This window comes from Bos indicus x Bos taurus, chromosome 4 (assembly GCF_003369695.1).
Source record: "Bos indicus x Bos taurus breed Angus x Brahman F1 hybrid chromosome 4, Bos_hybrid_MaternalHap_v2.0, whole genome shotgun sequence".
NCBI classification, from domain to species: Eukaryota; Metazoa; Chordata; class Mammalia; order Artiodactyla; family Bovidae; genus Bos; species Bos indicus x Bos taurus.
In genome coordinates this window covers 77,940,724-78,012,812 of record NC_040079.1, presented here as the reverse complement: position 1 = coordinate 78,012,812, position 72,089 = coordinate 77,940,724, and positions in this window count along the sequence as shown.

Here is a 72,089-nt window from a genome sequence, read left to right as displayed (position 1 = left end):
TTTCTCTCCTAACAAATTTTAATTTATTTTGAGAGCACTCTAATTTTAACATCGGAAACCATCAATATTTGATCATAGTAGGTTCTAAATAAATATTGTTTAAATACATAGATAAATAAAAGCAGACTATTTTCAACTTCTGAAATTGTTTTAATTACCCAAGGCTTCAGGCGTAATTCAGACAAGTCCATGGCACCCCACTCCACTACTATTGCCTGGAAAATCCCATGGACGGAGAAGCCTGGTAGGCTGCAGTCCATGGGGTCGCTAGGAGTCGGACACGACTGAGCGACTTCACTTTCAATTTTCACTTTCATGCATTGGAGAAGGAAATGGCAACCCACTCCAGTGTTCTTGCCTGGAGAATCCCAGGGACTGGGGAGCCTGGTGGGCTGCCGTCTATGGGGTCACACAGAGTCGGACACGACTGAAGCGACTTAGCAGCAGCAGCAGGAGTAATTAAATGTCCTTCTGAGTAATGTAGTACATAACCACTATGAAAGGGAAAACACATCACTTGTTAAATTGGGAACTGTTCTAATTGAAAAACAAAATAGTTGTAAACTGATTTCTGACAGCATGCTCTCTTTAATCCATCCATACTAGACAAAGAAAGATCATTGGATAATTGGTTTGTCTTAAATAATTGTTTCTGGATAGTTGTCAGAAACTATTGCCTAGTTCAAATACCCTTGTTAATTGTGCTAATTTGAAGTGGTACTATGTATTTTGGGCTTCTCAGGTGGCGCTAGTGGTAAAGAACCCACCTGCCAATGCAGGAGATGTAAGAGAGGTGGGTTCAGTCCCTAGGTTGGGAAGATCCCCTGGAGGAGGGTATGGCAACCCACTCAAATACTCTTGCCTGGAGAATCCCATGGACAGAGAAGCCTGGTGAGCTACAGTCTGTGGGGTCGCAAAGAATTGGACATGACTGAAGTGACAGCGTGCACACATGTACTATGTATTTAAAATAATAAGAGGTCTTAATAAGCTAAAACCGGTGTATTCTAAACCATTTGTGATTAAAATGCCTACATAGTTTGTATTTTAATACATATTATTTCTTTAAATAAAATAGGAATTTTTTGCATTGAATGGTAGTGAATGCTAGTGAATGAGATGATTTGAAGTCACAGTATTCTTGCTTGTGCAAACATTATTTTATTTTAGGTTAAGCCCATCAATGGGATATAACTTGGAACTATAAGAACAAAATATGATCACTGAATCATAGCCCCATTGAAATTCGTAACACTATATTGAACCATTCTTTGGTTTATGAAATGTAAACTAAAAGTAATGAACTGAGGTAAAACCAGACAAAAAGAAAACAATTTATGTACAAATCCAAAAGGATAAAGAGACTGTGTAAACACCTCAGGGATACAATAGCTGTTATTTGTAAAAAGTTTCTATGATCAACACAATTATTTTTCCTCATGAGCAAAATATGCATACTGATCTCTCTTTTAGGAAGACCCTACATATCATATCCATATCATATCCATCCCTAAATGAGCCATACTTCCTCTTGAAAAGCCCTTCTGGACATGGTTATTGATCAAAGAAAAAACTTCAAATTCTGCAATATTTACACAGAACATTTTCGCCAGGTGTTATTACATGCTCTTGCTCTCTGCCTGCATCCACACAACTGGACAGAACTGATGAAAAATACAGAAGCTTGCTGACCTCACTTCACATTATGACTTTTAAATGAAAGAGAGCTTCACTACTGTTCATAAGTAAAGTATACAATTCCCAGACAACACAGGCTTTCATACTAGAGTTAGCTATACTTTCTCTAAACAATTATTTTCCTAATTCTCTATTGAGCTCAATCCAGTCAGGCTTTTGCATAACTTCACATGTGTGAAATGAGCACCTAACACTCCTGATATTTCTACATGCCCCATAACGTGTATTTAAAATCTTTCCCATTTCATACTTCCAATTGCTCATCCCCAAACCCTTGAATGCACCTTCAAAATCTTTCTTTTTTTCTCCACCCTACAAATAATCCATTGACAAATTATGCCAATTCCACCTTTAAAAATTATTGTAAAAAACAGGCCAATTCTTATACCTACACTCCTGCCAGCTTGTTCGAAGCCACTGTGATATCTTGCCTGAATCCATGCCTTACTTATTGGTCCTCTTGCTTCTGCTTTTGCTCTATGTCAATCTATTTCTCACATAGCAGCAAAAGCAGGTCACTCCTCTGCTCAAAATTATGCAGTGGCTTCCCCTAGTCACTCTGTAAAAAAGAAAAAGTTTTTCTATGTTGTACAAGGCCTTAGATGAAGCATATTTTTATATTTCTAACCTTATCATCAACCCTTTGCTGGCTCTCTCTCTGTTTCAGCTGTAATGTCATTCTTGCTGTTTTTCGATCACAGCAAATAGGCAGACAGGGTACTATCTCACACTTGTCTTACAGATCTCACATATGTACATACATACATGAATATGTATGTACATATACATTTACTACGTGTGCTCAGTCATGTCCGACTCTTTGTGGCCCCATGGACTGTAGCCCACCAAGTTCCTCTGTCCATGGAATTTTTCCAGGCAAGAATACTAGAGTGGAATTGCCATTTCTTTCTTCAGGGGATCTTCCTAATGCATATGTATATGTGTATGTACCTTACACCAATGGGCTCAGTGGTAAAGAATCTGCCTGCCAAGCAGGAGACATGGGTTCAATTCCTGGCTGGGAAGGTCCCTGGGAGACAGAATGGCAACCCACTCCAGTATTCTTGCCTGGGAAATCCCATGGACAGAGGAGCCTGGTGGACAAAAGTCCATGGGGAGGCAAAAGAGTCAGACACAATTTAGTGACTAAATTGCAACAACAATAATCTTATTTCAATAAACTGGCTTTTTGGGAAATAGTTCTAATTTGTAGTACTTGGTAAATTCTATGGTATTCTTGGAACTGAATTGCATCTACGTCATCATATTCCACATTCAGTGACTTTATATTAGTAGCCTGAAATTGATCATGGTTATCATATAACATATGATAATAATTGTTGAATGAATGAATTAGTAAGTCAGGAAAATTCAAAGAAAAATATTCTCTTCCAGTTGGAGGAAACAAAGAGATTTAATACAGCAATAGCACATGACTATAAAATCAAGTGGTTTTTGGAGATATGAAACACAATGGAAAGGAAACTGCTGAAACAGAGACTCCATGGAGAGGAAACAGTTAAGAATATGGTGAATAATTGGTGATGAAACATGCAGCTTAAAATAACTCACAGTCTGAACTATCACTACCCAAATATTTACTATAATAGCTTACAAAATTTTATTCAGGATTTGAAAGCTGAATAGGAAAGCTTGCTATTATAAATTTGCAAATACAATGAAGCAGTTATGACTAAACTATTTCTTAGTTAGGATCAATCTTCACAATCATATTGATTAACTCATGATTCATCATCATATCATCTTCCCCATACTGTTGAGTGAAAATGTCTTCCAATAAAGTGAAAAAGTCTCTGAAAAAAGTAGGTAAGTGTAAGAGACCTTTAAAAGCCTTTAAATTAAGAAAAAAATGGAATTGATAAAGAATATTTTAAGAGATAAATAACAAAAGTTGTAGGGTTAGCCAAGGACATCTACTTATCTATGTTGTTTTGCTTTTTATGAAAAATAAAAAACAGCTTTCATAGAGTTGTTTCCATAAATATTAACGATCTTCCTCAAGCACAACATAAAATGTTTGAAAAATCAAAAGTTAAAGAACACCTTGTGCAGTGAATTCATAGACACAATCAGTGTAGGATTCCATGAAGCACTGTGTTGCTACAGCAAAGGTCTTGGACATCTTTGAAGATCTGAAGAAGGTGAAAGAGAGGATTTGATCCATTTATTGAGTTTCCAGTAAGGTGAAAAACAGTTCATGAAATATAAGTCATGTAAACCTGCAAGATGTGAACAACTTGGAAAAAGCAACTTCAGCTAACAGTGGAGCTACATTTTCCCCAGTCTGAAGAGAACTAATACAAAGGTGATTATATTACACCAGCAAATTCTCAATCATGGTGAAATTTAGGTTATCTTTTTAAAATGAATGACATATATGTATCTCAGAATATGAGAATGGATGGGCCACGATCTGTTACCAGGTAGGTTGAGATTAACCAAAATTATGTTAAAATAAATCAAAGTCACCCATTAGCTTGGGAAAGGTCATTCTGCTGTTCCCTAAACCACATGTATCATATACAGTTGCAGAGAGATGGAAAGAATAATAGACAATTTCTGGGTCCCTCTGTAGAAAAAAAAAAAAAATAAAAGAGGGAGAGAGAAATTGAGACCACATTACAGAAATCTCTGAATGCAACATGGGATAAACTTTTTTCTATAGAGACTAAAGAGGCTTAAAATCTTCCATGAAAGGAAGTGGTATGTAAATGTTGTGGTTATCGAATAATTTATCTAGCCAAAGTGTTTAGAAGAAATTCAGAAAGAGAGAGTTTGCAAATGGGGAAAACAGAAAACCAATTCTTTAGTGTAAGAGAAGCCATAGAATCTTGAACTAGTGAACTATCTGTGTGACTGGATAAAAAGTTATATTTGAAAGATATTGCTCATTTGGAGTCATACAATTTGGGAACTGATTGAATTTAGGAGGCAAAGATTATAAAGAGTTTAGAAGTCTGAGTGACAGTATATTAAACTTAATTTACCAACCCCAGGAGAAGAGTCAAGTGTATTCATTCAGTGATGTTTATTGAGCCCTTACTAGATACTAGGCATTGAGTTAGATACCATGGATAAAAAGATAAATAGGGCATAGTTTTTTCCCTTAAGTTGCTTGAAGTTTATTGAGGGATGAATGAAGTAAGATGAAAAATGATATATTAGAGTGAATCTGAGTTGCCAGGAGAGCCCCTAGGACTAAATGTTCAACAGGCAGTGGAATGGAATATGAAAATATTTTTAGATTAATTATCCCATTGGTATTTTATTTTCTTATAATAAGAAGTTTTCCCTCCAAATTTGCAGCTGCCCAGTGAGATCACAACCAGTACAAAGCTTAGGAATCAAATTTTGCTTTTTGTTTGCTTGTTATGTAGAACGTCTTGTTTGAGAAAAAGGAAAATAAGGTAGTTTAACATAATTTATTATATTAACTATCTTTTTGGTCCCAAATTGTTTATAAATTTAATTATGGAAAATATGAATTTGAAAAAGAAAAGTTGAAAATTAAGGAAGAACCATTGTATACACGACTAAAGAAAAAGAAACTGCAGTTTTGCAGTTTTAACCATAGCAGCCCAAATTCTGTCCTATAAAATTGATGGTACATGTCTCTGCTATTTGACTTCCCAGGTGGCTCGGTGGTAAAGAATCTGCCTGTCAATGCAGGAGACACAGGAGATGCAGGTTTGATCCCTGGGCAGTGAAGATCCTCTGGAAGAGGAAATGGCAACCTACTCCCATATTCTTGCCTGGAAAATCCCAGGGACAGAGGAGCCTGGTGAGTTACAGTCCACAGGATTGCAAAGAGTGGGACATGACTGAGCAACTGAGCACACACACACACACATCACTGCTAATGATCTGACTAACACTGATCAGACTTTACAGAGAAAACAAAATGGAAAAACTGGCCCATTTTTAAAATTTATTTTTCAATTGGAAGATCATTGCTTTATAATATTGTATTGGTTTCTGCCATAAAACAGTGCAAATCAGCCATAATTAAATATATTCTCTCCCTCTTGAGCCTCCCTCCTTCCTCCCATCCCACACCTCTAGGTCGTCAGAGTGCCAGGCTGGGTTCCCTGTGCTCTATAGCAGCTTCCAACTAGCAATCTATTTTACAGATGATAGTATATATATGTCAGTGATACTTTCTCAATTTATTCTACCCTCTCCTTCCCCTGCTGTGTCTACAAGTCTGTTCTCTATGTCTTTGTATTTTTAAGAGGGCATCCCTGCTATAGATGTCAGAATCTTCACCAGCAAAAAGGCAAAGGCCAATTTGTCACCATAGTTTTAGCATCACATTTCTGCCACTGTAAATAGATCTCTGACTTAAATTTGCCATTGTATATTAAAGCCACCATATGTATGAAAACACTGGGTGTAATTCTGAATATCTAAATCAATGTTAGACTCAAATACACTGTCACAAGTGCAAATATTTCACTGTGACTTTGAATATGATAATTTCTTAAAACACTGAAAACCTCAAAAGTGGGGAAAAGTGAAAATAGTCTTACACTGGAACGAGAAAAAATTGTTCTCATAACACTAAAACATTTTATATGACAATTTCGTAAAATCCTCAATTAATTCAGATATGGAAAACTAATTCAAACACTGAAAACACAATGATAAAGGCAAAAGTTATAATCAACAAGTAGGTTATATAAAATCCTTCTTAAAGACTGTAACTTTAAAAAATAGTTTTCAATTTTATTTTTTCACTTCATATTGCCACTTGAAATTTTTATGATTCAGCATGCTTTTAGTTTAATTTTTTAGCATACTTTTTAAAAGACTATAACATTTTATGAAAAGATGCACGAAAGGAATCAATAACTATGAAGCATTACAAATCCACTGGGACAGTAATTAATTACGTTAAGCCTGGCTCCAAAACTAAAACAGTGAGTAATGAAAGGGTATGTGGTATAACTGAATATTCCTGTTTTCTCCCTCAATTCTCCTCCAGTGTCACTCAGAATCTATTACACTGAGCAATACTGAAAACCTCTAAATTGAAGGAATAGTTGAGGAAAACTTTTTGAAATAGATCACACTATTAACATACACATAAATTTGTTCCTTGAGCTAAGATAATTTTATTCAGAAAAGAAACCCCATGAAATGGGAATCAGGGCTGATGTTTACTTTGGTATGCACACTCCTCAGCATATTATCACAAGTGACATTCTGCCCATCTTGTCCCACATGCACACTGGTCCCTTGGAATGAGAGGATTAGTGTTCTGAGGATGTGTTGACTTAGCGAATGACATTAAGGAGGAAACAAAATTTTTGTTTAGAGAACAACAATGTACAAAGCATTTCACATATTTACAAAGTATTTTATTTTGTATATAATAAACTAAATTATTAGTTTATTCAACGATCATTTAAATATGTATATATCTTGTGCATAAACACATCAGGTATATATATGTGAGCAAATTGAGTCACAGAGTTTGACCCTTTGGATCTTTGAGGCAAAGATTCCAATAAAACTTAAAGTAACATTTGGTAAGAAGCTTTAGGCAAGCCTTAACAGTTCATTAATTTCTATCATTATAAACAAGTAATGGAATTTTCAGGTTACAGTGATGGCAGTTATAATAATACAAACTCTTTCAATTAAAATACCTATAAAAATTCATAAAAAGAGAGTAACTGAGAGCTACAATTTGGACTTGAACATACTAACAGATCATGTCCCAAATAGCATGTCCCTAAATGTATCACTTATTGTGCTGAATTTTTCAAATGCATTCTGGAATTTCATATGTTGCAAGCTCTTAACTAGATTAATAGTAGTTCTAAGAAAGGTAGAGTAAGCCTTTGACTTAAACAACTGCCCAACTGCCCGATCCTGGCTTCAGGGCCCAGGGAATGTGAGGAATGTAAAGGAGCCAACCCCTACACCATAGCATGGAAATAGACTAAAATTCTTCTCCTCATTGTCTCTACTCCCTATCTCTTCATGTTGATTCCCACCCTTCACCCCCACAAATTTAATTACTTTTTAAACAATTATACTGACAGTGCAAATACCAACACTAGACAGAGAGTGGTGAAAAGTGGTGTGTTTCACCGTGAGATGGAATGTGGCACAAGGAACAGCACTGAAATAAGAGAAAAATAGGAAGAGCTTGAGTTAGTATACATTAATATGGCATTGCGACAAGAGCCAATCAATTAAACACAACCAAGTATATTCATAAATGATGATGACAGCATTTCACATTAAGGGACAAATGAGTGAATATTCAGTATAGGTGTTAAAACATTCAACTAACCAATGGCAGACAGCCAAGAAAGGAAGAAGAAAGAAAGGAGAGAGGGATAGATGGAAGAAGGGAGGATGAAAATTGAACATCTCTTCCATGTTAAGCTAAATTAAACTCTGGATGATTTAAAATTAAAATTTAAAACAAAGGAAATATAGAAATAGAGGAGAATATATAAACAAAGAGTAGCACCTAGTATTGTTTGAACCTTACTTTCTGCCAGATTCTGTGGCAAATAATTTAAAATATATTGTGCATTTTTTACAAGTATTCAGAAGCATGTTAAAGTAACAATAAATGATGAATTGATAAAGACTACATAAGACATAAAAGAAGGCCTCAACATTAGGAAATAGGTTAACATTTTCATTTTCTTAGTAGATCTTGAGAAAAATCATTAATTTCCATTAATATGAAAACTTTAGAATTTGGCAGTATTGATTATTCAGTAAAATAAGAATGATAAAATATATCTATTTCAGTGTCAAACCCAGTATTATGCCACATGGAAAAATCTTCACTCAAGACTTTAGAATTCTCCACTAAATATGGTAGAAGAATGCTTACTAAATTCAAAAACAAGAGAAGGATGACTACTGTTGTCACTAATATTTATCACTGATTAAGCATAAAAACATCTAGAAGAATACATGGAAAACTAACAGCAATTTCTTCATTTATTATTTTGGATGGGGGGATATCTGCACAGATTGAGATGGGGAGTGTGGTAGATTCATATATATTTACTATTCCTCTCTGGAATAGGATTATAACTTCCTACCCTGTTGTCAACAGACTTCATCATATGATTTGCTTTGGCCAATAAATTGTGATTGGAAATAATGTTTTTCATTTCTAACCAAAATATCTAAGCACCAACAAATGATTGGCTTAAAGGTTATATTTCACTTTAATAGGAAAAAAAGCATTCTTTTAAATAAGTGATGATGGAGCGGCAAGATGGTTTTACAGAAAAAGATAATATTGGATCCATTCTTCCTGCTAAAAATTAGGTAAAATTACAAGTGGATCAAAGATACAAATGCAAAAATTGAAGGACGTATATAAAATTGTCAATACGTTTTGAGCATATCAATTAGGACAAGTCAAAATGAAAGAGACAAGATATTTATCGGATATTTTAAGCAAGTTGTTAAACAGGAAAAAGTGCTAGTTTCCCCAATGTTATATTTTCTCCTTAGCAACTGTGCAGGGTGAGGATGAGATGCACAGAGACTGGGCAAAATCTCAGTACTAAAGGAATCCCAAACAAAAGGCTTCTCTCTTCATAGAGATTTAGGGGAACAGGAGAGGAAGGTGATAAAGAGCTAGGAGTGGAAAATACTGAATGCTGTGTCAGAATGGAGAAAAACATCTTTAATACCCTCTGATATGGGTGACAGAGGTACCTGTGAAAGACTTGTGCCTGGCCCCTCCCTCAACCAAGGAGGTCCTAAATGGAGGTATTTGGGCTCTAAATGAAGATAAGCTTAAGGATGGGGAACACGTGTACACCCGTGGCGGATGCATGTTGATGTATGGCAAAACCAATACAATATTTTAAAGTAAAAAATTATAATAATAAATTTTAAAAAATAAAATAAAATGAAAAACAAAAAAACAATGGAGGCTAGAGGCATAGCGGTGCTGAGGCCTTAACTGCATCTCCTTCTGGGCTGTGCACCAAGTCTGGAGTGAGGAAAGCAGCTTCCCCTCATAAGACCTGCCAGGTAAAGGTTTTATAATTGTCTACATGTGTGCTCAGTTGCTCAGTCCTGTCTGACTCTTTGTGATACAATGGACTGTAGCCTTCGAGGCTCCTCTGTCCATGGGATATGCCTGAAGTGGATTGCCATTTCTTCTTCCAGGGAATCTTCCCCACCCAGGAATCAAACGCTCCCCTCCTGTGTTGCAAGCAGATTCTTTACAGCTGAGCTACCAGGGAAGCCCTTATGATTGCTTATGTTTGGGTCTAAAAGATCAACCTAGAGCTAAACTTGTCAAAAATCATGAAGTGTGAATTACCCTATAAGCTGAAAGGAAATATTTTCTAACCAAAATCGAGAAGCAATATAAGAAAAGATGGACACATATGATTACATAAAAATAAAACTTTACATAGCAAAATATACAGCAAACAAAGTTAAAGGACAGATTAAAAAATTTAAAAAGGAGTTGCAATTTATGTCTCAAGGGTTACTATCTACAATGTATACCAGACTTCTAAAAAACAAAGACACAAAAAGATCATCAACTCCATATAAAAATGATCTAGAAATAGGAAGATGCAGTAAAAATGCAAATAACTCTTAACAATATGAAAATGTGTTCAGTATCATTCACAGTAGGAGAAATGCAAACTAAAACTACATTGTGATACCATTTCTCAAGTGTCAGATTGGAAAATCAGAAGTTTAACAACACAGTCTGATGGTGAGATTGTGAATAAATAGTTACTTTTATTAATTGCTGTTGGAGCTACAAAATAGGGAAATGCCTATGAAGGGGTATTTGAAATATATAGCCGTATATATATATGTTTCTATTTATATATGAACCCTTTGACTGGCAATTCCACTTTATGAGCCTATCCAAAAATTACACTAGCAAAAATACAGAAAGATATAAGCATAAGGGTATTGGGCTATTTGTGGTAGCACTTATAACAGCAAAAAGAATAGCAAGGAAAGAAAAGAAAACCTTCTTAAGTGAGCAATGCAAAGAAATAGAAGAAAGCAATATAATGGGAAAGACTAGCGATCTCTTCAAGAAAATTAGAGATGCCAAGAGAACATTTCATGCAGCAATGGGCACAATAAAAGACAGAAATGGTATGGACCTAACATAAGTAGAAGATATTAAGAAGAGGTGGCAAGAATACCCTTAAGAACTGTACCAAAAAAAGGTATTAATGACCTGGATAACCACAATGGTGTGATCACTCAGCTAGAACTGGACATCCCAGAGTGTCAAGTCAAGTGCTTAGGAAGCATTACTACAAACAAAGCTAGTGGAGGTGATAGGATTCCAGCTGAGCTATTTCAAATCCTAAAAGATGATGTTGTGAAAGTGCTGTACTCAATATGCCAGCAAATTTGGAAAACTCAGCAGTGGCCACAGGACTGGAAAAGGTCAGTTTTCATTCCAATCCCAAAGATGGGTAATGCCAAAGAATGCTCAAACTACTACACAACTGCACTCATTTCACACGCTAGCAAGGTAGTGCCCAAACTCCTTCAAGCTAAGCTCCAACAGTAGGTGAACCAAGAAGTTCCAGATGTACTAGCTGGATTTGGAAAAGGCGGAGGAGCCAGAGATCAAATTGTCAATATCCCTTGGATCATAGAAAAAGCAAGGGGATTCCAGGAAACATTTACTTCTGCTTCATTACTACACGAAAGCCTTTGATTGTGTGAATCACAACAAAATGTGGAAAATTCTGAAAAAAATAGGAATACCAGACCACCTTACCTTTATCCTGAGAAACCTGTATGCAGGTCAAGAAGCAACAGCTAGAACCAGACATGGAACAATGGACTGGTTCAAAATTGGGAAATGTGTACATCAAGGCTGTATACTGCCACCCTGCTTATTTAATTTGTATTCAGAGTACATCATTTTAAATGCTAGGCTGGATGAAGCTCAAGCTGGAATCAAGATTGCTGGGATAAATATCAATAACTTCAGATATGCAGATGACACCACCCTAATGGCAAAGTGAAGAAGAAATGAAAAAGAGCCTCTTGATGAAGATGAAAGAGGAGAATGAAAAAGCTGACTTAAAACTCAACATTCAAAAAGCAAAGATCATGGTATCTGGCCCCATCACTTCATGGCAAATAGAAGGGGAAGAAATGGAAACAGACAGATTTTATTTTCTTGGGGTCCAAAATCACTGTGGATGGTGACTGCAGCCATGAAATCAAAAGATGCTTGCTCCTTGGAAGAAAAGTTGTGACAAACATAGACAGAATATTAAAAAGTAAAGACATCACTTTGCCAACAAACGTTTGTATAGTCAAAGCTATGGTTTTTCCAGTAGTCATGTATGGATGTGAGAACTGGACCAGAAAGAAGACTGAGTGCCAAAGAATTGATGCTTTCTAACTGTGGTGTTGGAAAGACTCTGGAGAGTCTCTTGGACAGAAAGGAGATCAAACCAGTCAATCCTAAAGGAAATAAACCCTTAATATTCATTGGAAGGACTGACATTGAAGCTGAAGCCCAATACTTTGGCTATCTGATGTGAAGAACCAATACACTGGAAAGACCCTGATGCTGGGAAAAATTGAGGGCAGGAGAAGGGGATGACAGAGGACAAGATGGCTGTATGGCATCATCAACTCAATGGACAGGAGTTTGAGCAAACTCTGGGAAATGGTGAAGGACAGGGAAGTCTGTTGTATTGCTGTCCATGGGGTCCCAGAGAGTTGGACATGACTGATTGACTGAACAACAACTTGTTAATACCTGTTGATTGGAATGTATATACTGAACGAAAATGAATTGGATAAACCGTTCAGTTCAGTTCAGTTCAGTTCAGTCGCTCAGTCGTGTCCAAATCTTTGCGACCCCATGAATTGCAGCACGCCAGGCCTCCCTGTCCATCACCAACTCCTGGAGTTGACCCAAACTCACGTCCATTGAGTCAGTGATGTCATCCAGCCATCTCATCCTCTGTCATCCCCTTCTCCTCTTGCCCGCAATCCCTCCCAGAATCAGAGTCTTTTCCAATGAGTCAACTCTTCACATGAGGTGGCCAAAGTACTGGAGTTTCAGCTTTAGCATCATTCCTTCCAAAGAAATCCCAGGGCTGATCTCCTTCAGAATGGACTGGTTGGATCTCCTTGCAGTATATCCATATAATAGTGTTGTATGCAACTTTAAAATGGAGTAAGAAATATCTATATATATATCACTATAAATAATATCCTTTATATCTTGCTAAATGAACTGTTAAGCTGCTGCTGCTAAGTTGCTTCAGTCATGCCCATAGACGGCAGCCCACCTGGCTTCTCTGTCCCTGGGATTCTCCAGGCAAGAATACTGGAGTGGGTTGCCATTTCCTTCTCCGGAACTGTTAAGAGAGGAATCTTAACAGCAGAATCTCTGCATGATCAACCCATCTTCACATCTCCACCAGGCTTCAACTAAGGCTGGATTTAGTTGAAATCCCAAGAAACCCCATTACCTTTCCTTCCTCTCTAAGGTGTTGATCTCAATAAACTTATAAATATACAATAGCCACTTGCACACTAATCTTCATCACAGAATCTGTTTCCTAGGGAATCCAATCTGTGATAGTTGGTGCCAGGAGTAGATTAGAGAGCTAAACTTGGGTGGGAGTTTTTAAGCTGGATAACTTACCCTTCCAGATGGTAAACCATGAATGGAATATAGATAGCCCCTGGCACAAGTGGTAGGACAATTGTTAAAACTGCAGTTGTTGCTAGTTTTGTACTGGGGTGGCATACTGAAGGATGGGAAAGCTGATGCAGCGTATGTGCTACTTAAGAAACATGGGGAAAAACACAACTCTAAGAACAGTGCAAGTGAATGCCTTTTGCTAAATTTGATCATTCTGAATAAGAAAATATATAGTTGAGGTCATTAATCAGGAATTAAAAGCTAACCATGAAAGGTCAAGTGCTTTGCTGGCAGCTTTCAAGGAGCTGTTATCTCTTGAATCAATACAGTGAGAAAACTGAGAACCAATCTCAGAAATTAATCCTGAGATTAGCCAAACTCCAAAGGTTAAACTTCCAGCTAAGGTAGAACTGCTATGCCAAGGTCAAAACCATTGTGGGAAAAATAATAGGACCCTCACACATGGAGTGCATATATCTGGTTGATGCCTCTAAAATTCTATAATCTTCAAAGTCCTCCAAATTGTTGAATCTGCAGAAGTGGCCCATATCTCTGTTTTAAAAAAAAAGAAAAGATAAAACGTCTCTCTTGCTTAAAGAAGATGCAGAGGCCTTTCCTCCTTGCTCTCCAACAAAACAAAACAAACCTTAAAAAAACCTGTCCTGACCAAGAAGAACATGTTGACTCAAATAAGGAAGGAAAGGCACTGCACCTCAAAAGAGCCACAGGACCTGTCCACTGTGTGGCAGGAGGAGCCAGTAGGTTGTATTTGGATACTAGCTCCTGAGGGATGTTTATCAGGAGTGCCAGAACAAGAATGTGACATGAGGATACATTATCAATGTATCCTCTCCTGGGATACAGGATATAATTCTCTGTCAATGGAATAGTACAAACACCCTACTAGGATGGCTCCTAAAAGTTTGGGAAATGTATAATGGCCCATATCAAGTGAACGGAACTGTCTGAACTATCATATGAGACAGTGGCAAAAGGTTTTTAAAAGCTAACAGAAGTGGGTGTGCTAGAACGAATTTAACACAAAGGGCCAGAAAACTCACCATGTTTACCGAAATTATAAGGAATATGCTAGTAAGAAGGGTACCTGAATCATTTTAAAGTTTGGTGAGCATCTCCACTGTAGGCTAGGGCTAATACTAGAAGATGACACTACAGAACAAGGTAAAATAATAGCAACAGTTATGATATAACTCAGAATAATAGAGGCCAACACCAAGAAAAAACAGCCAGATGGATGTAATTACTATGAGTGGTGAGGTCAGAAGTATGGCAAGGGAAGCCTGACAAGTAGAGACTTATGGAAAGGGTTACAACACAGCTTCCTTAGGTACAAATAAGATGAACAATGAACAAGGATACAATACAGGCTATAAAACTGAAAGATTTTAAGAATAATCAGAAGTCTGAGGATAGTTATCCCAATAAAAAGTCATGGTCCCTTGTTAGTTTTTGGACTCAAAATTGATTAAAAGAAAGGGGGATCCCTAGAAGGAAGGACCCTCAAAAATCAAGACAGGTACAAATGGTCATGAATTTCCCAGTCTTTTCCTGAAGGAACCTACAGCTACTTAATTTGGTAACTGTACACTGGGGAAAGAAAAATACTCAAACATTTCAAAGACTATTGGAACAATACTCCTTTCATCAAAATATATGATTAGACATTTAATAGAACAGGATAAACTGATGGCAAATAAGCACTTGAAAAGCTGCTCAACATCATTAGCAGATACAATAATGACAACAATTCAGATTAAACAAAAATAAAATATCACTACACAACTATCAGAATGGCTAAAATAAAAATAGTGGCAACACCAAATGCTGACAAAGATGTGGACAATCTGACATATAAAGTGATACAGTTACTCTGGAAAGCATTTTAGCAGTTTCTTTAAAAAAACAAATATATGCCTATTGTATGATTCTTCAGCTGCACCCTTAAGCATTTATTCCAAAGAAATGAAAACTTAAGTTCACAAAAAAACAAAAATGAAACCTGAATAAATGCTTATGATTCCTTATTCATAATATTCAAATTGGAAACAATTCAGATATCCTTCAAAAGAGTTAAACAAACTGTGGTATACCCATACCATAAATACTACTCAGCAATTAAAAAATACAAACCATTGATACACACAACCACCTGGATGAATTGCCAGGGAAGGAATTATGGAGAGTGAAAAAGCTTATTTTAAATGGTTTCACACTGTATATTTCTATTTATATATTACTGAAATGACAAAATTGTTGAGATGGAGACTGGGTGAGTGATTTCTAGGGCTTAGGGAGGAGATGGAAGTGAGGGGGAAGTGGATGGGCAACATGAGTGATCCTTGAGGTGATGGAAATGTTTATTATTTTGACTGCATTAATGTCAATAACATGATTGATATATTTAACTAAAACTTTTCAAGGAGTTATCATTAGGGGGAATGATGGCAGGTACACAGGGTCTCTGAATTATTTCTTATCACATGTGAACCTACAATTATGTCAAAATAAATGTTATTAAAAAATGTTTCAGGCTGTGGTACAAGCCTCCTTGCAGATCCTGTGGTACTGGAGGTATCATTGATGAGGAAAGACACAATGTGGACTTTATGACTAGTCCCAATGGGAGAATCATAACTCAGATCACAAGAACCCTAGAGCATGACCATGCTAAATGCAGCAGAGAATTATAGACCTTTTGAAAAGTACCTTTTGATATACCACTAGGATCTGGTAGTGAATGCCTGATTATGGGTCACCAAGTGATATGTAGCCAACTTTGATATATTCATAAAATAAAAGGGGAATGAGCTATCTGAAGATAGCTCATTATGGCTGAATATTATGGCTGAATATCAAAATTTTATACTAAGTGAAAGAGGGAAGACTCAAAAACATGCACCTTATAAAACACCATTTATAAGAATTTCTAGAATGGAAAAAATATAGACTTAGAAATCATATTAATAGCTGTTTGGGGGAGCAGACTGATTCCTAAGATGCCAAAGGAAACTTCCTGGGATGATAAAAATGTGCTCAATCTTGCCTGCAGTTGTAGTTATTTGATGAGCTTAGGCTCATCAAACTGGAGAGGTAAAATGTGAGCATACTCCCCCATGCAAATAATGTCTCAATAAATTTGATTTTAAATTGTTTTTAAAAATGACTCAGGAGCAAACATAAATAAACTCCCACTAAGAGAGGAAAATTAAGAGTTTAGCCTCTTTGTACCTCTTGATCACTTTCCCATTTCTTTAGGGACAGTCCTGACGGCAGGAGAAAAGATATCCACTGTGCCTGAGCAAGAATGCCATCAATGCCAATAAGTTTGATTTCCCGTGGAACTCTCCACTGCATCGGTGGCTGAAATGAAATGTAGGTTAGATCAATGTGATACTGAGCACTAGAAGCATCTTCTACAACATTAATGGATGGAAATATCACAACATCGCACATAAAGAATTTCTCCTCAAAATTCCAAACTAAATACGATTAAATCTCTAAATTTCAAACCAATCTCTAGATATAATATTGGCTTCAGGGCCTAGTAGGCAACAAAGGAACATATTAAGCCCCCAATTAATATTAATCACCAAATTCCAGTCTAGTAAATTCTACAGGACAAACAACCAATTTCTTTAACAAATACTTGTTTAATATCAATATTGTGGCTATGTTTTCAAAGTTCTTGTTTTTCTTTATAGAAATGTAAAAAAGTAAACAGTATCAGATTAAATGACATTATATCTGGGATTTACTTCAAAAAATGCCTATGACTGGGGAAGAGTAAGGGTATAAACATAAGAAGATTGGCCATGAGTTGATAAATCATTGAAACTGGTTGATAGGTACATCAGATCAGATCAGTCAGATCAGTCATTCAGTCGTGTCCGATTCTTTGCGACCCCATGAATCGCAGCACGCCAGGCCTCCCTGTCCATCACCAACTCCCGGAGTTCACTCAGACTCACATCCATCGAGTCAGTGATGCCATCCAGCCATCTCATCCTCTGTCATCCCCTTTTCCTCTTGCCCCCAATCCCTCCCAGCATCAGAGTCTTTTCCAATGAATCAACTCTTCGCATGAGGTGGCCAAAGCACTTGAGTTTCAGCTTTAGCATCATTCCTTCCAAAGAAATCCCAGGGCTGACCTCCTTCAGAATGGACTGGTTGGATCTCCTTGCAGTTCAAGGGCCTCTCAAGAGTCTTCTCCAACACCACAGTTCAAAAGAATCTATTCCAAATCCTGAAAGATGGTGCTGTGAAAGTGCTGCACTCAATATGCCAGCAAATTTGGAAAACTCAGCAGTGGCCAAAGGACTGGAAAAGGTCAGTTTTCATTCCAATCCCAAAGAAAGGCAATGCCAAAGAGTGCTCAAACTATCGCACAATTGCACTCATCTCACACGCTAGTAAAGTAATGCTCAAAATTCTCCAAGCCAGGCTTCAGCAATATGTGAACAGTGAAATTCCTGATGTTCAAGCTGGTTTTAGAAAAGGCAGAGGAACCAGAGATCAAATTGCCAACATCTGCTGGATCATGGAAATAGCAAGAGAGTTCCAGAAAAACATCTGTTTCTGCTTTATTGACTATGCCAAAGGCTTGGACTGTGTGGATCACAATAAACTGTGGAAAATTCTGAAAGAGATGGGAAGACCAGACCACCTGATCTGCCTCTTGAGAAATTTGTATGCAGGTCAGGAAGCAACAGTTAGAACTGGACATGGAACAACAGACTGGTTCCAAATAGGAAAAGGAGTACGTCAAGGCTGTATATTGTCACCCTGTTTATTTAACTTATATGCAGAGTACATCATGAGAAACGCTGGACTGGAAGAAACACAAGCTGGAATCAAGATTGCTGGGAGAAATATCAATCACCTCAGATATGCAGATGACACCACCCTTATGGCAGAAAGTGAAGAGGAACTAAAAAGCCTCTTGATGAAAGTGAAAGAGGAGAGTGAAAAAGTTGGCTTAAAGCTCAACATTCAGAAAACGAAGATCATGGCATCCAGTCCCATCACTTCACGGGAAATAGATGGGGAAACAGTGCAAACAGTGTCAGACTATTTTTCTGGGCTCCAAAATTGCTGCAGATGGTGATTGAGCCATGAAATTAAAAGACGCTTACTCCTTGGAAGGAAAGTTATTAGATAGCATATTCAAAAGCAGAGACATTACTTTGCCAACAAAGGTTCGTCTAGTCAAGGCTGTGGTTTTTCCTGCGGTCATGTATGGATAGGTACATAGGGATTCCCTATACTATTCCCTCTACTTATGCATACATTTGAAATATCCTATGAGAAAATGTTTACAAATATATTAAAGGAATTAGAGCATAAAAGCAAATAAAAATAAGGAAAACTTTCTAAGAATAAAATACTATTTAAAACACAATAAAAAAAATACTTGGAAATACTAATCATTGTGGGTTGAATTTTACCCGTTCTCCCACCAAATCTTATGTTAGGAAAGTCCCAGTATCTCAGAATGTGAACTTATATGGAAATAGAGTTTTTGCAGATGTAATTAGTTAAGGTAAGCACATACAGAGTATGCTTATAAATAGAATGCCACATGAAGAGAGGGAGACAGGCACAGAGGGACAGCAGTGTGAAAAGACACGGAGAAGATAGCTATTTATAAGTCAAGGAGAGAGACCTGGAACAGATCTGTCCTTTATGATCCTCAGAAGGAACCAACCCTGCTTACATCTTGACATTAGACCCTTAACTTTCAGAACTGTGAAAGAAAAAATATTCTGTTGTTTAATTCATTCAGTTTATAGTACTTATGGCAGCCCAAGCACTAATACCCCGATTGAAAGGGACTGTATTTTTTTTCCAAAATAAGTTAAATGGCCAAAACTGATGTGAGAAAGAATAGAGCTCAACAAACAACTGTGAATAAAATTGGGAGGTGGCGAGGATTTCATTCCCCAAAGGCTAATTTTTAGAACAATTTTACTGAAACTTTCAATTTTCCATGGAACCACAAATGTCATTATACATAGACTCTTTCAAAATGCAGAAAAGGTGACCTTAAGTCATTTACTCATTAATGTAGTTGTTAAGAATTCATAGGTTAAAGGACAATTCTTCTATGCCTATATTTAAGGAAATGATAAGAGAAAGCATTTATAAAGTATTTTTATAATTGCTTTTCAATTGTTAATTCATGTAAACCTCAAACAAGCTATGAGATACACACAATTATATCCCCATTTTACAGATGTGAAAACTGAGATATATACAAATTATCTGAGAAATAACAGAATTGAGGTGAAATAAAAATCTAGACGTGTGTCTCTAGAGACTAAATCCCTAAACACTTTTATATTGTCTCTGTATTGAGAACCTGTTTTAATTGCAGCATTCACATATAGCACAAAAGATGAGAAAAAGTGTTTAAAAGGACAAATACCCATTTATGTGTATGCAACTTACCAAAATAACTTTTAAACAATCTTCAGTGGTAGAGGAACTGATTTTAAGCAGGAAAAAATAGCACAGAAATATATTTTGGTATTAACTTTTGTTGCACTTTGATTCAATTGAACAGTAAAAATAAAAATTTGATTAAATATTTTAAAAGAGACTGAAAATATATGTTCATATAAGAAACTAATATGAAAAAGCAGGGTGATTTTTATAAGTATGCTGAGTAAAATTTTAATAAATAAAAGCTTTTCCTCATAATCGGTCTCCTTTTCCTTGAAATAAAAAAGGAAACATGAGTGAACATGACTGTAATCCCTCTGTTTAGTTATAATCCGTAGAGTGACAGTGCACTCTCTTGTAATGCAGGATGGCCTCTCTTACCTCCCTCATCCCCATCCTTACTCTTTCCCCAAAGGCTTCATGTAGAGCGCAGGTACTATAAAATCCTTGGTGCTCATTAGTTGTAAATTTTTCAACTACATTAAATCAACATTAAGGTAATGAATTTGACCTTCACTGAATGAAGCAAAAACTAAGGTTAGTGAAGTAATATAGTTAGTGTATTCTTCCTGGAACTCTATATGACAGAACAGAATATTAATTGTTAAAAATGGACACTTCCAAATACTATGTATGTGCATGCTTAATGCATGTGGGGGGAAACACCTTTTTCTTTTCTATAAAGGCTTGAATATACTTCATGCATTTTAAACTACAGAATTTATCTCTTTATATTTAAGTTCTCTTACTGAAATTACTATGTCAACACTAATATTCTCACAATTGAAAACAGTAACATCCTTCTAGGAATTTTCTATCCAAAACATAAAAAAAAAAGGAGAATTTACTTCATTCAAATCTTTTATCTGATTTACCAGGTTAACATTTAATTTATTCTGTGAATAAGAATTTTTCAAAGTATACATAAGGTAAAATGAGTAATTATTCTAAAATTCACTAGTTTCACAATTCAAACTATGGTTTGACTTATAGAGATAGAGATGGATATATACATACCATTATAGACATGGAGAGGATAACAGAGAAATGGAGAAAATTGAGGTCTCAGGTACTAATAAATGTCAAAGCAAATTATCAGGAAGGTCCTTTGACAAGGAGAGTTGATGCTTGTTTTCTAAATCCAGCATGTTTATGCTTTCACAGAAAGCACATTTATAATAAGTGGAACCACATGGAAAGAATGAACAATGTGGATGCCCCAATACCAGACTAGTCCTACCTTTTATAAGGCCTTCCAGAATGGTTTCTGCTTTTCTGAGTTGAAGATCCTTATCTTAGTCAGCTTGAAGCCATAACAAAAAACCACAAACTGGATGGCTTAGGCAACAGAAACATATTTTCCCTCAGTTCTAGAAACTAGAAGTCCCAGATCAAATTATCAGCTTATTTGGCTCCTAGTAAACCCCTCTTTCCTGGTTTGTAGGTGGTCACCTTATCACTGTGTCTTCACATGGCTAAGAGAAAAGGCATGCTTAAGTGACCATCTCTTCCTGTCTTTTCTTCTAAGGACACTAATCCTACCAGGATCTCATTCTTATAAATTAATTTACTGTTAATTACCTACATAAATCCCCTAGTATAGTCACATTAGGGGCTGAAGCTTCAAGCCCTAAATACATTTAGGGGCACAATCATTCATTCCATAATAATCATCCTTAGCTAGAATTTCAGACAGTCTTCAATTCCCAAATCATCCACTTAACTTCCTCAGCTTGCACAGTGTTTCCTTTTTTGCCCATCAGATCAGATCAGTCACTCAGTCGTGTCCAACTCTTTGCGACCCCATGAATCGCAGCATGCCAGGCCTCCCTGCCCATCACCAACTCCTGGAGTTCACTCAGACTCATGTCCATCGAGTCAGTGATGCCATCCAGCCATCTCATCCTCTGTCGTCCCCTTCTCTTCTTGCCCCCAATCCCTCCCAGCCTCAGAGTCTTTTCCAATAAGTCAACTCTTTGCATGAGGTGGCCAAAGTACTGGAGTTTCAGCTTTAGCATCATTCCTTCCAAAGAAATCCCAGGGCTGATCTCATTCAGAATGGACTGGTTGGATCTCCTTGCAATCCAAGGGACTCTCAAGAATCTTCTCCAAACCACAGTTCAAAAGCATCAATTCTTCGGCACTCAGCCTTCTTCACAGTCCAACTCTCACATCCATACACGACCACAGGAAAAACCATAGCCTTGACTAGATGGACCTTTGTTGGCAAAGTAATGTCTCTGTTTTTGAATATGCTGTCTAGGTTGGTCATAACTTTCCTTCAAAGGAGTAAGCGTCTTTTAATTTCATGGCTGCAGTCACCATCTGTAGTGATTTTGGAGACCAGAAAAATAAAGTCTGACACTGTTTGCACTGTTTCCCCATCTATTTCCCATGAAGTGATGGGACCGGATGCCATGATCTTCGTTTTCTGAATGTTGAGCTTTAAGCCAACTTTTTCACTCTCCACTTTCACCTTCATCAAGAGGCTTTTTAGTTCCTCTTCACTTTCTGTCATAAGGGTGGTGTCAGCTGCATATCTGAGGTTATTGACATTTCTCCCGGCAATCTTGATTCCAGCTTGTGTTTCTTCCAGCCCAGCGTTTCTCATGATGTACTCTGCATAGACGTTAAATAAACAGGGTGACAATATACAGCCTTGACGTACTCCTTTTCCTTTTGGAACCAGTCTGTTGTTCCATGTCCAGTTCTAACTGTTGCTTCCTGTCCTGCATACAAATTTCTCAAGAGGCAGATCAGGTGGTCTGGTCTTCCCATCTCTTTCAGAATTTTCCACAGTTTATTGTGATCCACACAGTCAAAGGCTTTGGCATAGTCAATAAAGCAGAAATAGATGTTTTTCTGGAACTCTCTTGCTTTTTCCATGATCCAGCGGATGTTGGCAATTTGCTCTCTGGTTCCTCTGCCTTTTCTGAAACCAGCTTGAACATCAGGAAGTTCACTGTTCACATACTGCTGAAGCCTGGCTTGGAGAATTTTAAGCATTACTTTACTAGCGTGTGAGATGAATGCAACTGTGCGGTAGTTTGAGCATTCTTTGGCATTGCCTTTCTTTTTGCCCATAGGCATTATTATTTCTTGATGCATCTCTGACCATTCTTTCTATTTATTTGAGAAACATTAAGAATAATGTTTCTTAAACCATATATGGCCTGGGAACAGACTTTCTGTGAAATCTTAGACTTTTGGGAAACTATGGATAATATCATATTTAGTTTATGATCTTAAGTTTCTTCCTACATTGTGATTTCATTTAATAAGCCACCAAGATGTCAGCAATCACCAGATAGCCTTTGGGTGATCCTGTGAGGGAAAGAGTAGTATAAGAACAGTAAAATCTTTTTAAAATTGCCCTCTACACTGTCCATAAGGGCTATGAGAAAGAAATTAGCTTAGAAATTAGTTTAGAAATTCTTAAGCTAAATGTGTCTTCTTGCCTTTCCAACTCTCTCAACAATGTGAACCACAACACATGATAATTTGTGTAATAGCCTTCTTAGAATCTAAATTATTAAGTGTGTATTAATAATATTACTGAGTTTGGGAAAAAGAGGGCTAAAAAGAAGAACATTCTAGGGTGGGTGTTGGCAAACCAATGTCTCTCAGACAGTGGTTCTGTCTTCTTATTCTTCCTGGTCATCAAGTATTGAACCAAATAGACACACACACACACACACCCCTACCTTATACTTAACTCACATTCACACATCCATACATAGACATCATCTGAGGACAAGTATTAATTTTCAGTAATTACACCCTAGAGGCATATTTAAAAAGAGAAATATTTTCTCAAAACAATAATTTACTCTGAATACTCCTTTCAGAGTGGAGAAACAGCTTTACATTATAATGTGAATGGTGCCAGTACTCAATTAGGACATCCTTCTGCTTCCAGCCCTGACTCAGATTTTTTTTTTTCTGTGCATATGAAATGAGAAGCTCATTACAATTACCCTTTTAAGCAATAGATCTGTCAGCCTTTAATGACCATTTTTGGCAACAACAAGTACTAGCAAAAGCTTACGAATTGCCTTATCTTTTACTAAAGGATTGATATAATCCTTAGGTAAAACATTCCCACACCATTTACTAAATGTTGAATAAACGGTGTATGAGGATATTCAGACAAATTTTTTGATTACTTAAAATCTACACAAAGTCTCAGGAATTAAAAAAAATTATATTTACTCCTAAATTTAATAAAAACATTTTAAATATCCATTAAATGGTAGTTGAAAGACTTTTCTTTCACTGGTACATAAACATCATCTTAATTTTAGTTTAATTAGGTACTGGGGCTAAGTTTAGGTAAGAAAGTGGAAGTACTTAACATAGCTTTCCTTAACTTGTGAATAGATTGACAGTAATAAAACAGAACTCAGTTTCCTGACTAATGTTGTATGAAGAGTTTCAAATTATTCTCTGTGATAAAAGAGCACATGAATATAGCCTGTGAGGTTTCCGCAGCTGATCTGTGAGTTTTTACAAAATACCAAGTGAATGTCTCTAATTGTTTACCCATGATTCATCCCTTAACCCCTTACAATGTGGTTTTCTCCCACTGCACTCCACTAAAATTGCTTTATCAAAAGTTATCAATGATTTTTTTCCTTAAAAAAAAAGTTTAGATTTTTCTCTTATCTAAAGAAAAAGAAATGGCAACCAACTCCAGGAATCTTGCCTGGAGAACCTCATGGACAGCATGAAAAGGCAAAATATATGAAGCCTGAAGATGAGCCCCCAGGTTGGAAGGTATACAATATGCTACTAGGGTAGAGCACAAGGCAATTACTAATAGCTCCAGAAAGAATGAAGTGGCTGGGCCAAAGTGGAAATGATGCTTAGCTGTGAATGTGTCTGGTGGTGAAAGCAAAATCTGATGCTCTAAAGAACAGTATTGCATAGGAACCTGGAATGTTAGGTCCATGGATCAAGGTAAATTGGACGTGGTCAAGCAGGAGATGGCAAGATTAAACATCAACATTGTAGGATTCAGTGAACTAAAATGGATGAAAATGAGTCTTACTCCTCTCTTCTTCAGTGTCACCAAGTGTGCTTTTCAGTTTCATCCTTAACTTTTTCTTACACTCTGTGCACTTATATCCTCTCTTTTCGATTCACTATCTTCGCAGTTGACTAACACAATAATGCAAATGAGCCTTAAAAACTTATTCTGACTTCTCTCATCTAATTTAATCCTGACATTACAAATGCCAGCTAAATGCTACTACCAGTGTAGGATGTAATGATTTGGAGAGTAGGAAGTAAAAAGATACAGAGTTGGCTTCTATATAGAAAGAGATAAGAAATTTAAAAAAACATGTGAAACAGGGCAGGAAGTAATAAGTTCCATGTAACAAGTTCCACATAATCAAGAATATTTTGCTTTTAGGTTCCATGGTAAAAATGATTCCATTGGATCCATATAAATGGGGTTTTTAGCTTATAAGAACATGTTTTGATTAGTGATATACTAGAAGATTTCACACATTTATGAGATATATAAAATGTAGGGATGAAAAAAGTTTTGTTAACCTTGAGAAGTTGAAAGGTATGTAGAAAGTCAGAAAGTGAGATCATATGAGGAAAACAATTTGTCTAAACTTCTCTCGTTATTCCAACACCTTCCAAGGCACATCTGATCCAGGTTCTCCTCCCACCAGTGGTACCATCATGATCACATATTAGGTTCTAATTGTACCACCTTTGACTTTGTCCTTATCCCTAACACCCATGATAAATAAGTCAGTTTTTTTTTTTTTCTCTTCTAATTCCTCTTCTTGGAATTTTTTCCCCCCTAACATATCTTTTACATTGTTGCCACTACCACCTGGGTTTAGATGGTTTTACCTCATAATTAGACTATTGCAAAGTACCCCATCACTGATCTCACTCCATCTTATGCCCTGCTCACAAATAATGTTCAAAAAGCACTCTGATTATGTCAGTCTCCTGGACCATGCTGGTTAAAACATACTCTGGTTCAGCAGGAAGAATAGAGATCTACAGCATCATAATGGAGTTTGAGGTGTGGGCTACTTTGGTGGCACTTTTATGTAGTTTCTAAACAGAAATGATTGTCTTGTTTTAGACTAAATTTTAGTATGAAAGATCACTGCACTATGAAGCAAACAACAGACATGACAAAGCTGGATTGAGGGCTACAGCGATTAAAAAATAATCTTAGCTAAATATTACTGTTCAGGCGAACTCTTCCCTGAGTAACTTTTATAAAGAAAAGTCTTTAATTTTCTGAAATCAATTAATGCTGTACCCTCAGTGAATGTGAAAGAAATACTATCAGTTTCTTATCCTTCACTACCTGGGAGCTTTCTTTATTTTACCATTTAAATTTTGAGGGTCATGTTCAGTTGACGATTTCTTCTGTTTCTTCTTACACATACGTAAACAGTCATCCCTTGGTATCTTTGGGGTTCTGACTACACATTCCAGCCCTGAGCATAGGTTGACAAACCTTTAAACCGTATTTTGTTACCTTCCTGGGGTTTCCCTGGTGGCTCAAACAGTAAAAAATTTGCCTGCAATGCAGGAGACCCAGGTTTGATCCTTGGGTGGGGAAGATCCCCTTGAGAAGAAAATGGCTACCCACACAAGTATTCTTGACTGTAGAGTTCCATGGACAGAGGAGGCTGGAGGCCTACAGTCCATAGGATCACAAAGACTTGGACACGACTAAATGACTAACTCTTTCACTTTCACTTCTGTTACCTTCCTATGCTCTTCTTTCCTATAGAGGTGAAAGTTGCTCAGCAGTGTCTGACTCTTTGCAACCCCATGGGCTAATAGTCCATGAAATTCTCCAGGCCAGAACACCGGAGTGGATACCTGTTCCCTTCTCCAGGGGATCTTCCCAAGCTAGGGGTTGAACCCATGTCTCCTGCATTGCAGCCAGATTCTTTACCACCTGAGCCACCAAGTAAGCCCCCTTCCTTTCTATATCTTTCCATTATTCCAGAACTTTTTGCACTCCACAAATCCTTCAAGCCCTCCTCCCCAAATTTTCTCTTTTCCTTGATCTCAGACACAGAAATTGTTTCCCATATCTTACAAGCCAGATATGAAAACCGTAATTCAGTCTCATCATTGAGGAATTCAAATTTATGAGGGCAAAGAACCAGAAAAACCATCAATTAAGATGAAGAAGCCAGGATGAATAAACTAGGAAGAGGCATAAATTATTATGTTTTAACAACAGTGAGATAAAGTGGTATGCCCACTTCTAATCGGTAGTGCTTTATCAGAGTTGTCATTCAATTTGGGCATAAATGCCACAAAAGCTTTTCTGAGCCTATCTATGCTGTCTGCAGCATAGATTTCACTCACATCTAGAAGAGTGTCACACTGAAAATCTGTTGTGAAGATGAGATAGAGCACATCAGTACTTAAGTGGTGTTATTTTTAATCCATTTATTGAGACATGCATCTGCTTTTATCACCTAAATTTTAAAACAGTAACTTCTATTTTTCTTAAATTTCATTTGTATTATTTATCTAGGAAACATTTGTTGAGTTCCAATAAATTATAAATTATTTTCTCAGTTGTATCTTTTTTCTTGCTATTTGTAAAAGGGAGTGATCAAGGAGGCTTTCTTTTGTTTTATTCTAATGCATTATTTTTCTCCTTTTCTCTGCTCTTTAGTCTAATAACTAGTAGAAGTGAAGGGCTTTTTTAAATTCACATTTTCTAGCAGAGGTTTAATATAACTACTGAGATTGTAACAATGTTCTGAATCTGAAGTATGGAGTACTTAGAATCTTCTTGCAAAAACTACCAACTCCAATATTCCTTATCCCAGTAATAGTCACACATCTAACCATTCCCACGACTGGAAAACCCACACTGTCCTTAATATTTACTTCCACCTGCGTATATAACCCATCACCAATCCTGCTGCTTTTATCATTTGAATATTTCTCCAACTTCTCCCACCTATCATTGCCATCATCCTAGTGCCAGTCATCAACTCAACTGCAGCCAGCATGGTGTAAAGTAATTAAAATAGAGGAAGCAGTCGTGCTAGGTCACTGCAATCATGTCCGACTCTTTGCAACCCTCTGGACTGTAGCCCTCCAGGCTCCTCTGTCCACGGGCTTCTCCAGGCAGATACTGGAGTGGGTTGCCATGCCCTCCTCCAGGGTATCTTCCTGACCCAGGGACTGAACTTGTATCTCCTGAGGCTGCTGCATTGCAGGCGGTTCTTTACCACTGAGCCACCAGGGAAGCCCCAAGCAATCAAGCATGGCTTTATTTTCTGCTCTGCCTGGTCTTAGCTATGGCCCATTGGAATATGTGTTTAATCTCAATTATCTTAATCATATAATGGTAATAATATGAGTAATACTAGTATTTATTTGGTGGGCTGCCGTCTATGGGGTCACACAGAGTCAGACACGACTGAAGTGACTTAGCAGCACACCATAAATACTGGAGAAGGAAATGGCAATCCACTCCAGTATTCTTGACTGGATGTGATATGATCCAAGCAAGAATACTGAGTAATATATGATACAGGCAAACAATATGAGTAATATAGTATTTATTATACCATAAATATTGGAGAAGGAAATGACAACCCACTTCAGTATTCCTTCCTGGAGAATCCCATGGACAGAGGAGCCTGGCGGGCTACAGTCCATGGAGTCGTAGAGTCAGACATGACTGAAGCAACTTAGCACAGCACATACCATAGGTATATTGTGGATTAAATAAGATAATCCTTACAATGTACTGCACATAGTTTTTAGCGCATACTAGAAATTCTTAAATGTTGGTGTTTGCTTTCACCACACTAGTGTAACTATATCCATTATGTTAATCAATGCATCATACTAATCAATGGATTTTCTCTACCTGTACTATCCAGTATGGTAACAACTAGTCACATGAGGCTATTGAGTACTTAACATGTGGATAGTGCAAACTGAGATGGTCTTGAAAGTGTAAAATACAAATTGAAATTTTAAAATTTTGGTATTAAAAATGTCAAATATCTCAGTACTAATGTTTTGTATGGATTGTGGACTAAAATGCAAGTTTTCTATAGATTGGTTTAAAATGAATTATTTACATTGTTTATTTTTACTTGAAATGTGCCTATTGGAAGATTTTAAATTACATATGTGGCTCACATTTAAGGTTAAGAATTGTAAGGTTGGAATTGTATTTCCGTTGGACATTACTGATCTAGACTTTGTCAACTTTCTCTTATTTAAAGCCTCTAGAGTGGCCAGCTACATTCTTGAAAGACTCCAAGTGATATAGTTTTTGCTTAAAATGATATTGTAAATATTTGAAAGTTATTAGAAAAAGTCTGAAAAGTCCTGACTAGGATGGGAGCATGGACTTTTAATATTTTGCAATGTTGTTCTTTTGAAACTATAAATCCACTTCAAGTACCCTTTTTGTTTTTATAAGATGTGCTTATAATTCAGTAGTGTCCATTCAATATAGCTGTCAAGTAGTCTTTCTTCATAAATCAATTTTCTCTGATTTCAAAGTAATTATTCTTATAAACTTTGAATGCTAAAAATGTATATGTGTGCTAAATACATGGTAATTGTGAGAAAGAATTAGTATGTGTGCTATTCTAGAAGTGTTCAGAGGAAAAATCTGGATTAAGTTAAAGTTTTTGTAGAAAAGAAGTAAGATTATTGCTCTCTCGACTTTAAAATTTTAATGTAAAAGATTGTTTCCAATTGCTTGCTCTAATATATAATACTAAAATTAATTTTCTTGTAAATGTATATGTATTTTAAAAAGAATATGGGACAAATGACAAAATGATAGCACTTTTATTTCTGGGATGGTGGCAATATGGGTGCTTATTATACCATTTCTTCAGCCCTTAAATTAACTGAATTTTCATAGTAATATTAAAATTTGTTTGTAAAATATCTTGGACATTCCATGAAGATATTCCTATCATGACATTTTAACTTCTCCCTATTCTCTTTATCTTTTTTTGTTTTTAATATTTTCTCTGAGACCTTCAGTCCGTGTTGAATAATAGTGATGATGGCAGTCATCCTTCTCTTGATGCTTGTGTGAAGGAGAATGACATGTCTAAAATTCTCTATTAAATAAAGATGCTTTCTATAGATATTCTGTACTCTATTGTTCTTTTTAAAAAATTGTCTTTCTCTTTTCTCACTTGCTAAGAATTCTTAACTGTGTAGTAAATCATATGAATTTTTCTTTCCGACCTAAGTTAAAAGATTATATATTTTTCTTCTTTGATCATTTAATGTTACAGTTGTTAATTACATGAATAGATTTCCAAGGTGAATAATCCTTACCCCCTTGGATTAACTATACTTGACCACAGTCTATTTTAATGCATTGTTAGGTTTCAATTAACTAGTATGAGGATCTTTTATGTTCATTAGTGAAATTAACCAACAATTTAGTTTTCCTGTACAGTCATTACCCAGTTTGTGTATCCAGATTATATTAACCTCATAAAATAAATTGATCAGCTTTTCTCTTTTTCTTTTCTTTGGTGGAAAAATTGTATAAGATACATATTCCTTAAAGACTTACACAACTCACATCTAAAAGCATCTCACCGTTCTGTTTTGTTTTGTTTATTTTTTTCTGAAGCAAGGGGAGTTTTGATAGTTTTTTCCCCAGAAAATACAAATTTCATCTGAGATTTAAAATTTTGATGTACTGTTGTCCATTACATATTTGTAGAATTTTGCTTATATTTATGTATTTACTTATTTGCATTCTTCGTATTTTTATTTGCATCTTCTCTATTTTATAACTTAATTCATATCACTAGGAGTGTCTTACTATTTTCACACAGCTTCATTTTTGTTTCCTTCATCCTCCCTTATTACTGTGTGTTCTACTATCTGTCTCTTTCTCTCTCTCTTTTTTGGTTTATTCTGTTACTCTTTTCCTAGCTTAGTTTTCCATCTTTTCTTATGTTTGTAAATTGATACATTTCTTTCTGTATTTCAAAAGAAAATGATATTGAATCTCAGTTCTTTCATTATCATTTAAATGTAAGAATTTCAAAGTTTACCGTATCATTTTTGCTTTAAACTGAAGGGTAATTGGTAATATATTAGTTTTAAGAAATAGGTATTTTTCCCCTAAACATTATTTTCTTGATTTTTAGTTTTATTGCATTGAAGTTATAGAATATAGATTGTATGTTGTTAACTGAAAATTTTAGAAGCTGCTTTTGGGGCCCAGTGTACCATCATCATTGGTGAATGTTTAATGTGTCTGGAAATAATATGTATTCTATGTTCATTTGATAAGAGGTTCTAGACATATCTGTTAGATCAAACTATTAGTTATGCTCTTAACATTATCTCTACCTTTATTGTTCTCCATGTATGACATTTCTATATATGTTTTGTATGTTTCTTCATATCAGATATTAGTTATTGCTTACATAATTTGAGGCCATACTCCCAGATATATATTGAAGAATACTTATTGTTTCACTTTTTTTTTTTCAAAAATATATAACAACCCTCTCTGATGATAGTTCCCATTCTGCCCCCTTCTTTTACTGATATCAATCAAAATTTCTAGTTGATATTTTTCAGATAAATATTTTCTATGCTTGACATAAATCCATTTTTCTGCATCTTATTGTATATGTGTCTGTTTTAAATGAGCATCTTTTAGACAACATAGCTAGCTTTTGTTTTTACTATAATCTGAGTATCACTGTTTTCTGACAAGTTTTACTTGTGCTGATTACTGAGTTTTACCATTGTTTGTGTCCCCCTCCCACCTACTGCAATTTATTTTATGTTTCCTTTTTCCTTGGCTTCAGTTATACATTTCTTATGGATTAACTGTATGAATTCTGTTTTTACTATTTTAATCATCTTTATTAATTTAGTAAGATTTGTTCAACAAATATTTTTTTCATGATTGACTGTTTCTTGAACAATGCTCTAGACAGGGATGAATAAAACAGATTAATATTTTCTCTGTGTTTCCCTATCAGTATCTATAAACTTGTGCTTGTGTGCTTGTGCTTAGTTGCTCAGTTGTGTCTGACTCTTTGCGACCCCAAGGACTGTAACCTGCCAGGTTCCTCTGTCCATGGGATTCTCCAGCAAGAATACTGGAATGGGTTTCCATGCCCTGCTCCAAGGGATCTTCCCAACTTAGGGATAGAACTCAGGTCTCCCACATTGCAAGCAGATTCTTTACCATTTGAGCCACCAAAGAAGCCTGTAACCTTATGAACAACTATTGTTTACCCCTATTGAATAGGACAAAATGTTAACACAATTTCTTTTTTCACCTCTCTTCCCCCAACAACTTCCATAACATTACTATTATCTTAGTTTTGGATTTCATCCTTACACACAATGATTAAATTAGTATTTATTGATACATCAATAAGTTCTATATCATTCTTACAGGTTTTCCCATCCCATAGCAATTTCTTGCTTTTGGAATTGATTATTTCCTTTCAAAAGTTAAATCTTGAAGAACTGTTTTAAACAGATTATTCATGTTGCTAGACTCTCTAATAATTAATGTCTTCTTTTTTTGCTCTACACTGAAATAGTTTAGCTGAATACAATATCAGATTAAAATATTTTTCCTTGAAAACTCTGAAATTCAGTGTTGCTGTTATCAGGGCTAAAAAGTATTGGGTTTTAGTTCTGAAAGATAAGTTCTAGGTTCTCTCTGAAAATTATAAATTTTCCTTTGTTTTGAATAATCTTTTCTGTTTCCTTTTGTTTTTTAATTAATTTTTAATGAAGGATAATTACTTTACAGAATTTTGTTGTTTTCTGTCAAACCTCAATATGAATCAGCCATAGGTATACATATAACCCTCCCTTCTGAAACTCCCTCCCTTCTCCCTGCCCATCCCAGGCCTCTAGGTTACTACAGAGCCCCTGTTTGAGTTTCCTGAGCCATAGGCAAATTACCCTTAGTTAACTATTTTACATATGGTAATGTAGGTTTCCAAGTTACTCTTTCCATACATCTCACCCTCTCCTCCCCTCTCCCCATGTCCATAAGTCTATTCTCTATCTCTGATTCTCCATTACTACCCTGTAAATAAATTCTTCAGTACCATTTTTTGAGATTCCATATATATGTGTTACAATAATAGATTTATCTTTCTCCTTCTGACTCACTTCACTCTGTAAAATAGGTTCTAGGTTCATCCACTTCATCAGAACTGACTCAAATGTGTTCTTTTTTATGGCTGAGTAATATTCCATTGTGTATATGTAGTGCAACTTCTTTATACATTCATCTGTCAATGGACATCTAGGTTGTTTCCATGTTCTAGTTATGGCAAATGAACTGCAATGGACAATGGGATACATATGTCTTTTTCAATTTTGGTTTCCTCGGGGTATATGCCTAGGAGTGGGGTTGGTGGGTCATATGGTGGTTTTATTCATAGTTTTTTAAGGAATCTCCATATCGTCTTCCATAGTGGCGGCATTAATTTATATTCCCACTAACAGTGCAAGAGTGTTCCCTTTTCTCCACACTTTCTCCCGCATTTATCATTTGTAGACTTTTTGATGATGGCCACTCTGACCGGTGTGAGGTGATATCTTGTGGTTTACTTTTGCATTTCTCTAATAATGAGCAATGTTGAGCATTTTTTAATGTGTTTGTTAGCCACCTGTGTCTTCTTTGGAGAAATGTTTGTTTAGGTCTTTTTCCCACTTTATGATTGGGTTGTTTGTTTTTCTGGCATTGAGTTGTATAGCTGCTTGCATATTTTGGAAATTAATCCTTTATCAGTTGTTTCATTTGCTATTATTTTCTCCCATTCTGAGGGTTATCTTTTCATCTTGCTTGTGGCTCAGACGGTAAATGTGTTTGCCTACGATGAAGGAGACCTGGGTTCGATCCTTGGGTTGGGAAGATCCCCTGGAAAAGGAAATGGCAACCCACTCCATTACTCTTGCCTGGAAAATCCCATGGACAGAGGAGCAAAGAGTTGGATAGGACTGAGTGACTTCACTTCCACTTTCATACTTTCCTTTGCTGTGCAAAAAAATTTAATCATGTCCCATTTGTTTCATTTTGTTTTTATTTTCATTTCTCTAGGAGGTGGGTCATTGAGGATCTTGCTTTGGTTTATGTCACCAAGTGTTCTGCCTATGTTTTCCTCTAAGAGTTTTATAGTTTCTGGTCTTACATTTAGGTCTTTAACCCACTTTCAGTTTATCTTTGTGTATGCTGTTTGGAAGTGTTCTAATTTCATTTTTTTACACGTAGCTATCCAGTTTTCCCAGCACAATTTATTGAAGAGGCTGTCTTTGCCCCACCGTATATTCTTGTCTCCTTTGTCAAAATAATGTACCCATAGATTCATGGGTTTATTTCTGGGCTTTCTGTCTTGTTCTGTTGGTCGATATTTCTGTGTTTATGCCAGCACCACACTGTCTTCATGACTATAGCATGGTAGTATAACCTGAAGTCAGGAAAGTTGATTCCTCTAGCTCCATTCTTCTATCTCAAGACTGCTTTGGTTATTCAGGGTCTTTTCTGTCTCGCTATGAATTGTAAAGTCTTTTTGTTCTAGTTGTGTGAAAAATGCCATTGGTAATTAGATAGGGATTGATCACATAGAATCTGTAGATTGCATTTGGTATTATAGTCATTTTCACAATACTGATTCTTCCTACTCAGGAACATGGAATATCTCTCCATCTGTTTATGTGATCTTTCATTTGTTTCATCAGTTGAATTCAGATCATGTTGAACTCAGTCATGTCCAACTCTTTGCAACACCCCATGAACTGCAGTACACCAGGCCTCCCTGTCCATCACCAACTCCTGGAGTCCACCCAAACCCATGTCCATTGTGTCTGGGATGCCATCGAATCATCTCATCCTCTGTCATCCCCTTCTCCTCCTGCCCTCAATCTTTCCCAGCAGTAGGGTCTTTTCCAATGAGTCAGCTCTCCGCATCAGGTGGCCAAAGTATTGGAGTTTCAGCTTCAACATCAGTCCTTCCAATGAACACCCAGGACTGATCTCCTTTAGGATGGACTGGTTGGATCTCCTTGCAGTCCAAGGGACTCTCAAGAGTCTTCTCCAACAAAACAGTTCAAAAGCATCAATTCTTCGGCATTCAGCTTTCTTTATAGTCCAACTCTCACATCCCTACATGACTACTGGAAAAACCATAGCCTGAAGAGACAAACCTTTGTTGGCAAAGTAATGTCTCTGCTTTTGAATATGCTGTCTAGGTTGGTCATAACTTTCCTTCCAAGGAGCAAGCGTCTTTTAATTTTATGGCTGCAGTCACCATCTGCCGTGATTTTGGAGCCCAGAAAAATAAAGTCTGACACTGTTTCCCCATCTATCTGACATGAAGTGATGGGACTGGATGCCATGATCTTTGTTTTCTGAATGTTGAGCTTTAAGCCAACTTCTTCACTCTCCTCTTTCACTTTCATCAAGAGGCTTTTGAGTTCCTCTTCACTTTCTGCCATAAGGGTGGTGTCATATACATATCTGAGGTTATTGCTGTTTCTCCCGGCAATCTTGATTCCAAGTTCTTCTTCCTTCAGCCCAGCATTTCTCATGATGTACTCTGCATAGAAGTTAAATAAGCAGGGTGACAATATACAGCCTTGACGTATTCCTTTTCCTATTTGGAACCAGTCTGTTGTTCCATGTCCAGTTCTAACTGTTGCTTCCTGACCAAGAGGCAGGTCAGGTGGTCTGGGATTCCCATCTCTTTCAGAATTTTCCACAGTTTATTGTGATCCACACAGTCAAAGGCTTTGGCATAGTCAATAAAGCAGAAATAGATGTTTTTCTGGAACTCTCTTCCTTTTTCTATGATCCAGCGGATGTTGGCAATTTGATCTCTGGTTCCTCTGCCTTTTCTGAAACCAGCTTGAACATCAGGAAGTTCACGGTTCACATATTGCAGAAGCCTGGCTTGGAGAATTTTGAGCATTACTTTACCAGTATGTGAGATGAGTGCAAGTGTGCGGTAGTTTGAGCATTTTTTGGCATTGCCTTTCTTTGGGATTGGAATGAAAACTGACCTTTTCCAGTCCTGTGGCCACTGCTGAGTTTTCCAAATTTGCTGACACAATTGCTCACAGAATCATCTTTTAGAATTTGAAATAGCTCAATTGGAATTTAATCGCCTCCACTAGCTTTGTTTGTAGTGATGTTTCCTAAGGCCCACTTGGCTTCACATTCCAGGATGTCCAGCTCTAGGTGGTGGGAGTGATCACACCTTTGTGATTATCTGGGTCGTGAAGATCTTTTTTTGTACAGTTCTTCTGTGTATTCTTACCACCTCTTCTTAATATCTTCTGCTTGTTAGGTCCATACCATTTCTGTCCTTTATTGAGCCCATCTTTGCATGAAATGTTCCTTCAGTATCTCTAATTTTCTTGAAGAGATCTCTAGTCTTTCCCATTCTATTGTTTTCCTCTATTTCTTTGCATTGATCGCTGAGGAAGGCTTTCTTATCTCTCCTTGCTGTTCTTTGGAACTCTGCATTCAAATCGGTATATTTTTCATTTTCTCCTTGCTTTTCACTCCTCTTCTTTTCACAACTATTTGTAAAGCCTCCTCGGACAGCCATTTTGCCTTTTTGCATTTCTTTTTCTTGGGGATGGTCTTGCTCCCTGTCTCCTGTACAGTGTCACGAGCCTCCATCCATAGTTCGTCAGGCATTCTGTCTATCAAATCCAGTCCCTTAAATCTATTCCTCACTTCCACTGTATAGTCATAAGGGATTTGATTTAGGTCATACCTGAATTGTCTAGTCTTGATCCCTGTCTCCTGTACAATGTCAGGAACCTCCATCCATAGTTCATCAGGCACTCTATCTATCAGGTCTAGTCCCTTAAATCTATTTCTCAGTTCCACTGTATAATCATAAGGGATTTGATTTAGGTCATACCTGAATGGTACAGTGGTATACCCTACTTTCTTCAATTTAAGTCTGAATTAGGCAATAAGGAGTTCATGATCTGAGCCACAGTCAGCTCCCCATCTTGTTTTTGCTGACTGTATAGAGCTTCTCCATCTTTGGCTGCAAAGAATATAATCAGTCTGATTTCAGTGTTGACCATATGATGATGTCCATGTGTAGAGTCTTCTTCTGTGTTGTTGGAAGAGGGTGTTTGCTATGACCAGTGTGTTCTCTTGGCAAAACTCTGTTAGTCTTCGCCCTGCTTCATTCTGTACTCCAAGGCCAAATTTGCCTGTTTCTCCAGGTGTTTCATGACTTCTTACTTTTGCATTCCAATCCCCTATAATGAAAAGGACATCTTTTTTGGGTGTTAATTCTAAAAGGTCTTGTAGGTCTTCAGAGAACCATTCAACTTCAGCTTATTCCTCATTACTGGTTGGGGCATAGACTTGGATTACTGTGATATTGAATTCTTTGGAAGGAATGATGCTAAAGCTGAAACTCCAGTACTTTGGCCACCTCAAGCGAAGAGTTGACTCATTGAAAAAGACTTTGATGCTGAGAGGGATTGGGGGCAGGAGGAGAAGGGGACGACAGAGGATGAGATGGCTGGATGGCATCACCGACTCCATGGACGTGAGTTTAAGTGAACTCCAGGAGTTGGTGATGGACAGGGAGGCTGGTGTGCTGCAATGCATGGGGTCACAAAGAGTCGGACAAGACTGAGCGACTGAACTGAACTGAACTGAATGGTCTAGTGGTTTTCCCCAATTTCTTCAATTTCTTTCATCAGTGTCTTGTAATTTTCTGTGTACAGTTCTTTTGTCTCTTTAGGTAAGTCTATACCTAGATATTTAATTCCTTTAGTTGCAATGGTGAATGGGATTGATTCCTTAATTTCTCTTTCTGATTTTTCTTTGTCAGCATATATAAATGCACGTTATTTCTGTGTATTGATTTTGTATCCTGCAAGTTTGCTAAATTCACTGATTAGCTCTAGTTACTTTCTGATACTATCTTTAGGGTTTTCTATGTATAGTATCATGTCACCTGCAAACAGTGAGAACTTTACTTCTTTTTTTCCAATCTGGATTTCTTTTATTTCTTTTTCTTCTCTGATGGCTGTAGCTAGGACTTCCAAAACTATGTTGAATAATAGTGGTGAAATTGGACTTCCTTGTCTTGTTCCTGATCTTAGGGGGAATGCTTTTAGTTTCTTACCATTAAGAATAATGTTTGCTGTAGGCTTATCATATATGGCCTTTACTATGTTGAAGTAGGTTCCTTCTATGCCCATTTTTTGAAGAATTTTAATCATAAATGGGTGCTGATTTCGTCAAAGGCTTTTCCTGCATCTATTGAGATGATCATATGATTTTTATCTTTCAATTTGTTAATATGGTGTGTCACATTGATTGATTTGCATATATTGAAGAATTCTTGCACCCCTGGAATAAATCCAACTTGATCATGGTGTATGAGCTTTTTGATGTGCTGCTGAATTCTGTTTACTAAAATTTTGTTGAGGATTTTTGCATCTATGTTCATCAGTGATATTAGCCTGTAGTTTTCTTTTTTTGTGTTGTCTTTGTCTGGTTTTGGTATCAGGGTGATGCTGGTCTCATAGAATGAGTTTGGAAGTGTTCCTTCCTCTGCAGTTTTTTGAAAGAGTTTTAGAAGGATAGGCATTAGCTCTTCTGTAAATGTTTGATAGAATTCTCCTATGAAGTCATCTGGTCCTGGGCTTTTGTTTTGCGGGAGATTTTTGATCACAGTTTCAATTTCAGTGCTTGTAATTTGGTTCCTGATAATGTCTATTTCTTCCTGGTTCAATATTGGAAGATTGAACTTTTCTAAGAATCTGTCCATTTCTTCCAGGTTATCCATTTTATTGCCATAGAGTTGTTAATAAAAGTCTCTTATAATCTTCTGTGTTTCTGCACTGTCTGTTGTATCCTCTCCTTTTTCATTTCTAATTACGTTGATTTGATTCTTCTCTCTTTTTTTCTCTATGAGTCTGGCTAAAGGCTTGTCAATTTTGTTTATCTTCTCAAAGAACCAGCTTTTCATTTTATTAATCTTTACTACTGTTTGTTTCATTTATTTTTCATTTATTTCTGCTCGGATCTTTATTATTTCTTTCCTTCTACTAATTTGAGGGTTTTTTTGTCCTTCTTTTTTCAGTTGTTTTAGGTGTAAAGTTAGGTTGTCTATTTGATCTTTTCTTGTCTCTTGAAATAGGATTGTATTGCTATAAACGTCCCTCTGAGAACTACTTTTCCTGCATCCCATAGGTTTTGAGTTGTGTTTTAACTGTCATTTGTTTCTAGAAATTTTTTGATTTCCTATTTAATTTCTTTAATAACCTTTTGGTATTTAGAAATGTGTTGTTTAATCTCCATGTGTTTGTGTTTTTTACATTTTTTTTCTTGTAATTGATACCTAGTCTCATAGCATTGTGGTCAGAGAAGATGCTTGATATGATTTCAATTTTCTTAAATTTTCTGAGGTTTGGTTTGTGACACAAGATGTGGTCTATCCTGGAGAATGTTCCATGTGCACTTGAGAAGAAGGTACATTCTGCATTTGGATAGAATGTCCTGAAGTTATCAGTGAGATCCATCTAATCTAATGTCTCATTTAAACTTGTGTTTCCTTATTAATTTTCTGTTTTGATGATCTGTCCATCCATGTGAGTGGTGTTAAAGACTCCTATTATTATTGTGTTACCGTCAATTTCTCCTTTTATGTCTGTTAGTATTTGTCTTATGTATTGAGGTGTTCCTATGTTGGGTGCATGCTGCTGCTGCTGCTAAGTCACTTCAGTCGTGTCCGACTCTGTGAGACTCCATAGATAGCAGCCCACCAGGCTCCCCCGTCCCTGGGATTCTCCAGGCAAGAACACTGGAGTGGGTTGCCATTTCCTTCTCCAATGCATGAAAGTGAAAAGTGAAAGTGAAGTCGCTCAGTCGTGTCTGACTCTTAGCGACCCCATGGATTGCAGCCCACCAGGCTCCTTGGTCCATGGGATTTTCCAGGCAAGAGTACTGGAGTGGGGTGCCATCGCCTTCTCCATGTTGGGTGCATAGATATTTATAATTGTTATATCTTCCTCTTGGATTCATCCCTTGATCATTATGTAGTGTCCTTCCTTATCTCTTGTAATCTTCTTTATTTTTAAGGTCTATTTTGTCTTTTATGAGGATTGCTACTCCAGCTTTCTTTTGCATCCCATTTCCATGGAATATATTTTTTCATCCTCTCACTTTCAGTGTATATGCGTCTTGAGGTCTGAAGTGGGTTTCTTGTAGACAGCATATATATGGGCCTTGTTTTTGTATCCATTCAGCCAGTCTGTGTCTTTTGGTTGGAGCATTTAATCCATTTACATTTAAAGTAATTATTGATACATATGTTCCTATTTTCATTTTCTTAACTGTTTGGGGTTGATTTTGTAGATCCATTTTTTTCTCTTGTATTTCTTGGCTATGTAAGTCCTTTTAACATTTGTTTTAAAGTTGGTTTGGTAGTACTGAATTCTCTTAACTTTTTCTTGTCTGCAAAGCTTTTTATTTTTCCATCAATTTTGGATAATATCCTTGCCAGGTACAGTAATCTTGGTTGTAGATTTTCCCCTTTCATTACTTTAAATATATCCTGCTATTCCCTTCTGTCCTGCAGAGTTTCTGCTGAAAGATGAGCTGTTAAGCAAAAGGGGTTTCCCTTGTATGTTACTTGTTGCTTTTCTCTTGCTGTTTTTAATATTCTTTCTTTGTGTTTAGTCTTTGTTAGTTTGATTAGTATGTTTTTGGCATGTTTCTCCTTGGGTTTATCCTGTATGGGACTCTTTGTGCCCCTTGGAATTGATTGACCATTTCCCTTTCCATGTTGGGGAAATTTTCAACTATAATCTCTTAAAAATATTTCTGATACTCTTTCTTTTTCTCTTCTTCTTCTGGGACTCATATAATTCAAATGTTGGTGCATTTGATATTGACCCAGAGGTCTCTGAGACTATCCTCAGTTCTTTTCATTCTTTTTACTTTATTTTGCTCTTCAGAAGTTATTTCCATCATTTTATCTTCTAGCACATTGATTCGTTCTTCTGCTTCAGTTATTGTGCTACTGATTCCTTCTAGAGTATTTTTAATTTCAGTAATTGTGTGGTTTGTCACTGTATGTTGGAGAAGGTGATGGCACCCCACTCCAATACTCTTGCCTGGAAAATCCCACGGACGGAGGAGCCTGGTGGGCTGCAGTCCATGGGGTCACGAAGAGTTGGGCACAACTGAGAGACTTCACTTTCACTTTTCACTTTCATGCATTGGAGAAGGAAATGGCAACCCAGTCCAGTGTTCTTGCCTGGAGAATCCCAGGGATGGGGGAGCCTGGTGGGCTTCTGTCTGTGAGGTCACACAGAGTCAGACACAACTGAAGTGACTTAGCAGTAGCAGTAGCAGTCACTGTATGTTTATTATTTAATTCTTCTAGGTCTTTTTTAATTGATTCTTGCATTTCTCCACTTTGTTTTCAAGGTTTTTGATCATCTTTACTATCATTATTCTGAATTCTTTTTCAGGTAGTTTGCCTATTTCCTCTTCATTCATTTGGACTTCTGTGTTTCTAGTTTATTTCTTCATTTGTGTGGTATTTCTTTGCCTTTTCATCATTATTATTTTTTTTATCTTATTGTGTTTTCTTTTCCCAGGCTTCAAGATGAATTCTTTCTTCCTTCTGGTTTCTGCCCTCCTAAGGTTGGTCCAGCAGTTTGTGTAAGCTTTGTATAGGGTGAGATTTGTGCTGAGTTTTTGTTTGTTTCCTTTTCCTCTGATGGGCAAGGCTGAGTGAGGTTGTAATCCTGTCTGCTCATGATTGAGTTTTTATTTTTGTTTTGTTTCTTGTTTAGATGAGGTGTCCTGCACAGGGTGCAACTGGTGGTTGGGTGATGCCAATACTTGTATTCAAGTGGTTTTCTTTGTGTGAGTTCTCACTATTTCACACTCCCTAGGGTTAGTTCTCTGGTAATCTAAGGTCTTCAAGTCAGTGCTCCCACTCCAAAAGGCTCAGGGCTTGTCTCTGGTCAAAAATGATGATTTCACAAGTGGCTTTTTATGGCATTAAGTGAAATTAAAACAAATATCCAAAAACAATAAACCAAAGATGAACCCGAGACACATGGAAGTTACAAAATCAGGCAAATAATGATTAAAATAATGGAATATACACATATACATATACACCCATGAGCAAATAAAAACATTTCAACAAAAATAAAGTACAATAGATTGACCTGGCTAACAAAGGAAATAAAAGAATCATATTTACAAGTGAAGAACAAAACTAACTAATGCACAGACTGGAAAACAAAATTAAAGCAAGGTGCCAAGTGGGAAATAAAGCAATGAAAAGAGAACTAACAAATATGTTGAGAGGAAAGGAAAGAAAGAAAAGAAAAGAAGAATAGACATGCATAGTCAAATAGAGGTAGATGAAGAAGATTTATATACAGGAAAGATTAACTGCAAAGAAGTAGGAAAGCCCAACAAAGGAATACATGTAGAAAAAATATAATGGGTTTAAAACAATAAAAGTTAAAATTATAAAAAAGAGAAAAGAAAAAATGGAAGAAAAAAGAAAAAAAAAAGGAAAACTCCACAGAACTGCAAAAGCCAAACGTTGATGCAGAAGTTTATAACCACTATAAAAAATGTGACTGAATACACACATATACATATATGCTCATAAGCATAATGAAAGCAATCCAATAAAAATAAAGTACAATAGTTTGACCCGGTGAACAAAGGAAACCAAAAAGTATATCTACCAGAACAAAACTAAATAAAGTACAAACTGTAAAACAAAACTAAAGCAAGGTGCCAAGTAGGGAATAAAGCAATGAGGATAAAACTAACAAATTTATTGAGAGGAAAGGAAAGAAAGAATGAATAGGTATGTAAAGTTAAATGGAGGTAGTACAGAAGATTTATATGCACTAAAGATTAACAGCAAGGGGAAAAGAACAGTAGGAAAAGAAACAAAGGAATAAATGTAGAAAAAATAATAGTAGGTTTAAAAAATAAAATTTAAAAAAAAGAAAAGAAAAAAAAAGGAAAACTCCACAGAACTGCAAAAGCCTAAGGTAGAGGCAGAGGTTTATAACAACAATAAAAAATGTGACTGAGGGAAAAAAAAAAAGCTCAAAAGCTTATAATGCCAATAAAATCAACAACTACAACAGAGTGGATAAAAAAAGGGGAAAAAATCCAGAAGAATCTACAGAACAAGTCAAAACATAAGAATAATAAATAAATAAATTTAAGTTTTAAAAAAAAAGAATAATAAATGTTTTTCTTGAGTCACTGCTGTCAGAGTCCTTTCCCTCACTTGGAGTCACAGTCCACCTCACCTCCCTAGGATGCCCTCCAATACTGTGCTTATCTCTGGACCTGTTGTGGGGCAGCTCAGATTCTAATCTGGTCCTACTCCTCTTTGTTCTTGCTTCCAATGTCCATAGCTATCAGAACTAGCACGTTTTCTTTTGTGGGAGCTCTCAATGACCTTTTATATATTCCATAGACACAGAGTCTGCCTAGTTAATCATGTGGATTTAATCTGCAGATTGTACAGCTGGTGGGAAGGTTTTTGGTTTTCTTCCTTAGTCACACTGCCCCTGGGTTTCAATTGTGGTTTTATTTCCACCTCTGCATGTGGGTCATCCACTGGGGTTTGCTCCTGAGGTTGCCCTGGAGGGCTTGGGTTTGCCCCTGTGAGGGCCAGGTGTGGAGGTGGTGCAGCTGATGGGTTGCAGGGGTTCTAGCAGCACCAGGTACTCAGGGAAGTTGATGGCTTTGGCAGCAGTAAATATAGTGCTCTAGAAGTGTATGGCAACCAACACTGGCCAACACTCTCCAGTGTTCTTGCCTGGAGAACCCCTCTACCTGACAGAGAAGCCTGGCCTGGCAGTCCACAGTATACAGGGTCACAAAGATTCGGACACTACAAAAATGACTTTGTGCGCGTAGACACAAGACTTTTTTGCCTGTGGCAGCTCTGCCCCAGTGAGAATTGAGTGTGAAGGTGGCACAGCTGCTTGGCTTGAGGGGACCCTGGCAGTGCCAAGTATGCAGGGACAAAAACTGCCTCTGCTGCAGGAGTTATAGACCTATCAGTTTTTTCCTAGCCTCATGTAGCTGGTGATCAGAAGGCCTCTTTGGCCAGTCTTTCTCCACAGCTCTGTGGAGGCACCATTCAGGCACTTAGAGGGATCCCTTGCCTGGGGTCCAGCTCTGTTGTTTGGCGCATCAGACACACAGAGGGGGCCCCCCTGGCTGGGGGTCCTACTCTGTAGATTGGCACATCAGTCACTTAAAGAAGCACCCTGGGTAGGGTCCTCCTCTATAGTTCAGTGCCTCAGGCATTTGAGGGGCCAGCCTCACTATTGTTCAGCTGCCAGTGCTGGCGTTTGGGGGGATAGAGGCTATGGTGATGGCTCCCCCCCCTACACATGACTCAGCAGTATCACCTTGCTTCCATGGCTGCCTAGCTTTTCCTCCAGAGCATTTCCCACCACAGTCTCCTCCCTCACATCCCCTTGATCCATCTCTCTGCAGTCAACAGCAGCCCTCACCCTGGGATTACTCCACAACCCCTAAACTCCAGCTCCCAGACACTGCACCTTCCAAGGGATCTACATTCCTGTCCAGGGTATGTATGGCTGCGGCAAGGACTGATTCTCATTCCTTTTAGGCTGCCACAGATTAACTGTTTCACTCTCAGCCTTAAATGTTTCTCTTCTGACTCAGACAATTGCCCCGATGTGGGGATCAGACCCCTGCTTCAATTCCCCTACCTGCCGAGGGCAGGTCCAATCCTACTAACACTCCTATTTTCTCCCCTAGTTCCTTGGTCCTACCGAGTTTTGCGTGGGTCTAGATATTCTTTTCTGCTGGTCAGGTACTCCTGTTTCTTCTCATCTGGTGTTCTGCATGCACTTCTGTGTCTGAAGGTGTATTCCTGATGTATACATAGAGATGTACTCCATGTCCACTTACTCCTCTGCCGTCTTGTTCTCTCCTCTGGAGAAGACCCTTGAGAGTCCCTTGGACTGCCTGTTTCAAGTAATCTTAAACATCACCAGCAATGGCACCCCACTCCAGTACTCTTGCCTGGAAAATCCCATGGACAGAGGAGCCTGGTGGGCTGAAGTCCATGGGGTCGCTAAGAGTTGGACCTGACTGAGTGATTTCACTTTCAATTTTCACTTTCACACATTGAAGAAGGAAATGGCAACCCACTCCAGTGTTCTTGCCTGGAGAATCCCAGGGATGGGGGAGCCTGGTGGGCTGCCATCTATGGGGTTGCATAGAGTTGGACATGACTGAAGCGGCTTAGCAGCAGCAGCAGCAAACATCACCATAACATACTTAAATGAGGAACTCTTTTCCACTCTCTCTCCTATTCTGTTTTTTGAAATGTGCCCTTTTAAACTGAAGTCTTATATCTTGTGTTAACTTTAATAAATTATCAACATTTTTTCCCTCAAATACTGATTCTCCTTTTCGATGGGTATTCACATATTAGTCTTCAAACCTTTAGACTTTTTTTTTTCATTCATTCCATCATTTTATCCCCTACCAATGCCTTCTGAAAGAGTTCTTTAACCTTATCTTTAAGCTCAGTAAATTGTTCTTCAAGTATATTAAAATTTCTTCACTGGCAATAAGTGACCAGAAGATCAAAAACATGCCATTTGTGAATTGCCTAGAAATAATCTAGCAATGGTTGTCTGAGAGAAGTTTATGGAGATTAAGAAAATTCTCTTAAAAGATATCAAATTCTATCTGAATAAATGGAATAATATAATATACCCTGGAACATAGAGAATAAAGTTTCAAACATTGAGTGTCCTGAAATTAATCTGTAAATTCACTTTTATTCATTTTACTTATTCATTTCACCACTGCTAAATTTTGAGAAAAACTTGGAAAATTTATTCCTAAATTTATACTGAAAGACAAATTTTCAGGAATTACTAAATCATTTTTAAAAATATAAAGAAAGAAATTCCCTACTGCTGAGTATTAAGACAGAATGTGGCACAAGATAAAATTCATCAGTATGAAGCTGGAACAGGAACAGACTAATTGAAGGAATAGAAAAAAAAATAAAGATTTAAAGAGATTATTTGTTAGATGATAGAAGACATGGTATATAACTTTGGAGACGTGGTAGCCATTTTTGTAAAAGACCAGAAACTTGATTTACTACTAAAATAAAACTTGGCATCCAGCACATGTTACAAAACAAAAATAAACAAAAGAATCTCAAATGAATAAAAGGCCTGAGTATGAAAGTAAAATGACCAAGCTCACCATAGACTATGTTTACTGAAGCAAGATATAAAAGCCCAAATCACAAGAGAAAACATAATTTGACTTTTGACTAATATGAAAATTGAGCAATATAAGTAAGAATTTCCATTAATAAGTGTCATTCACACAGGTTGTGTCCCTGGGAACCAGTCCATAAGAAAGAGATTACTGAACAGGTTTATGTGTTCTTTAGGCCAACACCTCTGATAGGGAGGGAAGGGAAGAAAACAGATGTGAGTTAGAGGGAGAAGCAGTGCTGTGTTACAGTATCAATGAAGGCTTCTTCTCTGAAGCTGGAGAGGGGCTGGGCCCAAACATCCTTGCATTCACCAGTCACTGGATGCCAGCTGCCCTGGCAAGGATGTGTGAAATTGGGTGAGACAAATATTTCTACCCAAGGCAGTTCCTAATGAGGGATGGTTATTCTGGGCTGCCTGCAAGAATCACTTTTCGCTAATGAGGGAATAAGCCTCTGGCCCTGAATAAGGATGTGAGTGGTCTATCATGGATTTCATTACATTTATAGGACTGAGACTAAAGTGACAGCCTGGGGTTCGATACTTACAATGAATAAATAATAAGAATTAAGATAGAAAATATCTAGTCACTTCCATAGAACCCAGTACAAAGTAACCAAGGGAGAAAAAATAACAAAAGTAAAAACTTGATGATTCAATATATAGTTACCCCAATCTCACCAATAATGGGAAAAAAAAGGATGAGGTATTTATTAAAGATTTTGACTGCAACACTGTTTGTTGTAAAGAACTGCTGTAACTTCGCCATTGAATGGGGCTTCCCTGGTAGCTCAGCTGGTAAAGAATCTGCCTGCAATGCAGGAGACTCCGGTTCAATTCCTGGGTTGGGAAGATTCCTTGGAAGAGGGCATGGCAATCCACTCCAGTATTCTTCCCTGGAGAATCCCCATGGACAGAGAAGCATGGCAGGCTATAGTCCATGGGTTTGCAAAGAGTTAGATATGACTGAGCTACTAAGTACATCACAGCACAGTTGTTGAATGCTCAAAAAATAGATAATATATGACAATGTGTTCTAATAGAAAGATGTACATTAGTAGAAAGAAACAAAACAGTTATTTGTAAAAGAAACAGATTTTATAAATCTATGATATTAATTATAAAATGTGTAACACTGATTGATATCTTTTAAATTTAACAAAACATATAAAACAACTACCTATTCTTATTTTGGGGGATAGCAGAGATTAGAGACTTGGAAGTCCAAAGCTTTTTAGTGTGATTTACCAGTACGTTCTGGATGTGCTCAGGCTGAAATCCAAATGCTGTTTCTGTACCTGCTCAACCTTATGTGATGGACCTGATAATATTCAGCTCAAGAAAAGAAGCCTCAATGTCATGGTCACTTAGCAACCCATGTTCAGGCTATCAGTTTCTAGTAGGACCCATTATCATGGCAGAAATGTTTGCTAAAATTAAGATTAGTGTTCTCACAGGGAAGGCATAATTTTTCTCCAAATCCTGGAAACATACCAAGATTTTACACAGCAAACTCTTCCTTTATAGATATATCATTTCTGTCAAATCTGTTGAATCATAAGGCCCAAATGGCAAGAGACCTCAAGCAGGATCTTTTGCAGAATCCTATCTTCCTCTAGGCCCCATTCAAAATGAACAGCTTCCAAAATACCAAATACATGGGTCAGAGTGATATTCTCAAATTCAATGTATGTTACCTCCATAAGCAGAAGATACCACTCAAACACTGTGCTTCCATCAGCGGTGTCAGATGAAAAGTGCAAAAACTTGTCTTGTCCTTAATCTTAGAAGGAATAACGTGGCATGTCACAGACCACTGGATCTCGAAAACTGTGGCAGTCCCTTGAATCTTCATGATACTTCAATTCCACTCTCTGACACAGATGTCTAGTGTACTCTCTAATTCCTGCTCACCAAACTCTATTATCATGGTGTCATTAATGTACTAGTCTAGTGTTATGTCAAGGTGATCAAGATACCTGAATTGTCTACTGTGACAGAAAGGAGGACAGTTAGTGTATTCCTGGGTAAGAGTGATCATGAACTGCTGTTCTTACCATGTGAATAAAAACCAAATTTGATCCTCATTAATGAAGGGAATTGGAAAATACATATTTATCTGCAAGAGTGTTAGTCTCAAAATAAGTGCCAAAGCCTGTATTAATCTACTGTCATTTAACCACATGGTAGTCTCAATAGCAGCTTCTGTGGCAGATGGTATAGTATAGTAGTTGTAAATGGGGCTGCTACATGAATATATATATATATATAGTTAATATATACACCTGTCAATAACCATTTCATTTTTTCAGGGTATTTATAGATGAATTGAATGGAAACACTCTGAGTACCATAACCCCTATATCCTCTAAGTCTTTGATAGCAATATTAATATCAGCAGTTCTTCCAATGATACATTATTACTTCTGATTTATAATTTTCTTCAGGATGGGAGTGTGATTTCTGGGGCTTCCACTTGGCTCTGGATGCCCTGATTACTCCTATTTATAGGCCATAATGAATAGATTGTGCTAGCTGTCAAGTAGTTCTCAGTTATGCACATGTGACCGAGGAGATAACCAAAGATTATATGGGCTTCCCTGGTGGCTCAGATGGTAAGGAATCTGCCTGCAATGCTGGAGACCTGGGTTCGATCCCTGGGTCGAGAAGATCCCCTGGAGAAGGGAATGGCTACCAATGCCAGTATTCCTGCCTGAAGAATTCCATGGACAGAGGAGCCTGGTGGGCTACAGTCCATAGGGTTACAAAGAGTCAGACACGACTGAACAACTAACACATATATTCAAACATACCTGGATACACTGAAATGAACTTGAGCCAAACTCCACCTGGCCTCCATAAGCTCCTATTTAATGAGAAAACCATGGTGGTGTTTCAGATCCCATGTCAGCTCAGATCTTACATCTAATAGTCCTAGAAATGGCTGGATTTTCTTCATTCCTCAATTACCATGGAAATGGTTCCAGGTCACTTTAAGAGAATAATCAAGGGAATGATTATTGTATAAATTTAATGTGGCATTATAGGTTTCTTTTTCAAGATCTTGAGCTTCAAGCAATTAGTTCTAGATTTGAGATCTGACTTAGACCTGGATATTGAGTGAGGAACAATTTCCCATTTTAGCAGCTGATGTCAACTTTCTGCTTCTCATTGTTTTCTTCTTTTTCTCCCTTTCTCACAGGCATCTACACATCTATCTCATGTCTAGTGCTTGCTTTGGAAGCACATATCCTATCTCATATCTAAGAATGCTGTGTTCTACTAGTTATCGCCACAGATCCTTAAAGGTCAAGAAAACTTGATGGCAAGTCTGGTAATTACATTTTCCTTGCCTCTAATAATTGAATGCTATTCCCTGGCCTGATTCTCACTTTTATTAAAGAACTCGGTTCAATAGCAACAACCGACACTACCAACCATAGCTTGCAGAGTGCAACCACTACCATCCATGCTTCTTACAGATACTGGTGTCCACTCAGCAGTATATTCCTTATGGAATGTCTTCTGGGGCCACCCAGGGATCTTACTCAGGTTATGGATGCTCAGGTCTTAAATGGATTATCTATTCTAACACTCTCAACTCCCTGAGTCTTCTGACCCCTTTTGCAACACCATATAGAGAGAGCCAGATTTTTCATCATATTTGCTCTAGTCAATTTTTAATGCTACTAAAGAGAAGCCAGCCCACACAATCATTATTATTGTTGACCCTGTATTTTAAAACAGCATAACTATCACACCTTCCAGTGTCTTTCCTTTCATCTGCACTTTATTCCAAAGCAAAAATGGTGAAAGCCTTAGTTAACATGGTGCTATTGCCAATCAGAAATTTTCAGCCACCTCTCACTATTAGAACTGAAATTCTCATTGTTCTCATATAGGAAAGTAATTCAGCTCTAAAATCCCATAACTGTAGTCTACTTTCTAAGAATTTTCTTATTACCAGTGATCTTGCCTTGAGGTTTCCAGAAGACAAAGCCTAAGTCTGAGACATTTATATAACTACCTTTTAAGATAATGCATTCCCAGGGTATAGGAGTGAGGAAATAGTGATGGAAGGGGGAAAGCAGATACTGGCTACTGCTTAGTATGTAGTATGACTGCTTGCCCATCCATGTGGCACTGTCCTTCAAGAAGCTACAAAAATGAGAGGATATTAGGCCTTTTATCCAGCAAAGAAAAGGTAAAAAAATTTACTATTCTCTCTTGCCTCCCACTGACTAAAGTTATGCTCCATGGACAGTTAACTCCCTTGCACACATAACTTGTTCATGAAGGTGACCAAGAAGACTATTTCAGCTAAGACCTAAGCACCAACATAAAAGTCTGAGACAGGAGGCAAGAAGTACACGGCATGGGCATGAGACAAGGTATCGCCCGTTACTCCTACAAGAAGTTGGTTAGTGTCTATTCAAGAGAGCAGTTGGTTTGAAAAAGTGTCCAAATATCTGGAGATAGATGAAACCAAAAGATATGGCATAGTACTTACATATGCAAACATTTTTAATTTTTTAGTGTCTGGAAGGAGCACATGATTGAACTTATTTGTAATTAGTCTGATGCACTTTGCCTGTTGATATCTGATTTATCCTTACTGTAGTAACTGAATCCAGGTTAACTTATTGATTTGTGTAGTTGGTGCTATTTTACTGTCATACTGTGTTTAGTCATTTAAAATGCACACTATGCCTTGTTTGCTATTTTATTCAGTAGTAATTTTAAAAGAATGGAGCATTTAAAAATTTTCTGTTATTACTTTGTATTCTTTAATAAAGGTCATATTATAAAACTCTTTTAGCTTCAAATTTAACAAAGGAATGAAACTTTTGACCCATCTCTTACAGAAGACATGAAATTTAATATGCTTTTACTGACCCATCCCTAATTTATAGATCTTTGTTAATTTAATATGTGGTATAGACTATAGGATAGAGGTATAGATTATTATTGTTTAATTACTGTTTCCAACTACATATCTTATTTTTCAAATGACATTTATTTTATTGTGTCTTATTAACATGTAGAAATAAATTGGATTCACTCATAACAATGCTCACCATAAGAATACTTATCCAAAACATCTATTCATTTACAAGAATGCTCACCATAAGAACATTTCTACTTTCTACTTCTCAATTTTAATTTTCCCCCACCCCTGATAAATGTTTGGGCAAACTTTTCAGAGATGGTAGTGTTAGTGCTAGAATTTGTGAATACCTGAATATCAGAAAGTAAAATAATTCAGTCTGCTCCCAGCTCTATCACCTTGCAGAAAAGGAAAAAAGGAAAACAAATAAGCCTTATGAACATGTCTCAATTATCTTTTAGTATTTATGCTGCAAAGGTTTAATTTTAAAGTTTTCCTGGAATTTGTTTTAGGTTTCTTATATTTTTTTAATGGTTTCTAGGTAACCTAAATATTTTGGGACCTGGGTTTTAATACGAGTTTCTTTATCCTTAACACCGCCTGAAGTTATCAAGACATCTGTGTTGCTAAATATTTTGAAGTAGCCTGTGCTTCAGTTCTAGATATTTTTAAAATATATTATTCTGCTTATTATAGTAAAATCATTTCAAGAAGTGTTTTAGAGTAATTCTCCCTTTCTTATATGCTAAAGAATTTCTTTCAAAAGTCAATTTGTTTGCATCTGTTTACTTTATTTAGGGTAGGTGTTGTTTGTGTATTGTTCTATGTGCTCATCCTCAAAGATTGCTCAATCCTGTTTAATTGGTCTGATTTAGCCTATTAAATGGGAACAGTGAGTCCTATAGCTGCCTCTCACTGCCCACTTGAGTGCTGATACAAGCCTCCTTGTATTCTTAAAGAGAAAAGCAAATAGACATACATAGTTTTCAAAATAATTCTTAGCTTTTAGCAAACTTGTAGCAAGCTGGAATGTCACCCTATTGCTTGGTTCTCTGTCTTCTAGGATGAGAACTTATTCCTGGATTATTGGGACTGTGTTTGTTTATTTATTATTTCTTCTCTTTAAGTAGTATAAGGAAATGCCATTTTTCACAAGCATTGCTCACAAGCACTGTCCTTGTCTACACTTACAACACATGGCAAGTTTCCATGCACCATTCCCCACCCACCCAACCTCCCATTTTGCGTGCATGCTCAATCACTAAATCCTGTCTGACTTTTTATAACCCTTTGGACTGTAGCCTCCCAAGCTCCTCTGTCCATGGGATTTGCCAGGCAAGAATACTGGGGAGGACTACCATTTTCTCTTCTAGGAGATCATCCCAACCCAGAAATAGAACCTGAATCTCCTGAGTCTCCTACATTGGCAAGTGGATTCTTTACCACTGAGTCACCTGGGAAGCCCAGCCTCTCTTTTTTACCTCAGCTTTATTGGGGTATAATTTAAAAATAAAAATTGTATGTATTTAAGTTATACAAATACATTGATGTTTTGATATCATATACATTGTAAAAATAACCAGAACCATCAAGCTAATTAACATATCTAGCCTCTCATATTCTCACCCTGCTTATTTAACTTATATGCAGAGTACATCATGTGAAATGCCAAGCTGGATCAATCACAAGCTGGAATCAAGATTGCCAGGAGAAATACCAACAACCTCAGATATGCAGATGATACCACTCTAATAGTAGGAAGTGGAGAGGAACTAAACAGTCTCTTGATAAGGATGAAAATAGCAGAGTGGCTTTAAACTTAACATTAAAAAAACTAAGACCATGGCAACCAGTCCCATCACTTCATGGCAAATAGATGAGTAAAAGTGCAAACAGTGACATATTTATTTTCTTGGGCTCCAAAATCACTGTGGACAGCGACTGCAGCCATGTAAAGATGCTTGCTCCTTGGAAGGAAAGCTATGACAAACCTAGACAGAGTATTCAAAAGCAGAAGCATCACTTTGCAACAAAAGTCCATATAGTCAAAGCTATGGATTTTTCAGTGGTCATGTACAGATGTGAGAGTTGGACCATAAAGAAGTCTGAGTGTTGAAGAATTGATGCTTTCGAATCATGGTGCTAGAGAAGACTCTTGAGAGTCCCTTACACCATAAGGAGATCAAACGAGTCAATCCTAAAGGAAATCAACCCTGAATATTCACTGGGAGGACGGATGCTGAAGCTGAAGCTCTAATAATTTGGCCACTGAACAGCAGACTTATTGGAAAAGACACTGATGCTAGGAAAGATTGAAGGCAAAAGGAGAAGGGGGTGACATAGGATGAAGATGGCTAGATGGCATCCTCAACTCAGTGGAATGAATTTGACATAGTAAAGGAGATAGTAAAGGACAAGGAATCCTGGCATGTTGAAGTCCATGGGGTCACAAAGAATCAGGCACAGCTTTTCAACTGAACAACAAGAAAAAATCCTCTCATATACTTACTATGTTTTAAATTCCAATTTTGTGTGTGTGTGTGATGAGATCATTTATAAAATATACTTCTAGAAAATTCCACCCAGGTTCCTTCCTCCTTCCTCTCTGCCCACCAACTTTCCCAATATAACCCCACCCCAGTACCATTAAATTCATATTGTTTCTCTGGGAACTCCAGGTTGGTGAATGTGTGGAGGTGCAGGTAGAATGGTATGCTCAGAGAGGGGATGGAAGCTCTGTACCCTTTCCCCATCTCTTGCCTTAAGCATCTTTTTCATGGTAACCTAGTAATTTAACTAGTTTACTGAGTGCTGTGGATTGCTCTTGCAAATTAATAAAATCCAAGGAATTTACAATTTATAGCCTCTTGGTAGAAGTACAGGTGATGATCTGTCTGCCCCACCCACACACCCACACAATCATACGCACACTGAGAAAGTAACAGGGTTCATTGTCATTATTCACAAAATTATTTGAATGGTCAAATGTATTTAATAGTTTGATAACTAAAAGATTGTGAAAGATCAATTTCAAAATCACATTGAATTTTTAAAAATCTATTTTTTCCTGAGATTTAATTGTGTAATGTATCTTTGGGTCCCTCAGATTAATCCTTTAAAATGGACATTATTACTCATTTTAATGGACATTATCTGAATTGTGATGTATTCTGTTGCATGAGAAAAGAAGACCATTTCTGTAGCTTAACTTTGTAATAGCATTTTATTTTTCCTCACATATCAACAAGTATTAGTGATGGGAATTTGGCCCCTTCTATCATTTTTTTCCATCACGCACACAGGGAAGTTCTTATCTTCATGCTTGTCCAAACATGGAGGTAAGGTGGCTGCTCCCTCTTTAGCTGTGCTGTAGACTGGAAAGAAAGGGACAAAAAGAATGTCTGTATTAGAAAAACAAAAATATTCCCAGAAATCTCTAGTAGAAAGATATTTATACCTCATCACCTACACTTTTGGTACATTGCCACAGTTGGATGCAATAGATTCTTAAAAGGTGAACATTTCATCTGGGAACATTGCCAACCTGAACAAAAGTAAGAAGAAAGTGAGGATAGCCCTTAAGTGGGAAACTAACATTGTCTAAAAGTCATTGAATTCAGAGTGTTGTATAATCACAACAGTATTTTTAAGCAGCATAAATTTTTAGAGTAATACTAAATTTCAATAACTATTCACTTTTGCTATATTTGATGGTTTTAATGAAATAATATAATGTTTTTTATACTTTACTGTCTACATTATACTAATGAGAATAAGGTCATTATAGGCTATAATAGTTTTTGCATACTGGAATATTCTTTTTTTTATATACTTTACTTAAATGGTGGCTTCAGGGTCCATGTTATAAACAGTATCAAACTCCTATGGACAATATCTAAAATCTAAATAATAACATCTAAATCCAAATCCAAATTCTAAGGATTTTTCTGAGTTAATTACCAATATGTTTCATATAACAATTTTAATGCCTACATACTGGTAGCAGAATATGAAGTCCTAAATGGATTCTTAAAGCTAAATGCTGAACATTTAAACTGTTTGTATTGTGTGGGGGTTTTTTTTTGGCCTTAATATCTAAAATTCAATATTTGATAATTATGACTTTTAAAGTGTTAAAATTGTTACCTCTTAAGGAACATTTTTCTACACTTATAAAAATGTTTCTTAATTATATCTTCTCTCCCACTAAATGTAAATCTTATACTTGCTGCATTCTTCTTTAGTATCTTTAATGTTGATAATCAAGATGGACAGACTTTTCAGTGGCATTTAGGCGGTGGCTGGAGAAGACAGTCAAGATAGGATATTTGTCCTAATATTCTGTCTAAGTAATACTCAGAACTGAACATAGTACATTTTTCTAAATGCAAATCTAATACTAATTCATATCTAATGTAATACATATTACAGATTTACATCGCATTTCAAGTCTTCTGTGAATTCATTTAGAATTAATTCTGTCTCATCTTACACATTTTATTGAATATATCTTTTCAAATCTAATCTTGATCCTTTAATTTGGGATGATTTGTGTTTTATAAACAGTCACATCCAGGTATGATATAGAGTGTCAGATATATCACATGACATGTGAGGTTCAGATAAAATACCATTTCTCCAATTATAAAGGAAAACATGTATAATCTTACATATGAAGACTTTATACTTATTTGCTTATAGTGAAAGCTATAAAGCATACAGGAAGAAAGAATATATAAAAATACAATTGAGAGAATAACCAAACAAGAATTTTTAAAATATGAGATAATTAAGTAATTTTGTTTTCTCTCAAAATGTTCCTGGAAATATGCTCTATAACGTAATTCTTCTCCTCCCCTGGATAAAATTTTGGTTGGTTTCCCCACCACTCTCTTAACTAAAAAAAATAAAAATCCACCTGATACTTTAATCATTTTCAGCTTAGAGACTGGTAAGTACAGCTAGAGTAATAATAAAGATTCCAAACTTCATTCAAAATTAAAGCTTCTGCACTCACCTAATCAGCCATGCAACAGAAGACAGCCCTGTAGTATACAGTATACAGTATGACTTGGATAGATACTCCTTTATTTTCCCAACTTGTCTTCTTCCCCTTCTCAAATGCTAATTAGCACTGTTTCTGACCAAACTGGATTTTTGGATGGTGGAGAGAGGAGATGTGAGTGCACAGTATGCTGTACTTTGGTGAGCTGCCATCATGGATTGCTCTCTGGTTTGCTCTCCGGTTTGGCAGGTGTCACGGCTGACTCTTGGTCTTTCTCCCTTGCAGGGTGTTTCATTTCCTTGTAGGGAGGGTTCTTCAGACCATGTATTCCTCTCTGCGTTCAAGTAGGCATCTCTCAACTGCATTTCACTGTGATTTACGTTATCAGCAGGCCATCTTTTCACAGACTCTCTCTGTTGGGATCCTAGGGTCTTTTGGCATCCTTTTTTGGATAAAATCCATTTACGATGACTATGGGCCAGCTTTTAGCCACATATGTTTGGTTCAAACCTTCTCTATGTCCTTTGTTAATTTTCAATTATATTTTAAGTTATTTTTCAAAAACAAGCTCTCTGTGATATTGTCATGATTGATATTTTTCAGATGTATACATATATGTTTTAATTAACAGCACTGAAATTAAGTTCAAAGCATAACTGAGTCACAGTTATTTTTGCAATCAGGAATACAGAATATTAAAAAAAAGATTATGTGTGGTGAACTCACTTAGTGATTATTAAAAACAATGGGGATGGCTAAGATAGGAAAATATCCTTCTTTTACAGACAAAAAAAGAATCAGTTTAATAAAACTGTCATTGGCCAGGTGTAGTGTGATTTGTGTGATGTACTTCATGTGAAGGTTTATGTGATGCATGGGGTTGAGAGTAAACATATGTGGGTTTGAGTCTTATTTCTATAATGCATTTAATTACAAGTTACAAGAAGCTGATCAAGGTTAATAAAGCAGGTAGTCTAAGTTTCTTCCTCTATAAAATAGGTATAATAATAGTTCTAGCAATTATATTGTTTGGTAAACATATGGTATATACCATGCAGTAACTTCTTAACAATAGTTAATTCTGTCTTCCAACATTTTTGGTTTTTAAAAAAAATTACAGCTGTAGTTTCTTCAGGTATTTATTTTATCTTTTATGATTTCCGAAGTCAAAAATAACATGTGCATTATATGAACATACACATATACATGTACACATATTTTTACAGGTTTTCAGGTCATTAGTAAATTACTATAATGCAATAGCAAATGTTTATTAAAATGAGAATCTTTGTCTCATTATACTATACAAAACAAACTTTAAACTATCAGATTATACTTAATTTTTCTAGAAAAGCAAATAAATACGTAATGGTAAGCTGTTACCTTTAACAATTTAATCTTTGGAATCAGTAATTAAGTAGAGAAGTCTGGTTTTCACTGTAATAGGAGAAACAGGCTATTAAAGAAAAGTCTTCCATGACAGGCTGGGAGAAAACTCTGTAAGAATCTGGATACACAGTCCATGATTTTATAATGTAAATTGTGATTATTTAGATGCTTATAACTTTTCATCATCTTCTTTAACGAGTTATTCCTATTGGTAGCCAAATAATCATCAAGCTATTGCTAAGTGGGATGGTTACTACTGCATCTATAGCTACTGTGGTTATCCAAAGAGAGGACACTACTATTGTTTCCATATAGATAGTGCCATTACTTCCTTGTTTGTTTATACCCCTCATAAATATACATTCATTACAAGATTCTGAATGTAACAAATGCTCAATATCTTTTCTCCATGTTGTTAAAACATGTTGGGAAGTATTAGGACAAGCTTTGGTATTGTTTTATTATTGATATTATAATATTACTGATACTATTTTTCTATTCCAACACAGATCCAGAACAACACTGCAAGAGTATACCATATAAAATCTAGATCACAGTTCTAGATAATGTTTCCCACCAACAACTAAGATTCTAAGATGTGTGGTGTTTCACTATTAATGAAATCTATTTGGGTGTACTTTGTTCAAGATCAATATTACTACTTTCTAAGCCCATTCCCTTGGATTGCAAAGAACAAACCAGTCAATCCTAAAGGAAATCAATCCTGAATATTCATTGGAGGGACTGATGCTGAGGCTGCAGCTCCAATACTTTGGCCACCTGAAGCTCCAATACTTTGGCTCAATAGAAAAGACCCCGATGCTGGGAAAGATTGAAAGCAGGAGGAGAAGGAGACAATAGAGTACGAGATGGTTGGATGGCATCACTGACTCAATGGACATGAGTTTGAGCGAACTCCGGGAGATGGTGAAGGAAAGGGAAGCCTGGTATGCTGCAGTCCATGGGGCCACAAAGAGTTGGACACGATTGAGCTACTGAACAACAATGAAGCCCATCCTACATAGATTACAAATATTTTCCCTTCAAAAATGTTACTATTTTGTTCATAGTAAAATGGCAATTTGAGTTATCTTTTCTTGTATATTTAACATATTTCACATATATATATATATTTGAATTATTTCTATATACAATTCCTAGGTCTCTCTACTGAAAGAGCTTAGAAAAAATGCTCTACCAGTAGCAATAAATAAGACAAATCTCATATCTTGGTTTCTAAATATCATTTTCCACTAAAAACATACCAGAGTTAATTGTGGGGAAAGGAAGATTTCTGAGCTGGGGAAGAAGACAAGATAAATTTGGAACACTTTGTTATATTAGCAAACAGGGAAACATTCAAATTATCTGGGGGACACATCAAAAGGATAAGGGCTCCATCTTAAAGGAACTCCAACAGGTCATATCTGAAAGTATTTGAGCTATTAGTCTTCTAATCCATTAGATTAAATAAGAATCTAAGAGTTTATATTGACACAAACTTTAAAAACAATTAAATAAAGGCACTGATATTAAAGGCTTAGACTTCTATTCATTAGCTTAGTTCATTCAGTAAATGTGTATCAGGAGACTGTACCACAACTTCAAGAAGAACCTGCAGGTGAAAAATCTCTCCATGACTATGGATAAAGCATAGAACAAATGCCAACTACTTAGACACTATTTCCTTAAGATAGTGGGCAAGTACCAATATACTGGAAACTTTTGGGGGAAAAAAGTTCCAAATATGTACTTCTAATTCTGCATGGTTATTTTAATGCCATTTTTCTGTCATCTCTTAAAGTAGAATGCCCCTAAAGTATGTCATCTCTTAAAGTAGTTGTTCCCTGACAAAGGTCTGTATTCTCCTTCCCCTCTTATTACATCTGTTATAATTTCCCCATAGCAGCTCCTCATCCAGCTATTCCACTTCTACCAGCCTCTTAGGAATTGAAAAAGTCCTCACTTTACAAATTAAGAACAGTGAGTTCTTGTTAAAAAAAAATGTAATGAGTGTCTCAAACATAACTCTATCACCCTAACTTCAAAAGAGGAACAGACTACATAAAATATACTATTAAATCATGATTTTCATCAAGGAGTACCTGGTTCTTAATGCTAACATATTTAAAAGGCTGAAAATCTACTAAAGTATGCTAAATGGAAAAATTAAAAATGTTTCAAAAAGTACTCAATCTTTTCATAATATTTCCATGAGCATAGTTTGCTTTAAATATGAAGGATAACATTTAACATTTTACTGTTTTGAAATGACATAATGATATAAGTTCTAGTAGTTATAGAATATAGCTATAGTGTAGACTAGTTATGGTTATTAACTAAAATAAATATGTTCTGAAGAAACTGTTCTGAAGGTAAATGTTACATTAGTTAAATCACAACAAAAAGATATTCCATTCATTCACTCACTGAACAATGGTTTGTATAATCTACTATATACTACTAGTACTATGTACTATGTAGTACTACTACTATGATGGATCATAGGTCCCAAGGAATGAAAAATGTCTCTATCATAAAGACACTAACTAGTGATAAAATGAGACACACACATTAGTTAATTGCAAAGCAGTGACTCAAGTGCATAAGTTAATGGTAGCACGAAAACTGAGCAATTCTTTGCACAGTGGGCAGGAGAGTTAGAGACTGCCTCAAAGAGGGAATGCTTGCAGTAACTTTTAAGAGATGAGTTACCAGTTTATTAGGTAATAACAAATGAATGAGAAGCTATTAAAAGAAACAGCTATTAAAGTCACAGAGGAATAGACTAGCCTGGAACATGGTGAGAAGAGGTGAGAGAAGAATTAAACCCAAAGCATAAAAGGCCTTAGAGACTAACCTAAGTGGTAGCATAATGGAAGGTATAAAATAATGACAGTAGAAATTACTTAGTCTCTGACCTGTCCAGTCCCTTGCCAACTCAGTACCTAGTACGCTTTTACCCTGTCTGAAAAATCCTTCCCCCAGATTTTTACACAACTGTATGTTCATTCAACTCTTGGCTTAAAAGTCACCTGTCAATACCACAAACTGAAATGAATTCGTGCCATCCTACCATACCCACTTTTTAGTCTTCTTTCTCCATTGTTTTTAAATCAATAGAGAATAGAAACACAGAGTAAATATAAAGTTTATAACTTTATGTAACATACTCATATCCCCTTCATTTCTCTTTATTCTTGTAAATTAGACTGAAAAAATTGTAGAAATTGCTAAGCAACGTTTGGTGTAGTACAGACGAGGGATTTGTGAGTTAGCAATCTTCCCTTTATTCTGTAGTGAGTATATTTTGTTCACTAGTAGCCAATTGAGTATGACTAAAGCAGAAGAAACCTTTTCAGAGATAGATACATTTTATTATCTCAAAAGGATAAATCGGTAATGCAAAATTATCAGGCAAAATGACAAAAACATAGTGAAGCATTTTGGAGAGAGCAGAAAAAATGTTTCTAGCCCTTTATATCATACCTCATATGCAAATGTCCTATCCTCGAGGAGACCTACTTTTGTCTCCAGAGAAAATGGTTAGGAAGTAAATCTCCATTAGTACTGGGAAAACTTAGATTTTTAAAATTTAGCATCCTGCTCAATTGGGAGCTTTAGGGAATGTTTATACATAAACTGACATCCTTTAAAGTAGTCTGGGGGCTTAAACAGAAAAAAAATGTAGTATGTTTGTTCTTGTGGTCTGTAAAATATTTGAGTGAATCCTTGAACTACTGCAGACCCATAATCAAACAGACCAAGTGCATAGGACCCCTTACTTCTTCAACTGTGATTTAGAAAAACTCCAAAACACCTATTGTTACTAAATTAAGGCAATAGTTCCTTTATCGCCATATAGTGGAAAATAGAAAATTTTAAATATAGCCTAAAGTAGAAAGCATAACTGCATTACATTAAAAATATGTTCTCAAAATTTTGTAATTTTATTAAAGTGGCAAATTATTTAATTAAGACTCAAAACTAGGCGGAGTAGAAGGACATGTGCTCATCTTCTGCGAAAAAACCAAAATCACAATTAGCTGCTGAACAACCAGCAGAATATTGGATCCCACCAAAGAAAGATACCCCACATAGAAGGGCAAAGGAGAAGCTCCAACAAGACGGTAGGAGGGGTGCAATCCTGTTTAAAATCAGATCTCATACCCACCAGAGATGCTCGGAGGGTGCAAACAAAACCTCGTGTGCACCAGAACCCAGGGAAAGTCTCCACAAGAGACTGAGTGAGACCTCCTTTGAGTGTTTGAATGTCTCCTGCCGAGGCATGGGTCAGCACTGGCCTGCCATGGGAACAGGGGTTCTGGCTGCAGCAGACCTGGGAGGCGCAGAGTGTGGCCTAAGTCCTCTTGGAGGAGGTAGCCATTAGCTCCACCATAGAGCCGCTGAGCAGACGACCCACAAACTGGAGAAAAATTATACCAAAGAAATTCTCGCACTATTGCAAAAGCCCCCAACAGATTTCCCAACCTGTGGATCTGCAAAGGGACTGAGAACCCCCAGGGAATTTTACTTTGGAGGCTAGTGGGATTTGATTACAGAACTTCCACAGGATTGGGAAAACAGATTCTTGAAGAGAATAAACAAAACCTTGTGTGCACCAGGACCCAGGAGAAAGGACCAGTGACCCCACAAGAGACAGTTAGATTTGCCTGTGAGTGTCCAGGAGTCTCCAGCAGAGGTGCGGGTCGACAGTGGCCTGCCGTGGGGTCAGGGACACTGATTACAACAATCTTGGGGGCGGCGGCAGCATGCTAGTTTAAGTCTTTGTGAAGGAGGTTGCCATTACTGCCATTACCCTACCACAGTTTGGCCTTAGGCCCCACCCTTCAGCAGAAAACTGGATTAAAGATTTACTGAGCATGGCCTTGTCCACAGAGCAAGACCCAGTTTTCCCCACAGCCAGTCCCTCCTATCAGGAAGCTTCCATAAGCCTCTTATCCTTATCTATCAGAGGGCAGACAGAATGAAAACCATTTAAATCTAGAAGTGAAGTGAAGTGAAGTCGCTCAGTCATGTCTGACTCTTTGCGACCCCATGGACTGTAGCCTACCAGGTTTCACCGTCCGTGGGATTTTCCAGGCAAGAGTACTGGAGTGGATTGCCATTTCCTTCTCTAGGAGATCTTCCCGACCCAGGGATTGAACCCAGGTCTCCCGCATTGTAGGCAGATGCTTCACCATCTGAGCCAGACCATATATAATTCATAACTGACCAATATTACAACCAATATTAACTGGATATAAAATATTAGTAGTTGTCCTTAAATAACATGGGCTAAAATTTATCACACTTTAATGTAAAATTTTGAATGCTATCCTATATTTTATTCAGAGGTCATTTTTATTTATATCGTGTACTGTAATTTAAATATATTAAACATATTAAATTTGCATTGTAAATTTACAGTATACAATTGTAGTAGTGGGTCCTCAAGTTTTGAACACCTTAGGGTCAGTGAATTATTCAAGAAATTATTTAAAAGATATTTTGAAAAAGGATCAGGAAAAAGGATTAAGAGTGATCCTAAAAAATTAATATGAAGCAACAATGGGAGGAGTTGGTCAGAAGAGTATATAAAATAGTAAGAGTGCTCATGAGAAGGCCAATTATGTATAGTCCTGATTAAGTCAGATATGGAGAATGTGTTAAAACAGCATTTGCAAACTGAAGCATTACTTGAAGATATTAAACAGAATGATGGAAGCCTGGTCTTTGAGTATTCATTGCTGATCTATGAAAAGTAGCAATGGCATTAGTGCTTACTGATTAAGCTAATATGAATCTAGAGTGAAAAGTCATGCTTTATAAAGAAAAATGCACCTTATTTGATTTGCCTTGCTCTTCATCAATCTGTGCTAGCTTCATGTTTGACATTTTTCTCTTGACCTCCTAATGTATGCGGTCTATAGTTTGTGGAGTTGATCTTTTCTTTTTTGAAAAATCATGATAGCTTTGCTTTTCACCCATCTTTCACTAATTCCCAGAATGTCCACTTTTCTTCAGAGATTGCAGAAAACAGCCTGCTATATCTCCTGATTTTTTTATTGCCCTAGGACCTAACTGAAAGAAGTTGGAAGATTAAAATACTCTAAAGCAAATAAATGATTTCCAATTACTTTTGATTCATCTTAAACTAAAATTTTCTCTTAATGAAACTTACTTTTTTTTTCACATTTAAAAAGTATTCTCTTTGAGAGATATAATGGGAGATAAATCTCTCAAAACTTTAACATCTTCCCAGATGGCAAACATCTTATTGTCTTGATTTTTAAAATACATTCTTAAATTCTAGGCTAACTTTACTAGTGTCAGTTGACTCTGTGTTTAATAGATGTTTTCATAGTCATATTGTAGTTAGGTATCTCCTTTTTTCCTATAATGTATATTCCTTCACTCCAGTGACTGTGAGGAATATGAACATGTCATGTTCTCAAGTTATAGACTATAAGTGAGGCTAAGATATGCCTAAAAATTTATAATACAAGAGAAAGAAATGTGATGAAAAGCATCAGGTAGCATTTCATAGGAGTTCAGTACATAAGATTACTTTCAGCTGATTATATATAAATAAATAAAAACTTTTATAAGAGGTTTATTTAAGCTGGACTTTTAAAGAATCCCCTAACCAAGTAAATGGTTGGGCATCAATGAATCTGTAGATTAGATGAAATGATATGTACATATATGGAATATATATGTACATGTGATGGGGGAGAAGGGTGGGATAAGATCACAAGTATTCATCATATTCTGAAAGACATTTTGGACACTCAGTATGGTTAAAAGCAAACTACACCATACAGAATACTGTCTGGTGAGGTTTGCAAAATTATTAAAATTAGTATGATTACAATTACATTTGCTTTGCCTCCAAATGTTCATCTGCATTTTAGCTTCTCAATAATCTGTCTGAGGAAGCATGATGCACCTCTCTTTGAATTTTTGAAGTATGTTTTTCCAAAGCCTAGAAAACACATCTGACTGTTCCTTATTATTTCAAGATAGAATATGTTCACTTTATTTCCATAACTTTCTTTATACCTACAAGATTTTCCACTAGTGACAAAAATTAAGCCCATGATATTATTGTGCCTTTTTTGCTTTTATTACTTCATTGAAATGGAAACTATTGTCACTCTACAGCAATAACAAAATGATTAAAAAAAATAGTAACAGAGAGGCTTAGAATATGGGTAGTAGTGCATGCATACTAAGTCGCTTCAGTCATATCCAACTCTTTGTGACCCTATGAATTGTAGCCTGCTCCTCTGTCCAGGGGATTCTCCAGGCAAGAATACTGGAGTGGACTGCCATGCCTGCCTCTGGGGATCTTTCCCAACTCCAAGGATTGAATGCTTGTCAGGTATCCCCTGCAATGGCATCGGGTTCTTTGCCACTAGCGCTACCTGGAAAGCCCATGGGCAGTAGACATCATGTTAAAAATGCATGCAGCATATTTTAAATTTTTTAAAACTTATGATGGGAATTGATTAGAAAGTGAAGGCTTATACTAAGGAGATACATAGAGAAAAATAATAAATTAAGATGTGTGTTTGGAAAACAGGAAGAATAATAATGGGAAAAACAGAAGCACTTATAAATGTAAGAGATAAATAGTATTTTATAAATAAGTGTTTTCTATAAGGATAGAGTGCATCAAAAAATGGTAAGATGATGTTAAAAGATTTAGAATCACAAAGTAGAAAGTGGCAGCAATCGAACTACTCACTTAAAAAAGGAGGGCATCAAATATAACAACTTGATGGCATGAAATCCAAGTACCTTAATTTTTGAACTGTTTAAAAAAATCTAGTAAGGAAGGCCTGAAAGTATAAAAGGTATAAGAATATCTTTTTGAGCTTAGTAGGAAGTAAATTGATCATAAAAGATTGACAGGCACCATGTAAGTAAAAAAGCAAAACAATAAAAAAGAAACATAAATTCAGATATTGACATTCAAGAAGTATGCTTGCATAGGAAGGAATACATTTCTAAATCCAGTATTATTCTGTCATATATTGTGCATATGTTAAATAAGGTAACAAAAGCATCAAAAGTTCTTACCTTATTATTTACATAAAATACTGCAATGACTTTAAAGTCACAGAACAAATTATTTCCATGCCTTCTTTTCTTGAGCTGGTCAAATTTCACTCCATGCATTCTGAACTTTGTAGTTAAGATGGAGCAATGATTTAAACAATCTTGCAGTTCTCTTTCCTCACTTTGTGTAACCTGCATGGTCCATGAATTTCACATAAAGAGGTGCTTTACAAAGACCAAAGTCATTTCATTCAGAACTTTCTAGCAGCTAAAATGATCTAATACTCATATATTTAAGTAGTCAAATTTTGCCTGTCCCCAGATCTTTCACACAGGGCCAGGTGTCTGGTTGATAGTCCTGACTGAAACTAATTTCCTGAGATCTGGAGATATTGGACCATATATTCGCTCCCAGTACTAATATATGCTGGACCATATATTCCCAGTACTAAGACCAAAACTAAAAATAGTAAGAAGGTTCTATGAAACATATAAGCATAAGCTTATAACATATAAGCATAACCAATGGCATTAATTCTAGACTAAAATGAAACAATTCTGCCCTTTTATGAAAAATTGATGGGAATCTAAATGTTACAATCGTCAAAACATTTGAGGTTTTCAGGTAGAGAGAATTAGCACTATAATGTGATTTGACAAGATGGCAAATAAAAAATAAGCAGTTCCATACATATTTGGAGAAGTCTAGGGCTCTAAACCTTCCCCTCACTAACTTCCTGAGGTCTGATTTCTCAACATTAGATCCTCACCTTAGAACACAGTCTTCTTCAAAGATCATTCCTCTCCTCTCTGCTTAGTAAAAAATATTACAAATCTGAGTTCAGTGTTTTCCTCTTCTCATGTTTTGCACTCTGCTAAATTAAGCCAAAGCTTCAAGGTTTCAAATTATCCCCCCTCACATCTATCTCTATAGACCAAACTCTGTGGGAGTTGGCCTATAATCCAGTCACTGAACATAAGTTGTGCATATGTATGGAGTCACTGGACTGGGCCCAGAAAACACAGAAAATCCTCCTGAAACATCATTTAGGCAAAGTTTGAGGGAAAAGTCATATTTCACATAGGTATAAATATGATCCTACCACAGAGTATAACCTAAGTAAGATCCATAGGACTTTTAAATGAAAACTGGAGACTTCAAATAAGATTACTTTTGGTTGTGGATGGGTGAGCATATCATTATTGTGTTATTCAGATAGAACATTCTAAGAAGCTCTGCACTATGCCAAATAAATCTTCCTTATAAATATGGACTTCTATTTTTGTATGAATATTGTAACAGGGAGTGAAAAAGGTTTAATAATAGGAATGGCTATGGACAAACTATGTAGCAGGTCAAGAGGTCAAACTTATCCTCCACCACCACCACCACCAGTATTACTTTTCAGACCCTGTTCCAAGCTCTTGAAGAATCTGGCTTCTTTTCTTAACCTCAGCCTCAGGGCTAAGTATATTCTGTCATTTCTTCATCAGTATATGCTCTTTCACATTCCATTTTCTTAAGATGTTAATATGAACGTAAAGAGGTAATTTTTTAACACTAAACATTAAAATTCACATTACGGCAGTGGTTAGATAATGAATTTTATACACTATCACTTTGGATGTATTCATCATTAGTTGGAGTTCTACTGAATGTTTATTTACATTGTGCCAGAGAATGTGCAAAATGATGAGTGGAAAGACGAACTAAAAATAAAAGTCCACCTATTCTTGCTGTGGATGACAGACTTGAAAATAAGTGAGTTAGAAGTTATGTTTCCACAAAGGAAACATGAGGCATAAAGAAGAGTTTGAGTTGTGTTAGTAGGAAAAAAAAAGAAGTCAGAAAAGGCTTCTCAGAGAAAAGGGCCTTAGAGGTATGTCTTAGAGGGTGAGCAAGTACAAGCCCCATAAATAGAGAGAGAGGGTTATATCTCAGGCAAAGTATCAGGAAACAGCATAGGAGTCAAGGAAACAGAAGTTCACGATGGATGAAACAAAGGGTTGTAAGGGGAAGGGGAGACCTAGACCCGACCCTTTAGTAGGACACCCAGGTCAGCTGCCTCTGGCCCCCAGTACTGTGGAGGACAGACACAAGGCAATGTACCTCACTGCCCTGATGAAAATATTACTGAAATTCTATTTTAAAATGTCTGTTTTTAATGATATTCCAAGGGACCTAGAACAGTGCTATATAGGGCTTTCTTTTGTTGGTGTTTGTTCTGGAGGATCCAAATTAGCGGGGTGTCCCGGGTTCCAATTCCAGAAGGATATGGCAAGACACGATTGCAGAGTTAGGAAGCAACAGAGGAGGAACAAGCTGAAATAAGGAGTTTATCTTGACTGTGTATTTAATGGGCAGCATTAGTGAATTTTAAGCAGAGGAAAAAGGAAGTTTCAGAAAGTTCTCTCAGCTAATGCAATCAGAGGTTTTCAAGGTAAAGGCAGGGAGAGGAAACTAATCACCATAATACAGGGTAGTTATGTTGATCCCTGAACTAAGTTAGAAACAGTGAGGATATGAATATGTAGTATACTACTGCAGTAGACAGATTGATGGCCCCCTAAAAGATATCTAGATTCTGCTCCCTAAAACCTGTGAATATGTTACATTATATGGCAAAGGGAGAGGAGGTTTACAGGTGAACTAAGGCTTATAATCAGCTGACTTCAAACTAGGGAGATTATCTTGGGTTACCTGGGTGCCTGGTATAATCAAAAGAGTGCTGAAATGTATTTGGTTGGCCAAAAATTTCCTTAGCTTTTTCTAGATGTTATGGAAAAACTCGAATGAACTTTTTGGACAATCCAATAGAAGAAGAGTCAGTAAGCAGAAGAGTCAATGTCATAGTGATAGGATATAAGTAGGACTTAACAGATTGTTGTTGGCACTGAAGTTAGAGGAAGGGGGCCACATACCAAGGAGGTCAGACACCCTGCAGGAGTGGGAAAATGCAAGGAATAGGATTCTCTAGAGATCCAGAAGAAACAGCCCCTCCAATATCTTAATTTTAACCCCATGAGAACCATTTTGGACTTCTGACCTCCACATCTATAGATAATAAATCTGTATTGTTTTGAATCCACCAATTCTGTGGAAATTTGTTACAGAACCAACAGGAAAAATACAAATACCCAACTCAGCCTTGGCATGAAGAAAACCCCTGACTGAAAATGACATTGAACATTTACAGTTTCTTCTAAAATGTAGTCATATCTTCGTCAGAGCTCTGGTCAGGCAGAGCTGTATAAAGGTCTCACCCTTTATAAAGGTTTTCCTAAGTGAGATATACCATACTGTCTTACTGTCAATGGTTCTTTATCTTTTCTTCTCATACACTTAAAGATCTCTTAATACATAAATATAATTTTTATATCTGTTGATCAATCAATTGTTGAACTTTGTGTCCACCTCTGTCCAGACAGTCAAATTTTAAAATACTCAGTATTTCGGACTTTAAATGTAATAAAGCATTGGAAGTAGGAGTTTTAGAGTTACACAGACATGGATCATTCACAAATTCACCCCTTATTGGTAGTGAGACTTTTGGCAATTTAAAATACTAGAGACTCAGTTTCCCCATCTTAAAAAAGGAATTGCAATCTTAGGCCAGGATCCCCAGAAACACGCTCTGAGACAAGGATTGTAGGCAAGTGTTTCATTAAGAAAACACTTTCAGGAAAAACACATAAATCAGAGAGTAAGCAAGATAGGCAAGTGATTTCAGGCAAAATCCTAGCATCAGCATGATCCTGCAGGGAAGCCATGGGGTGTAAATTACACTTCAGATTTTCTTATTATTAGAGACTTTTTTACTGTGTAGGGAAGACCTTGGCAAGCGGTGTCCTAGGAGGGAAGTGAACTCCCAAGTGGTTCTCTCTGGCTCTCTGTGCCTGAAGGCAAAATGAGTCTAGTAGCTTTAGGGAAGTCTTCCAAAGTCTCAGGGGCTGACTCTGAGAAGTAAAAGAACATAGAAGTTGGGGTAAGGCAGATCCAATCAAAGGGATTCTAAAGAATCAGGACTAGGTCTGCTGCAAGCATCCATCTCATAGAACTATTTTAAGGTTTGAAAACACTCATGCTTTTTTTTCTTTAACTTTTAAGATTCCTAAACTATTTTTTCTTTTGGAATAGCATGAAGCATCTACTGCTATGTTCTGTACATAGAGTGCTCAGCAACAAATAATTATTTCTTGACAGAGGCATTCATCCCAGAAAGGGTAAAGGAGACAAAGGAGAAATAAACCAAATCTGAAGGATATCAGAACAGAAAGTAACCAAATTAGCCTGAATCTACATTTCAAAATGGTCATAATTTCATTCATATTTTTAAGAGACCTGAAAACCTGAGCAACTTAAAGACTCAGCTGGTTGCTTTCATCTCTGAAAAGCTAGGCAAAGCAAACCAATCAACAAACAATATATGTATTTGATGATAAATCTTACATGAAATGCTGTCCCTTCTACAACCAGGAAACAATGTACCAATCTCCCAGAATGCATGTAATTAAATTTTTTTTTCTTAAAATATCTCCTTCTTTGCTATTCTGTTTCTATACTGAGAACTAAAACCTTTAATTGTGATAGTATGTTACAGTTTTAAAGAACATTCACATTTAAGTGCATTTAAAGAGGAGAAGGCCACTGCAACCCACTCCAGTACCTTGCCTGGAAAATCCCATGGATGGAGGAGCCTGATAGGCTGCAGTCCATGGGGTCGGGAAGAGTGGATATGACTGAGCGACTTCACTTTCACTTTCATGCATTGGAGAAGGCAATGGCAACCCACTCCAGTGTTCTTGCCTGGAGAATCCCAGGGACTGCGGAGCCTGGTGGGCTGCCATCTATGGGGTTGCACAAAGTCGGACACAACTGAAGTGACTTAGCAGCAGACAGCATCCAATTTTACATGATGGTCATACAACCCTGTCACATATTTTCACCCCCTTTTTACAAATGAGGGAACACGCTCTGACAGGGTAAGTGACCTAGTTAAGGTTGCACAGCTAATGGCAAGACCCCAACTTCTAATTTTCAAGAAAGTGTATTACTTAGAGGTCTACATGATTTTACACCTTGTATCAGTCAAGGTCCAGTCAGGAGACAGAAATCACACCAAAATTAGAATATGGAAAATTTAATATGAAGAATTATTAACTACTAATTCTTCTTTTAAGAGAGAAGAAGCTATCGTTAAAGAATAAAGGAATAGTGGATTAAGGGAGCAGCCACTACCTCCAGAGTTGTGGGAGAGTACTCATGGATGAATAGCTTAGAAGAAGCATCCCCATCTTTTCTCTCTATCCTACAAAGCTTGAGAGATAGTCCTCATCAGAGATAATGTGGCTGTGGCCCATTTGATATTCAAGCAATTGGTTGAGGTGCCACAAACTGGGCTGGTGAGAAAACCAGCTAGGGGACCAGTGAAACGTCCTAGGAAGCCATCAACTGGGTTGCTGGTGAGGCTTGCTAGGAAGCCACACACTAGGGATTGGGCCCAAATTACTGGGGGGCGTGCAATACTGGTTTTTAGGACACTGCTAGCCAGAAAGCCACTCACTGACCACCACACCACAGGAGCAAGAAGAAAAGCACTGGAAACAAGAAAAGAGACCCTTTTATAAACAGTGTTCCTCCAGCATCTTCTATTGACAAGTGCTAACACTGAACCAACTGAAAACAAATGTTTACAGGTTACAGCTCTAATATCACAATTCAGGGCAAAGAAGATGAATTAGGAGCTGTGAAACACTAAATTAGCTGGCACACACCTCAGTGACTCTCTTGGGTCCTCAGTAGTAAAATGCTTTTATATCAAATTCCTACTCCATTTGTTTTCTTTTTCCCGAAATGCCTCTACAATAAAATGCAGATCCAACCTCTAGGACATTATATACTGACTACTGGTATGATATTTAGTAACTTCACAGGAAGAGTGTACAACACAGTGACTGAGACCATGTCTTGAGTCAAAACACTTGAGTCGGAATATTAGCTTCACCACTGACTAAATCTGCAGCCTTGCAAAAATTAATCTCTGTATGCCTCAGTTTCCCTATCTATTAAAGGGGATAATAATAGTACAGACTTTATTAAGATGCCAGGAGAAATAAATTAATATATGTAAAGCCTGTAGAACAACTCGTGATAAATGTTAAAAATAAATGACAAAAGAACTTCATAAGTGTTAGTATTAGCCATACATGTTTGTTAGTAAATGGACCATTTACAAGCTAATATGCATGGGCAATACTAACATTTACAATGTTTGTGTTTAAAAATTCATCCTGTATTCTGTTTTCATTATCAATTTCCATTTAGTATTGGGTCCAATAACGCTAAAACCCAACTTTGTTGGATGAAACTGGTACAAAATGCCTTGCTCACACTTGGACATTATGAGCACTGTCCTGGCACTGTCCCTGGCTCACTAAATAATCATCAATCAAACCCAACTTATCCAGGACTCCTTTTCTCAAGTGGAAAAAAAAAAAAAGACACGGTTAAATCATCTCTTTAAAGATTTATTGGGTTCTGACTGCTTTTGATCCCC